This window comes from Lissotriton helveticus, chromosome 1_1 (genome assembly GCF_964261635.1).
Source record: "Lissotriton helveticus chromosome 1_1, aLisHel1.1, whole genome shotgun sequence".
NCBI classification, from domain to species: domain Eukaryota; kingdom Metazoa; phylum Chordata; class Amphibia; order Caudata; family Salamandridae; genus Lissotriton; species Lissotriton helveticus.
The window spans coordinates 2029069441-2029141529 of NC_136057.1; the positions used below are offsets into that span (position 1 = coordinate 2029069441).

The 72089-nt window shown below is 44.6% G+C and overlaps 2 pseudogenes; both read left to right on the plus strand.

Moving 5' to 3' along the window:
* Positions 1-51088: 51088 nt before the first annotated feature.
* Positions 51089-52768, plus strand: LOC144776947 (18S ribosomal RNA; annotated as a pseudogene).
* Positions 52769-53496: 728 nt separating this feature from the next.
* On the plus strand, positions 53497-53640 carry LOC144779971 (5.8S ribosomal RNA; annotated as a pseudogene).
* The last annotated feature ends 18449 nt before the right edge of the window (positions 53641-72089 follow it).

The window sequence follows — 72089 nt, forward strand, 5'->3', positions numbered from 1 at the left end:
AAACTCTAACATATAGGCTGTTCTGTGAGGAGGTATATGAATGTTGCACAATTGTATTCTCTTTGCAGCTCAACGAATTGGTGAATGTCCTACAGATAACAAGGAATATCTAGACTTTACTACTGCTAGGCTAATTCAGGTTATGCCTGTTAGAAGTCAGACACCCACATGCTAACTATTTGTTCTTACTGGAGGCACATTTTAGTGACACAACACATATATTTAAGTATATATGTCTGTGCTTCTCAAAGACCTACCTAAAAAGTCTTGTCCAGTAGAAAGAGTTGTAATGCAAGTGAGGTTTGGGAAGAAGATGGAAGGCATTGAAGATTCTGCAGAAGGCACATGAAGAGGAGAGGACGTTTGGAAGAGGACAGCATGGGCTTCGGCAATATTCCCTAAAGCATCATGACCTGGGAGTCTCCCCTGCCCTCTCCGAAAAGCCTGAGGTGTCACATTAGTAATCCCATGGTGCAAGGAGTTATGCACTAATACAAAATAGAAATCCATTTTGACTGTGACCCATACACAGAATGTGGTGTTTTCGCGTCCTAATTAGTCCCGGTAAAAGAGTTCAGGGACTCCGTAGAAGTCCAAGCCCTCTTTTGTAAATGAATAACACACTAAAAATAGAACTAAGAAATGGATTAAAACCAAAATGTTTATGTCTAAAATCCAAATATGAATGGTAGCCAAAGGGAATTGGATAATAAATGCAGTAATGCATGACATGACATGGCCATCAAAAGCAATATGAACAATCCTAACATGGTTAGCAAGTTCCTAATAGCCTAAAACTACATGGCTACATTTAAGCAGAAGCAGAAAATAGCAAACGTGTACATGAAAGTTGTTAAGATGGCTCCCACAGCATACTGTTTCTAGTGAAATTAGCTCCATCACCTCTCTTGCCTAGAATTAATAAGCAATGCCAAGATAAAGGCCACTACTCTGCACTGCTCCCAAATCAAATCCGTCAAAGGCTTGTTGTCGCTGTAAACCGGCATGACCTCGGCCTGATAGTTCTGTTGTGTAGCACCTCTAAATTATAGTCAGGTAACTGAGGGGCATATGAAAGGGGCCTTGCCTTAGGTACAAGGCAGCGTTAAGCCACTTAACGTGGCTTAACGCTGCCATGTACATAAGGCACCCTTTCACGCTATGTTTAGCATGAAAGAAGCGTGCAGTGGGTGTTGTGGTGGGCGTTCTACTTCAACACCCATTGTATTTTACACTGACCCCTATGTACAAGGGTGGCATAAGTAGGAGGCAGCACCAAATAAAGACCAAGAAAACCCTGGTCTTAAGGTGGCAAAATGAGAAAAAATGCATTATTTCTCCTTGTTTTTGATTTTTTCGTGTGTGCTGCCTTGTGTAGCACACATTGAAAAAGCAAAATGCCATGGTTTCTTTATGTACTGGAGGATGTCCCTTCTTTTACATAAACAAACCTTTTTTAAAATGCCATTTTGTAACTTTCATGTGTGCTGCATGAAGCAGCACACATGAAAGTTACAAAATTGTATTTTAGGATTGGTTATGTGCAGGAAGGGACATTTCCTACACATAACCAATCCTCCCCTGCACACAGACACCCTTACACTCTGGTGCAAGGGTGCCTGCGTTGGTGCTAATTTGTGAAACATAGCGCCATTGCAGAGGGAAACGCAAGGCTGCACCACATCCTTGTTAATTAGGTGCAGCCTTGCGTTTCCGAAGTGGCGGATAGTGTTGTTAAGCCCAGGAGGCTAATGAGATGCTCCGCCACATCGTGGTACATCTGACCCTGAGTTTATATATCTGATTGCTGATTTATTCTTATGTGTATAGCATTGGAGAAAATAAAGTCTCAGGAAGACATATCACACGTGGCTATAAATGTGTTAACTTGATTTACATGTAGATGTTTTTCTATTATAGATAAAACAACTGAGATATGGCAGCATTCATTGTAAGACTCCATATTGTTATGAAAGAGACTACAACTAAAATATGTTGTCCTAGATAGCAAGCAAAAATGATACTAACATGTCTGTGCATGTCGAAAATGTCACTCTTTCTAATAGAAAGAGTTCAACGAATCTGCAAGCAATCCCATGATAGAAATAGAAAAGGTTTCAACAGGGCTTGTAACAATGTTCACAACAAGAGGTAGGAGCTGTGCCGAAGGCCTTATGCCAGCTGTAGGAGTTATGGCGAGGCAGAGGATGTGATAGTAGAATGTCACTGGAAGAATAAGTAGGGGCAAGAAAAGACAAAAAAGTAATGGGAAAGTAGATGAAGGGTACTGTACCTCAGCCATGAAAGGAGAGATGAATAGCTTAGATGAAGGATGAGCACCACTGGAGGAGCAAAGTGTAAGAAAGGCAGCTAGGAGGGGACCTGGTAGTAGAGTAGAAGTGGAATGTTAGTACAGGGGCCGTGGTGCACAGAGAGAAGGACCTAGGGCCACTTTGGGTGAGATGAGCAGTTGGGTAAGATAAAGTGGAGGAGCTACAGAAATTTGAGAGTTTGATGGCACTCCTCTAAGTAGGACTGGTAAGAGATTTCACCGCGGTGAAGTGTTGCTTAAAGAGTAAGATCTTACGTTTCCTGAAGCTGAGGTGATTTTAACTGGCGCGGAGTTCCACACCCTCAAAGCACAAAACATATTTGATTTTTTGATCCATGTTTTTTTTACAAGGAGCTAAAAATATGTTTTATGTACATTTATATAAGATTAAATAATAAATATATTACCTAACACAAAAGTCCAACTGTATGTGAAACCGGGTAAAAATTAAAATATAAAAAGTACTAAATTGGCTTTCAAAAAGAGTATTCATGTACAAAATAGTATATGAATGAATGTTCATCAAAATGTTTTTAAAACGAGTTCCTAAGTACACAGAACATAAGTATAAGAATAACGTTCACAGCAATGTAGTTTGGCTGCTCTATTAGAAAATGAGTTTCGATGTTCTTGCACCGGTTTCCTAGAGAAATCCTTCGTTTGTAATGTTGAAATGAGGTTCTTATTGTGACCTTTACACATATTTTATTTTATGTGTCAAAATCCAGCAGGCACAATTGTAAGTGTTTATGGAGTGTTACCCTCTATTTCATATTGCATTTCTTAGGTTGTGGATGGAAATTCCCTTTTACAAGAGAACAACCATCCTTTTAACTGTACTTTTTCAATGCCCTGGATAGAATAAAGAAACGTTCTCAATTTTTTTCATTTTTCTTGCCTATCACATACAATATAACAGAACAAAACCTTAAATTCACATGCGCTTCATAAATAAAAAGGTATTTTTAAAGTATGATTTTAGTTTTATCAAAACCTATAGGCTTCAACGACCAAAACTACTTTACTCCAAGACTTTTCGATTTAAAAAATGCCTTTTTAGTGGTCCGTGAAACATTTCTAGTTAGGAAACTGCCCCCAAAAGAGTTAACGGCATTTATTAAATGAGTAATCAATATTCGTTAAAGAAATTCCTTTGGTAATTGATGCTTTTTTATTGCTGGCAAAACATAAATAAATACACACTTACAGAATCACTTCCCATGACACAGAAGCATTTGCCTTCGAAATGATGAATGTTTTTCGTAAGCAATGGGTGGTTTCCAGCAGTTGCTGCCTTCTCTCACGCCAGTTGCCATCTCCCAACTACCACATTACTTCTCCCCTTTATTCGACCAACACTCTGCTTTTGTCCTGAGTCCAGATGTCCCTCATTACTGAGAGTATTCACTCAACAGGTGTTCCTAAGTCCTAGAATACCAGGGGAAATTTAAAGACGAGCCTAGATTTTTAAGAGAAATAAGCATAGTTTTACATTTTTGCCGAAGTCAGGAAGTTGCACAGTTGCCAGTCAAACCTGCAGTTCTTGTCGAGTGAAGACATACATCTGCCGTGTTTGGCGCGGGCATGGTAATCCGATAGCTGCATGTTTTATAGTGTCCATATCTTCACCAGAGCACGTCAGAATGCGAATTCAGCAGAACAGATGTATGCGAGACTTAACACATTCCATAAATGCATTAATTAACTCAGTTATGAGTGCTTCATGTCCTAGGAATCTTTGTGCAAAACGAGGGTTGATGTGCTTCTCTCCTAAATCCTTCCAACCACAGGGCAACATGCTCAGGTTGTTGGTAAAGTTTGCATAATATTATAAAATAGTGTAACTCATTCACAAGAACCAAAGACTGGCCTGGTTATGCGCATGAGTCGATATTAACTGATTGTGTTTTTTCCAAAGCCATCAACATATTTCTTTCATTAAGGAATTCCTGTTCCCTCTCCCAGCAGTGGTCGGTAGTGTGAGTGCTGCCGGGTGGTGACGCAGGGAGGGGGAGGAGCAGGGTGGTGGTAGTAAACTACGGAATACGGACAAATACAGGTAAGTAAACATTAAAATAAATAAATCGAATTTCGTTGCGCACACTGCATTGCATTTGGCGATGTAGTGCGCGCAACTTAATAAATTGTATTTGTCCGTATTGCGCGCACTGCATTGTATTTGGAGATGCAGTGCACGCATTGAAATTCGTTTTATTTATTTTTATGTTTACTTACCTGTATTTGTCTGTATTCCGTAGATTAAAACCCCCCCACCCTGCCCCTCCCCACATCACCGCCCGGCAGCATTCACACTACTGACCGCTACTGCCCCCTCCTACTTGAAATCAAATAGGTTTATTTTTTTCAATTCTAATGAACAAATATCATCATTGTCATGGATTTAGCTCTCAGAGTAAAAGGCCATCTGGCTTTTATATACACGCTCTATTTTAAACATTGTTAGCTAAAAGTCGAGTCATTTATGACCGTTGTTAAAGTTTCAGATTAAATTACAAACATACATGATATATACATATATATATATATTCACTGAAAAAAACATAGGTTATAGACCATATATAGTTAGGAATTAGCATTTAGAAAACCTTATTTTACTCACACAAAACCATTGAAATTCCATATATAGTTAGTTGCACTAACTATATATCGCGCACCCGCAATCCACTGCTGATGATGTCACATATTACATCATTCATGACATGGTCAGTGACATCACTGATGACATCACTGATGACATCGCAAATGACATCACTGATGACATCACTGATGACATCTCAAATGACATCACTGATGACATCATGACACACCAATACCAGTTACTACATACGCACTCACTGATTCCTACGTCTACACACACATTCACTCATTCACCCATACAATCACTCATACATACAGTCACTCATTATTACAACACTATCATATGCACTCATACACCTATGCAGACAGTCACACACTGCCACTCATCCATGGATTTACTCACACACCAAGTCAGTCCTGTAAAGAATCAATCACACTTCCATTTCTTCATCTATACAGTTAAACACAGAACACCATACTTCAGTGACATCACTGATGACATCACTAATGACATCTGAAATGACATCACTGATGACATCTCAAATGACATCACTGATGACATCATGACACACCAATACCAGTTACTACATACGCACTCACTGATTCGTACGTCTACACACACATTCACTCATTCACCCATACAATTACTCATACATACAGTCAGTTATTATTAGAACACTATCATATGCACTCATACACCTAGTCAGTCCTGTGAAGAATCAATCACACTTCGATTTCCTCATCTATAGTTAAACACAGAACACCATACTTTTCACACATATACTAACACATACTTACTCTCTTATACAATCACTGATACAAGTACACATTGATATGCACAGAGTCACACACCTCCCAGCCAGCCACACACACACTCAGTCTTCCATACATCCACTCATTCTTCAATATGTAAAACGTATTTAAACTTTACAAAAACACACAGACACTAGATGATGTCATCAGTGATGTCATTTGAGATGTCATCAGTGATGTCATCAGTGATGTCACTGACCATGTCATGAATGATGTAATATGTGACATCATCAGCAGTGGATTGCGGGTGCGCGATATATAGTTAGTGCAACTAACTATATATGGAATTTCAATGGTTTTGTGTGAGTAAAATAAGGTTTTCTAAATGCTAATTCCTAACTATATATGGTCTATAACCTATGGTTTTTTCAGTGACTTTTCAAGGTTTTGTAAATGCTAATTCCTAACTATATATGGTCTATAACCTATGGTTTTTTCTGTGAATTTCATTGGTTTTTTAACAGCTAATATCTGTAGCTGTAAAATGTATTCTTCTTTAAATCCAAAAATATATTTTATATGTTTATGAATAATTTTTTTTTTAAATATTTTTTTTTTTTCGTTCCCGCTTCGCGAATCGGGAAGCTTTCCGTTAGCTGACCTTGATGCCGCGAAATAGACCGCGAGCCGGTAAACGTTTCTTTACCGCAAGTGCCGCGTTAGAAAACAACATCGTGACGCCTCCCGTCCGCATGACGTTTCACGTTGTCGCGTGATACGTCATATGACGTGCTACGTTAGCGAACTGGTACGCGAAGCGAGTCGCAAAGCGCAGGTTTCTGGAAGCAAACCGGGAGGCCCTGCAAAGCGCTTAACGTAAACACAGCAAGTCATGTGACTTGGTAATAACACTTTTCATTGGTTCATTTCACTTTTGGTTTCCTAATGATGTAAGACTAGGTCATATAATCTAAAATGAACACTTTTGATTGGTTGAGAACTCTTGTTTTTCCCAAATGATGAAAATCCCTCCTTCTTTCCTCACTCTGACTTTCATCATTGTGAGAGAAAGACCCTTTGTGATCACTGAGCAATGGCTTCTTTAGTAGCTTCAGCTGGTGCTTCCCCACCACCTCCACCACATCCAAGGAAGAGTGGACCACCTGCTCAAGTTATAATTCAACAAGAAGAGGAAGAAGAGGAACAGGACGACGAGCACGAAGAGAGGCAGTTTTTGCCTGAGCAGCCCAGGACGTCTCACCGGAAAGAAAACTTCATTTGGCAATTTTTTAAAATTCCCAAAGGTCAGAAAAAAGTAAATGCAAGATACGTAACTTGCCTTATATGTCAAGATAGACTGTCCAGAGGAACCGAGAAAAAATACAGTTTCGGAAACTACACAATGCATCGCCATATGACTAGGTGGCATCCTAACAACTACAGTGCTGCACAGTTTCGGAACGACCTAGATAATCTCCCTATTATGGCCAGAAGATCTGTTGTACCGGAAGTAACGGGACCAGAGGGCAGGGAGATGGTGCCAAATATACAAATGAAATTTGGTGAAGTAAAACACATCTGCGTATTTTGCGATGGATTCATTTCCTACGGAGAAAGAAGCATCACTCTGATCAACAGAGCTATTGACTATCATATGCAAGTTTGTACGAAACGCCCAAAATAATAAATACTTCTTTTTTTGTTTTGTTGCTCCTGTTGAGCCCTTTACAATGAATCGTTTTCATTGCCCCCTCCAAGAAAAACCCAAAAAAATATAAAACTGTTCAGAAAAATTCAAAAAAAGTAAAAAAATGTTCCGAAAAATAATTAAAAAAATATAAAACAACAAAAACAATAAAAAAAGTTCTTTTCAGAACTACCTCCCCGTTATTAAAAAATTGGTACAATATTTGGAACTGTGCCAACCTCTATTTCTCTTAGTTCGCTTCCCAGTTCGCTCGCCGGTACGCGAACCGGAAGCGAACCAAAAACAGTAAGTATAAGGGAAGGAAACAGACACTTATGTTAAAAGAAAGACAGCTATAGGGGAGTAAACTAGAGATACTATTACCCGTAATCCACTGCTGATGATGTCACATATTACATCATTCATGACATGCTCAGTGACATCATCAGCAGAGGATTGCGGGTTTTTTGGCAACGTGCCTTATCCACGGTTTAATAACGCTGCCTTTTGCTTTATATAAGTTTTCAAATTGTATGAAATATATACCAATAGGTCGTTATGAACCTTTAGGTAGTGCTTTTCTTCATGAGGTCTGGTCGCTTCCATACACATACAGATGTTTCAAAGATGATCAAGAAGTTTATCTGAATGGAGAGGAATGCACTGAGACGCCAGATCATTCACTAATGTGTAGGCACATACAGTTACACGGTTCATGCAACAAACACCGACCAAATATGGCTTGCGTGTTGCAAGGCACGCCAGTTCCTGCTATCATCCCCACGTTCAAGTTGTTGGAAAATGGTAGTTATTTGATGCTCAATAATGAAGATTGTTCTGAGTTAATTAAAAGTATTCCTTTTATCGTAACAGTAAGTGAACGGGTTATTTGCTGCAGAAATGTTCTATTTCCTCCCACACATGAACATAGGGAGTTTTCAATCTGGCCACAAATACCAACCTTGGGACAGATTTCAACGGCATGGCAAGAATAAGAGCTCTTTTGTCTCAGAGAGAGGTGGCCTTGAGTTCGGCCCGTGAAACTTTCGTGCTTCACATAGCGAACACCCGTACAGAGGTGCAGACCCTTTTCAATTCAGATTTGCCTTTCAATTTCAGCAAGATGGTTCCGACTATCTTTAACGCATCCTCCACAAAGGCCCTGGCGCACTTTTTTAAAGTTGTTACCAGTGGTCTCGTGACTTCATTTGAGAAAATCTTTGGAGTCATCCCTGCTTCCTTTCATTCTATTTTCTCCACTCTGGTTCGTGGATTGGCATTTTTACTTGCATTACCAGCGGACGCTCTTGTGCTTTTTTACATTTTTAAATATGGATGTCCCTCCTATGCAACCTCCCACCCTGCAGCTGCTGACACTGTTCCGCAATCGCATGCTAGAATATTATGGCACAATGCCGTTGGCGATATTAAGCACGGCATATGGATTATCTTTTCGATTCTCCTACTTCACCTGTGTCCAGCCTGTATTTCACTGCCTGACCTGTGATTTCGATTGGGCCATTGATTTGTGTCTCTGCGGACCGGTTTCTCCTGACGTCGACTTTAATCAGCTGATGACTCCTATCATTACTCACGAGTTGGTTTGTCCTGGCGAAAGGATTATGGCTGTGGCATTGATGCATGGACTACTTGGTCCCTGGAATTTACTGGCGGCAGCACAGTCTTTCTTGGAACAGAGCTTTCTTGAAAACCCACCGAGCTGTCCTCTGATGGTGATAGAGGATCCGGTGCTGGGAGAGCACGTATGTTCTTTTCCGCTTTTAAATTGGATGGCTGAACTGTTTTCGGATGAAGACGGTGACTTCCTATTGGAGGCTGTTGCAGCTTATTTTGCATACACAGTTATGTCATAGACCTTTTTCATGTTTGATATGCTGAGTACTAGCATTTCATTGACAATTCATTGACTTATTTGTCAAGTTTTTATTATTTACCTTGCCTATTGGCTTAAGACTCGATAAAGTACTTGGCTGTTTTATTTTTCTTTAGCATTAAATTTTCCTAGTTTTTAATGCTTTACCTTGCGGACCGTCCACATATAAACTTGCAATCTGCTCTCATGAGATGGCACTTCTATTATCTTATTCAGTTCGTTTCCGGATCATGGGGAGGTGTCATCTAGGTCCTGGATATCTTTACACCGTGTTAAGTTAGCATGGGCTCATTACCGGTTTAAACGCCATTTTTCCTTTTTTGCAACTTCTGCACACGACACTTAGTTGTTGCTTTAGCTTTCCACCTAGTAGTTCATCGTGGTTTACATGAGAATAATATGTTATTGCTCTACTATCTGCTTTGCTTGTTAAACTATATCTGTACAGCGAGTGCTAAAGTTTCAAGAACAACACGATACAGAATTGTTATGAGGTCTGATCTCCACGACTTCATACTCATAACATAAGTGCAACTTCTGCCAATTCTGGGCATGAGGCGGGTTTTATATTGCTTTGCCGAACACACATACACAACAGTTGATGCGGTTCACATGAAGAGAGAGCTGGTGTATGCTGAATCTAAGACACTAAAGTATGGGCACGCCCTAAACCAACACAAAGAGACCTTCTTAGCAAATAATATAATATGTGTATTAGGGAGGGTGAGATATAAGCAGCCGCGGGCCGTGGAGGGAGTTACGGTGAGGCAGGGAGGCGGGGAGGGGGAGAAGCAGGGTGGAGCCCTCTCTACCTTGCCCCTCCCCCTCCCCGCCTCCCTGCCCCACCGTAACTCCCTCCACGGCCCGCGGCTGCTTATAAGTGTTGCTAACTCTTATTCATTTACAGCATATTAACATACTGTCACCATTCGCTTTTTATGTACTAGTAACTATGCTGGTAATTTTGCTACTGATAATATGTGTACTTGTATTCTCCACCCTGCTTCTCCCCCTCCCCGCCTCCCTGCCTCACCGTAACTCCCTCCACGGCCCGCGGCTGCTTATAAGTGTTGCTAACTCTTATTCATTTACAGCATGTTAACATACTATCACCATTCGCTTTTTATGTACTAGTAACTATGCTGGTAATTTTGCTACTGATAATATGTGTACTTGTATTATCTAAGATACTACGCCTGAGAAGACGGCATTAGTAAATAAACATTTCAAATACACATGTGTTCTTCTTAACTCCATGTTCTGGTTTCTAAGAAATATATAACGACCGACTGTTCATGAGTTCCACGTATCCTGAGGTACTATAAGTTCATATTCTGGATTGTCTAAACATTGAGAGTTTGTTATATCCAATGTGACACTGTACCTAGCTTGCTAAGGAGTTTTTGATTACTAACGTGAGTTTTGGGACACCCTAATTCGCCGAGGTTCCAATCCTCTGTCCACAGTTCTGTGTGAGAACAGAAACCCTGCGACAGGGGCACCCCCGACCCTTGCTGGAGCTTCATCACACTTGCGATACAACTCCAGCAATGCGCCACCTTTACGGCACAGATACATCACGCATCTGTGCTGTTTTTGCCCCATGATGCGCCGCATTGTAAATGCAGCACACCATAGGTGACGGAACAGCGGCACAGAATGACTAACACATCCCTGGTGATGCGCCAGTCATCATAAATGTATCCCTATGCTTCTTATCTTGTTAGAGATGAACCACCATATGTATCATCAAAGTTTTTTGCATTTCCTAAATAGCGAACTTTAAGGAATAAATAGCGATTCTTTACCATTCCTAGTTTGCGATTAGCTATTTGCTAATTACAAATTACCCATTCATTTCCTTCATTTCCATAGGGCGGTTGGACTCACTTTTAGCTCGAACGGCTGAATGGATTTCCACAAAACTTGGCAAAATTGTAGGGACTGGTAGCCCGATGTGCCTTTGCTATGTCTCAAGATATATGCTCCAGTGGTTTTTACGAAAATTAACTTTGAAAAATATATATTGGGCTACATTGGCCTATATATATGTTGGAGCCCAAATGTAGCCCAATGTAGCCCAATGAAGCCCAATGTAGCCCAATGTAGCCCAAAGATGGCCGCCAGACACACAAAAAAACAAATGTAGCCCAAATATCAGCCAGATGTAGCCCAACTATAGCCCAGTGACAGAATGACCAATCAGCTTCGCAAACCTCCGTTACGCGAAGCGGAGCGCTGTTACAGATATATATCTTTTTTTGAACGTTAATTTCTCAAAATCCACTGGAGCACATATATTGAGACCTAGCAAAGGCACATCGGGCTACCAGTCCCTAATATTTTGCCAAGTTTCGTGCAAATCCATTCAGCCGTTCGATTATTATTATTATTATTTTTTTTTGCCCCGCGGGGCCCTTTTAAAACCTCCACATCAAACCTAGGGGGTCAGCGAGGATCTACTATGCCCCCTTATAGTTATTTCCCCCTTTGTTTTGACCTCCTCTTGTCTCTCGATCCTACCGAGAGACAAGATGGCGGCCGCTACGGACTTTTTGGAATGTTGACAGACGCCGGAGAACCAATCAGCTTCGCTTCACAAAGCTCCGTTGCGCGAAAAGTACGCGTCCTGGGACGCTGCCAGGTCCGCTGTTACAGATATATATCTTTTTTTAAACGTTAATTTCTCAAAATCCACTGGAGCACATATATTGAGACCTAAAAAAGGCACATCGGGCTACCAGTCCCTACAATTTTGCCAAGTTTCGTGCAAATCCATTCAGCCGTTCGCGCTAAAAGTGAGGCCAACCGCCCTATGGAAATTAACATGGGAAAAACGCGTTTTGGGACCCCCTTTTTTCTCGGCCCCCCCTTGACGAACCCCCCCAAAATTTCCAGGGGCTGCTCAGAAACAAAATGTCCGAGAAACAGAAAAGAATGGCTGATCAGGGTAATTGGAAACAAAATATGTATAACCACACAACCAATGAGTGTCGTGCAGCCAAGGGTTTAGATATTCCCAACAACTTAGGTATTTTTGAAAAAACTTTATATTATTTCAATAAAAATGGCATCAAATGGACACCCGTCACCACAGTTAGTACAAAAACATGGACGAATATATATACAAATATATACAACAAATATATATACATCACATTGAAGGCAACGTATACTTGAAAAAATGATGGAAAACAATATATTACAATTGTTGTGATGACACCAACTATAATCTACATGTGAATTCAGACGCACATATTTGCAAATTAAACACTTCTTTACGACTCATTAAAGAAATAAACCAGTCCTTTGGTAACAAAAAACATGTGAACAGGGCGGACACTGAGGTGAAATGGCCTGCCTGTCACACAACACCTGTGAATAGTAGTTTCTAAGAAATTGCAGGTAGGGCCCACAGAAGTGGTATGACTTTCTCCCTAGCTGCACCCTCCGTTCTTGACACAGGCTGGGGGTCAACGCGTTTCGAACCTTGTATATTCTAGGTTCTCCTCAGGACGAGGACTGGGTAAATAATTGCCTTCTCAGCCAACACGTTGACTGCGTGGAGAGAAGGGGAACCACCAGAATGATTCTGGGTGTGGTGTCAAAGGTGCCGCAGTCGGGGGCGCCCAAAGCGAGCTGTATTTATCAGCGCGGACTCACATCCTCTCTTAATTGTGTGTTATTCAGATGAAGAGAGCTGCACACGTTGTGCGCTGTTCAAGGGAAACGAGCCGCAGTATGTCTTTCAAGCTTGCGAGTGGGAATCCATCTCTCGCTGTCGATTCAAGCCTTGTTTGGATGAGTCCGCGATGTTCGTCTGCCGGAAGGGTCAGATTGATGAAGAAACAAAATGTGCCATTTTCCAGAAAATTTCAGCCAATTCCGTCCACAAACGCCAAAGTTATTAGACATAGAATTTTCAAAAATCCCATAGGGAAAAAATCCTAACTATATATACCTACTGGCGACCGCCAGTAGGTAATATATATATATATATATATATATATATATATATATATATATATATATATATATAGATTCACTGAAAAAACCATAGGTTTCAGGAGTTATATAGTTAGGAATTCGTTTTTAATAAACCTTTGAAATTCACTCAAAAAATTATAAGTTTTAGTGGTTTTATAGTTAGCTGGACATTTGAGATGTCATCAGTGATGTCACTGACCATGTCATGAATGATCTAATATGTGACATCATCAGCAGTGGATTGCGGGTGCGCGAAATATAGTTAGTACAACTAACTATATAGGAGCAATTTCATTGGTTTTGTATGAGTAAAATGTCCAGCTAACTATAAAACCACTAAAACTTATAGTGTTTTGAGTGAATTTCAAAGGTTTTTTAAAAACGAATTCCTAACTATATAACTCCTGAAACCTATGGTTTTTTCAGTGAATTTCAAAGGTTTTTTTAAATGCTAATTCCTAACTATATAAGGCCTGAAACCTATGGTTTTTTCAGTGAATTTCTAAGGTTTTTTAAATGCTGATTCCTAACTATGTAAGGCCTGAAACCTATGGTTTTTTCAGTGAATTTCAAAGATTTTTTAAATGCTAATTCCTAACTATAACTGGTGTGTAACCTATGGTGTTTTCAGTGAATATATATATATATATATATAAAATTTCTATGGCAAAATGAAACCCCTCATTTTGTTCCTTTTCAAATGCAATGTATTAAGTGTTACCACTTTATTCCAATCAAGATGACTTCAGGTGTGCCATACTTTTGTCATAAGTAAGACTGTTAGCGTTCTAGTTGTTCTTTAGAACACTCTGGGACATTCTGTCATTGGGCTATAGTTGGGCTACATCTGGCTGATATTTGGGCTACATTTGTTTTTTTTTGTCTCTGGTGGCCATCTTTGGGCTACATTGGGCTACATTGGGCTACATTGGGCTACATTTGGGCTCTAACATATATATAGCCCAATGTAGCCCAATATATATTTTTTCAAAGTTAATTTTCGTAAAAACCACTGGAGCACATATCTTGAGACATAGCAAAGGCACATCGGGCTACCAGTCCCTACAATTTTGCCACGTTTGGTGGAAAACCATTCAGCCGTTCGGGCTAAAAGTGAGTCCAACCGCCCTATGGAAATTAACATGGGGAAAACACGTTTTGGGACCCCCCTTTTATCTCGGCCCCCGCTTGACGAATCCCCCCAAACTTTCAGGGAAGGAGCGGAGCGCTGCGAGGCAAAGTTAAGGAAAATTTCAGAAAGATTCCTCAACCGGCGCCAAAGTTATTCCCAATAGAATGTTGCGATTTCCCTATGGAAAACAATCCTAACTATATATACCTACTGGCTATCGCCAGTAGGTAATAAAATTTCTATGGCAAAATGAAACCCCTCATTTTGTTCCTTTTCAAATTAGATGTATTAAGTGTTACCACTTTATTCCAATCAAGATGACTTCAGGTGTGCCATACTTTTGTCATAAGTAAGACTGTTAGCGTTCTAGTTGTTCTTTAGAACACTCTGGGACATTCTGTCATTGGGCTATAGTTGGGCTACATCTGGCTGATATTTGGGCTACATTTGGGCTCTTTTGTCTCTGGTGGCCATCTTGGGAGACTGCATATCAGAATTTTTTTAATGAAATATAAGAGGATTTGAGAAGTCACTCAAAATGTGCCCTAACTTTTCTTTCTTCAGCACTAATCAAAATTTCTATGGCAAAATGAAACCCCTCATTTTGTTCCTTTTCAAATTAAATGTATTAAGTGTTACCACTTTATTCCAATCAAGATGACTTCAGGTGTGCCATACTTTTGTCATAAGTAAGACTGTTAGCGTTCTAGTTGTTCTTTAGAACACTCTCGGACATTCTGTCATTGGGCTATAGTTGGGCTACATCCGGCTGATATTTGGGCTACATTTGTTTTTTTTGGTCTCTGGTGGCCATCTTTGGGCTACATTGGGCTACATTGGGCTACATTTGGGCTCTAACATATATATAGCCCAATGTAGCCCAATATATATTTTTTCAAAGTTAATTTTCGTAAAAACCACTGGAGCACATATCTTGAGACATAGCAAAGGCACATCGGGCTACCAGTCCCTACAATTTTGCCAAGTTTGGTGGAAAACCATTCAGCCGTTCGGGCTAAAAGTGAGTCCAAGCGCCCTATGGAAATTAACATGGGGAAAACACGTTTTGGGACCCCCCTTTTATCTCGGCCCTCGCTTGACGAATCCCCCCCAAACTTTCAGGGAAGGAGCGGAGGAAAATTTCAGGAAGATTCCTCAACCGGCGCCAAAGTTATTCCCAATAGAATGTTGCGATTTCCCTATGGAAAACAATCCTAACTATATATACCTACTGGCTATCGCCAGTAGGTAATATATATATATATATATATATATATATATATATATATATATATATATATATATATATATATATATATATATATATATATATGTATATATATCCCCTTGCCACTGATTAATTATAGTTAGTTCAGATGTTCCATTGGGAAGAACATTTTTTGTGTTGCTAATAACTTTGGCCCTGTTTGAGGAATCTCCAGCGAACCTTCTAAAAAGTTGCTACTTTTTGACTAGTCTGTTCATGGAAAGTTTCAGGGTGATCCGTCAAGCGGAGGCCAAGATAAGAGGATGGTCCCAAAACACAAAATCCCCATACATTTTTCATAGCCTTCTTTAAGAAGGGCTACAGCAAACCTAACTGCTGAACTGAACTTCACCAAATTTGGCAGGAAGCTTGCTCTTGGTCCACAGATTGTGCTTTTTGTGATGTGGTGTAAATCATCTCAGTAGGTTTTGAGAAAGTAAGGTTTATATCTGGACGGTTGGCTCAGTGATGGGTTCGAGAGACTTCACAGGAGCACCAATTTAAAAATAGAGCAATCTGATTGCCCCGGGGAGCTTTATTTCCCTTGGGCCATCTCACTCCTGCAGGAGTCAGACTCCCCCGGGAGTGAGCGCTCTGATTGGCTGCTAGCAACATGAGAAAAATGTTGCTTGCAGATATTACAGTAACCTGGGACTTAGTCCCCTATCCTGAAGTAAAAAATAAAAAGTAATATAAGGAGGCGAGGTAGGGATACCCTGCCCCTATAGGCTGTCTGAGGGGTATGCAGAGGAACCACCTCCCAGGGTCAAAAAATAAATATAAATTGGCAAAAAACTGCTGTGATCGTGAAGAACTCATCAAGGATTGAACAAAATCTCGAAAAGGGCGACTGGGCTGAACTAATTAAATATAGGCTCTGGGGAGCCCACCCCCTGGGCTAAATTCAATATTAAATGGGTGAGGGGGCTTTGTGGCCCTCCTCCCCAAGCCATGAAAGGCCACGGGAGCACACCCCGTGTCACAATTAGTGTATATGGGGAGGAGGCTGCATGGGCCCCTTACCTGAGTCATCAGAGACCCTTGGGCACCTACCTCTGAGGCCAAAAGTTGCATATATGGGGAGGGAGTCTATGCAGGCCCCCGTCCCAGACCTCCAGAGGCACTGGAGACCTGATCCTTCGGGGCCAATTTCAAAATTATAGAGACTGGGATAACTGTGTAAAAGGGGAGGAGGGAAGTACAGGGCTCCTCCCCTAGCTTTCAGAGGCTCCAGAAAGCCCACCACTCTGGCCAACATTTTTAACAAAGGGGCTGGGGACATTTGGCCCCCTGAGCCATGACAGGCCCCGGGGTCCCCAGCCCCGGGGAATGGCTCACATTCTATGTTGCAGGGAGCTCACACCTGTGACATAACGGTTTCCCTGCCCACACTGATCTGGGAAGGGATGCCTGTGTTTGCTCCCACTTTGTGAAACATTTTTGAATTTCCCAATAGATGGGAGCGAACACAAAGTCTGCTCCCATTGGACCGGAGCTTTAAAAATGTTCCCGCTAGCTGGGAGCAAACTTTAATTGGTTTCTCCACCCGCACTAATGTGGGCAGGGAAACTAATCAAAATATTTCTCCCACCATGAGGTAGCAGCATTAGTAGCTGCTCTCTGTAGGCGGGGAGAAATGGCGGCTTCCCCTGCTCTGAGAGAGCCAGCTTGGGCAGCGCAACCCCCTCCTCTTTGTTTTAAGTTGTGGACCTGGGCGATGGGATCCCCACGGCCTAGTAAGACTCAGGAGGGGCATTATGTGACCCCCTTCCCTTTAATTAAAAAAAGCAGCCCTAGGGAATGTGGTTCCCAGGGTCTAATAATTCTCTGGGAGGGGGGCCATGTAGTCCCTTATATTTCATAGTGAAAAGGCCCTAGGCTATGACTCCCCATTCCCTAATATGGCTCGGGAAGGGAGTCCACATTGTGCCCCTCCCCTTTAAATAAAAAAAAGCCCTAGGGATGGGGTCCCCAGGTCCTAATAAGGTTTTGGGTGGCCACTTGGGCACCCCAGCCCTTTAAAAATAAAAAGGATAAGGACCTGGGGGATCGGGTTGGCAGGGCCTAATAAGGCTCATGAAGGGAGGTATGAGGGGGACATGGCCAAGATGGCGGCCAAAGCAGACATACTTTAATGAACTTTGTGCCTGACTCGCATACTAACCTGCATTTATCATCAACATCCAATCCACAGACTTTGTATAATACTGATTCTATCCTCTGTGGACTGAGGGGAAACTGCCTGTTCTCATTCTTGCTGTGGGGTGCATAGGCCACGGTGCGGCTTGTAGGCGAGGGGTGCCACCCACTGGGGTGGATTTGGCGTGACACTGGGGATTGTGCGGCCCTACACACACGACAAGAATGCTACTACACAGCACTGCTGCCGGCGATGGAACACCCATCTACAGCGGCTTCATCCAGTACCACTTGATGCCAGTGCGGAGCAGCTTGCTGACAGACCCGGAACCTGCGGGCAGCCCCGAGTGGAATGAAAGCCTGAGTCTATCTCTTCTGACCACGGACACCTAGGAGTGGGGAGCTGCTGACTTGCTGCAGTTCTTTGTGACTGCGAGGCTTTGATGGTGGTGGGACAACAGAGCACTTGGATCTCTCTACCTGGTGCCCTCCTTTCGCAGCCGCGGCCTGTGGAGGGTGTTTTGGTGGGGCAAAGAGGCGGGGTGGAGGAGGGGCAGGGTGGGGGGTGCTAAAAACCGGAGTATGGATAATTGAAAGTAAGCAAACAATTTAATTAATAAAACGAGTTTCGTGGCGCGCCCTGCATCGCAAAATGTGATGTAGGGTGCGCTCCGCCCCACTGAAACTCCCTCCACGGGCCGTGGCTGTCCTTTCAACAGTCCTGGGTTTATGATCCATGGGCCTCCCCACCATGATTGCACCATAAAACAAGTGGCCTGCTCGGACTTAGTGAAATTGAGTGACTCCTCCAGGCTTCGCCCGGTTCTTCCCTGGGGTGGCAACACAGTGGCCTTGCTGTGGGCCTCTGGGTCGCTCTCCCAGCAAGGCTGGAGAGTGCAGTGGAGCACCTTGTGATGGCCATATGCCTCCTGAGTTTCCCTTCGCTTACGATCCATTGTTGGAATGCCTGAATGTGTTGTGACTGGCTGGAAATGCACCGGGACCACCCCAGGATCCACCTATGAGTGTCCTTGCCACTGCCTAGGAGCCCTCCATCTCAGAATTAATAGTGCCTCACTGTATTGCTCTTACTCAACCCCTGTGCCCTGGATGGATTCAATACTGATGTGCACCCCGCATCTGGCCCTGAGGTGCCTGGACGCATCTGGGGATTTGTGCCATTGATATGTGCCTGAAGCTATGATCATTAGGCATTTAAATTTCAATGCTTCATTGAGCACTTCATCTAACTGTCTTCTACTGCTTAGGAAGGCCCTTCACAAGGATGGTCCTTCTGGGACAGGAAAAAATAAATAAGTAGTATTGGACTCTACTTAAACAGCTCCTCAGGTATGTGGAGAACGCACCTCCCTGCTGGTGTCTGTCACGTACTGTTACTCAGGGCATTGACCTGTCAAATGCCAGGTGCAGACCTGATATACATGCATTGTCCCAGCTGCTCCTTGGTTCTTCTGCTGGTTTCCTCGGGCCTAACATTTGCCCTACGGAATGCACAAGCTCTGTCTGCCGGATAGACTACTTGGCCCGACCTACAAACTGTTTTATTAAATAGAATAAATAGAGTCATATACGTCCTCCTTGTTGACTTGAATGGCACCCCGACTGGCAAGCCTGACCCTCAGACCTCTCTGGTGCCACAGATAGTTGCCAGCAGCACCTGCCACTTCTTGTTTTCTCCTGTGATTGCCTTGACCAGCTCATAATGATGGTGAAGCACAAATCTACTAAACCGGCATCAACTGGCACTGGGGAGCAGATAACTGATCCACCACCCATATATAAAACACTTGACAGCCTGCATCAATTGGAAGCTAACCTTCAAACTCATTCCACCCAATTTGACAGGGTGCTCCAAGCCATTATGGACACTAAAACATATGTTTCCTATGATGTTAATCTGTTGCGATATGACCACCGCAAGCTGGCGGACAGAGTGGAAGAGGCAGAGTCCACCTTGGTCACAATGAGGCAATAGGTACAAGACCTACAAAAGTGGCTTAAGCAGTCTGAGGTAAGGTTGCTAATGCACATCGCAGGGCAAAATACAAGAGTGGCAGGTCGATACGCAATAGCATTTGCATGATGTGCTTCCATCACCTTCTGTTGGAGTATCCTGCCCTCACCAAATATAAAAAGAACTCTCCCCTAGCACTTTTCCTCCCTTTCTTAACCCCTGTTCTGCGCTCTAAGTCCAACAATGTAGAGCTGATGCTGTGCTGATAGCCACTCTGTGAAAGCCACTTATCAGGATGGATTAAAACTGAGCTGATGTTGTGCTGCAGGTCGCAAATCGAGACCCTCTACAATCAGTTAGAGTCAAATGCATGGTTGTCTGCTAGGGTCAGTAGACCGTTATGTCTGTGTTATTAAATAATGCAATCTCTTTTTTAAAGCGCAGCTTGTTTTTCAAAAGCGAACACAGGATGTGTTTCAAAAAGAAAGTATGTACATTTATAAACATTTTTAAAAACTGACAGAGGTGCTCATAAAACACATGTTTGTCAACATTCACAAAGAGGAAGCGGTCCCAAGGAGAATCAATCAATCAATCAAGAATGGTTCCCATTTGCAAATAATTACCACTAATTTTGATTTGGTGGTAAAATCAAACATTTTTGTGACCGGATTTAGGTCGTAAAGCCATAATACATAAGCCTAAGAATCGATATTTGGAAGGGACTCCCTTTATATGCCCCTTCCAAGCACTGATTCTGTATTTATACTAAAACTCAAAATGTGATTCATTAACATGTTACTGAATCTCAATTTTGGTTATGTGCTTAAAAAAAGCCATTTTGCGGTCACAAAGGCTCAAATTTGAACTTTGTGACTTTAAATGCCTTGACACATTACGCCACAGGTTTCACATGACGTATTTTTTATATTTACTTATTCCATATCTACGAAATAATTTCTTCTTTAATATTATTTTAATTGGTATTTTTATAAATGATCTGGCACTTTATTCAATTGGTTGTAATAATGAAATGACTGTGTAGAGGGCCACCTTTAGGGTAGTGCGACTGGTGCAGCCACACTTGGCGCTGACTTTGAGGGGCGAGGGGTTCTATGTGTTTAGAAACAAGTCACGGATTTAACCGCTCCCGTGCTCATGACAGCTCCACGCCATCATGAGTCATGGGCGGCGTGTGCTCATGATGCGTGGAGCCAACATGCAACTGCCTCTCCGCCCACGTGGCACTGATTCCCAACCTTTGCGGATGAATTAGTGAGTGGGCGGGGTCATGACGGCTCCACACCGCCATTTATGATGCATGAAAACATGCTGCCCGTGACTCATGACAGCGTGAAGCCGCCATAAGTATGGGAGCGCCACTCCACCCCCTAGCCCCAACCGCGCCGCGGCGGAATTCGCATCGCGGTGAAATGGTTATGCGCACCTGCTGAAGAGTTCCTTGTGTTTCAAGCAGTTGTCACACGGGCTTAACCAGGGCTAACGCAGTCCTGCCAGTGTATATATTCAAGGCCACACATCAGGTTGTGATCTTGCACTGAAATGTTTGTACACTGTGCCAAGACACTAGAGTTGCCAGTGTGATCCTAGGCAGCTTCTTGAGGAGGGATTTACTTTTCGTACTGCAGAAGGCGATGGTGTTTTTCCTTTTCCAAAGGCATCATTGAATTCAAGGCTGCAGCGGATTAAAAGAGACATCAAGAATCACATAGGGACAGGACGGAAGCCAGGTTGCTCGCCAGTCCCAGTTGGGATGTCCTGACATAATCAGTGCTCACATGATGCCTTAATGCAGTGTGCCTCGCCAGTCCTACAATGATGTTTCTTTCAGTAAAGGCACTGACGTGCAATGGCATGAGATAACTCCTTCTACATCAATGCAAGCTTCACCCTGCAACAATCACCATGATTAATGGCACTGCTGGTCTACTGGGTATAGCTATTCCTTCAGACTCTCTGCTTTTAATATTCAGTGCTAAGGGAAATGTCCTTATTTTGTGAGAGGCTTCCAACTCTTCATTCTATACTTGAAAGATCCTTTTTAATATTACTTAAAAACACAATTTTGCTTTATGCTAGTTAATATTTCTAAGGGAGAATAAGCAATGCTGTTAAAAACTGGCTAAAGACAAACCCACGATAATGTTTGCAAATCAAGCTGTTTGATTCCTTTACATTTCCCCTCTCACATTTATTTTTGTTTTTGTCAAGTGCATATATATAGGGAACTAAAAATATGATTAATCATGACGTTTCTACACCACGTGCAAATGAGAGCGCATACATATCATGTTGCCACTTTTATTATGTTTTAGTTGTCTCTAGCTGATGAAAACAATAAAGCAGTAACAGTATAGCCACCAGTAAACACAATATGTCAGTGGATATTTAATCAAATGCAGACATTTTTTAAAAGTCCATGGAGGATTAAAGAATTCAGAAATTTTTCATGCATGGTACCATCAATTAATTCCAATGCTCTATATGGTTATAATTTGGTGCACCCTAATAGAGCTCATGCTTGGCGCCACTACACATCCATTAGTTTCAAAATACCAACTCAAGTCCTTGTTAGTTAAAAAACTATTTTCTCTTTTTATTCGTGTTGCTTCCATTATTATAAAAATTCTCAGATATTCTAACGTGTTTCGTGATAGGTTAATCAGGAGACTCTAAAATTTGAAGAACACTGCTTAATTTCTTATTACATTGAAATCCTTATGTTGAGAACAAAAGACAGTAAGGAAACAGAGAAAAAGAAAAAAGGTACAATAAAAACCAGTGTGAAGCAACATTATAAGCCCAAACACCAACACATGTCTTTATTATAGTCAATGGTCCGTTTCAACCGAAATAAGACAGGAGTGGGTGTTTTTGTCTCCAATGGGCTAGTAACAAAAATAAGTAGAATTCTTATCGATCGTGATTAATCAGTCCCCTCTTGGGATGATTCCAAGCATCTCATAGCAACTGATAGTATCTATATCAAGATTCATTTGATTCTTTAGAGCAATCAATAATGTTCACATTATAATTGCATCCTGCCTCTTATAATGTCTTATATAACACATACTCCACTGTGATACGGTGCAATTCATTTGAGAAAGATGTATATTCACAATCTGCACCGACATTCATTTTTAACATTTATCAATGGTTTTATTAACTATTCATAAAACTTAATCAATTTAATAAAAACATTATTTCATCGCTCAATTAACTCATTGTTATTATGCATCAGTTTATTAACCAAAGGGATGAGATTTAATCCCCATGAATTTTCAACATTTATTATTCCTGATACCTGGGAGGGACGAGACAAAAACAGTAAATTAGAAAAGAAAGATCAAAGAAACATTGTTTCGCAAAATTGTGTGCATCAACGCTGAATAGATGGCGAGTGTACCTGGCATCCATGGGCACCACATCATCATGAAAGGGGGCAAATGCCGCCAACTCCGTATGTTGAGAGTCCAAGATCACTGCCACCGGGTGCATCATCAGGCGGGCCCAGTAAGGTGGTGTGATCCTCAGTTGCAGGCTGATGATCTGGCATGTTATGTTATGTTATATGCACTTGTACTGCGCGCATTTACTCCAGGGAGTGTCCCGGCGCGAACCTGAAATGGATCAGAGTCAAAGACAGAAAAAAGAACATGGAACTGAAAAGTTTTCAGATTTTTTTTAAAGATCAGAGGGTCTTTAATGCCCCTCAAAGCCAATGGCAGAGCGTTCCAGGCCTGAGCTGCCAGCCTGGAAAAAGAGCTCCCACCATGTATTTGGCAGTTGAATCGAGGCAGTCTGTACCAAAATTTGAGAGGACAAACGCAGCTGTCTAGCTGGAGCATAGAATGCCAACCTATTCTGTAGATAGATGAGACCCAGCCCATAGAGGGCTTTGTGAGCAATGGATAACATTCTTAATTTTATCCGAGCCTTAGCTGGCAGCCAATGCGGAGATCGCAGATGAGAGCGCACACTGCACCTGCTGGAAAGACCTAGCAGGAGTCGAGCTGCTGAATTTTATTTCCCCTGCAATTTATCCAACAGGTAACCCGGAATGCCAGCATACAATAAATTAGCATAGTCGAGGCATGAGAGAATTAAAGCACGAACCACCGTCTCCTTCGTAACCTTGGGCAGAAAAGGAAGAAACTTTCTCAAAGACTTGGGGATGCCAAAGCAAGAGCCCGCCAACTTCTTGACCTGCGAGGAGAAGATCAAGTTCTCACTAAACCAGACCCCGAGGTTCTTGACAGAATCAATCACCCTTAGAGCTGGGAAAGAGGGGAACCAGGGAGCCATAGCTTTTCTCTGAAGTCATCAGGGAATGCGCCATACAAGAGGATCTCCGATTTCTCCTCATTGCATTTGAGCTGTGCCTAAGCGAGCCACTGAAAGACTGAGGATGGGCAGTGTTGGGTAGGGAGAACCGAATCCTCATCTCGACTCCAGGAAAACAGCAGTTAGGTGTCATCAGCATAGGCCATCACCTTAGCCCCTAATGCTTCCTCAAGATAGACCAGCGGAGTAACATAGATGTTAAAGAGAAGGGGGCTAAGGGATGATCCCTGAGGTACACCAGTGACCACCACTTGCGGAGCGGAAGCACACAGTGGAAGCCAAACCTGCTGAGAACGGCCCTCCAAGAAAGACCTAATCCAACCCCACACAGATCCCGAGACTCCGATCTCCAGGAGGTGATCCAGCAGCAAGGCATAAGACACAGTATCAAAGGCCTCCAAGAGGTCCAACATAACCAGGGCTGACCTCCCGAGGGCATCGAGCCTCTCTCGGATTGTCTCAGACACCTCCAATAAAGCAGACTCTGTGCTGTAAGCCACCCACAACCCTGATTGCGCAGGATGGAGCAGACCCGAGGACTCAACATACTCGGTGATTTGGTTGATAACCACCTTTTCACATGCCTTGGCTAAACTGGGGAGCCATGAGATAGGGTGGTAATTACCCGGAGTAAATGGGTCCAGGAATGTTTTTTTGCGGAGGGGGAGAATTTTAGCCTGCTTCCAAGGCATTGGAACAAGGGCCTCCCGCAAGGACATGTTAATGATCCGATTGACCTCCGGATTGATAAATCTGTGATTGAGTCCAAGAGTCTGGCCACACAGGGATCTGTGGGAGAACCTGATTTCAGAGCCTTCAAAATTTTAAGAGAGGTAGAAAAATCTACAGGCGAGAAAAAAGAGAACTTATGTGAAGGATCAGCCGAGGGCAAGACAGAGATGCCAGGCACAGGTGTTAAAGCGCTGGTGGCAAACGTGTCTTTAATAGCGCAGATTTTGTCCTGAAAGAACCTGGCCAGGGTATTACACCAGTCCTCTGAAATAGGAGCAGAACGCGCCAAGGCCGACGGGGACATAAAGCCTTTCACAATTGAGGAGATTTCTTTAGAGTGTTTATTAGCCTGATCAATGCACAATGTAAAGTACTGGCTTTTAGCCGCTGCAACTGCGGCGTAATAGCTTTTTTGTTGGACTCTGAGCGTATGCTTTGCCAGAGGGTAGTAACCGCTTGAACGCCAGGCCCTCTCCAGAACTTTACACTCCTGTTTCAGGGTTTTCATGTCCGGTAGGAACCAAGGTTTGATGGAGATTCCCTGGCTCATTTAGGTAGCGAGGTGACGATAGTGAGGACACTCCCTAGCAGATCTTGCTGACTGGGGGTCTAGAGGCAGCCAAAGAAATCTTAAATTGCAGATGATCGGTTTTACTGAACGTCGGAGGACGAGTGGAGTGACAGGGCTGAAGTGGCCAAGTGATCTTCCAAGAAAAGCAAATGAGGAAATGGTCCGACCAGGAAATCGGGGAAGGTTCGTCCACTACCACAGAGAAATTGGAACAGATAAGGTCTAAAATGTGACCATCCTGATGAGTGGGATGGGAGACCCATTGGGCAAGGTGAGCAAGTTGGAGGGAATCAAGGAAGTCCGCCGACTCTTTTATATTGTGTTGATCAAGATGTAGATTCACATCACCTAGAACCAAAAACTTGGGAAATCGCAGAGAGCGTTCAGCTATGGTGTCCCCACAGGATTTAATAAAGGCACTAGCCGGGCCAGGGGGGCGATAGATAAGAGAGCAGCCCAGTGTAAAATGATCCGAGAAGTGAATATTAAAATTCAGAACCTCACACCCGTCCCATAAACGAAAGCTTTGCTATGAAATAGCCAATTTTCCATGTATAAGATAGCTATTCCACCTCCTCTACCAACCTGGTGATCCACCCTAAAATATTTAAAGCCAGCAGGGGTAGCCAGCGCAACAATGGGGTTGGATCCAGCATCAAGCTAGGTCTCCGTAATGAACAACATATCCAGAGCATTGTCCGCAATCAATTGAAAGACCGCAGCGTGGTGTTTCCTCACAGATCTGGCATTAATCATGGCAGCTTTAAAGCACAACCCACTCGGGGAATTGGTCTAAAAGTTAAGCGACAGGAGCTCTCGACTAGGAGCGAAACCACAAACAGCAGCACAAAAGGGTAGAAGGCTGCAGCCATGGGGGGGGCAAGGAGGAGGTCGAAGCGATTTAAGAAACTCACCCGAAACCTGGTAGTGAGCACTATCAGCGGGGGTGAATCGTGCAGCATAACTGGCCCTGGCCGCTGACTTGGCGCTCACGGGTGCAGATGGGCTTGCCTTAGGCAGGAAATCTATGATGCCAAGGATGCCAAGGACATACCTGTCCATGCGGAGCACTGGTTCCTCCTGGGAGGCATGGAGCCACTGGTTTATTACGGTGAGCTGTGAAGCCCAATAGTATACTTTTATGTTTGGAAGGGCAATTCCGCCATCATACCAGCCCTTCACCAATTTATGCATGGCTCTACGGGTGGGCTTTCCATCCCAGGGGAGCTTACTTCGGTGTCAATCGCTTTAAAATACGCAGGGGGAACCGCAAATGGGGTATTGTGTAGGACGTACAGGAATCTAGGGAATGGCATCATTTTATAGAGTGCAGCTCTCCCCAACAATGTCAGTGGTAGCGAATGTCAATGTTTAACATCATCCCCTTTGGTTTTGCTTTGTTCTTCCTAAGTTGCCAGGATATGCTCAGACATGGGTCCCTTGCTCATTTTGCCACTGAATTCAAGCTAGCCTGGCTGATGATGACTGATTAGTCAGAAACTGGTCTCAGGATGCTTGTTTCCGGTCCAGGGAAGACATGGCTTGGCAGTTCGGGCTTGACTGTTCCCATGAGGCACAGGGTCAGACTGATTTGCATATGAGTGAGTGCTGGTATTTGTAAAGCGCACTAATGCCGAGGCGTCTTAGCGCTGTGTAGGGTAACATGCTGAAGAACTTGCACCATCCTATTTAGTAAAGAGCCATGTTTTAATTTCCTTCCTGAACCACAAATGATTGGGGATTTGCCTTAGCTGTTGAGGTAATGCATTCCAAAGCTTCGAGGCCAGATGTGAGAAGCTCTTCCCTCCCCAACGTTGTCTGTTAATCTTAGACACCACAACCAGCCCGCGAGAGGCAAACCTCAGCGGACGGGTCGGCGTGTACTTTGAAAACAGATGTTGGAGCTCGGGGGCCCCCCCTCCCGCCAATGCTTTGTGCACTAAACACAGCGCTATGAAATCAATTCTACTCTGGACTGGAAGCCAGTGTAGCTGCCTGATGGCCTGTGAAGTAGAATGGTATTTGAGCAGACCGAGTAGCAACCTGGCAGAGGCATTCTGAATAGACTGGAGTTTGGCCAATTGTGCGCACCCTGCTCCCAGATAAAGGGCATTGCCATAATCTATTCTAGAGAAGATAGTGGCGATTAAAACCGTTTTCCTAAGATGGTAAGGGATAAACAGCAAGATCTTTCTCAGCCCTTTAAGCACAAAGAAGCATGCAGACACTACCTCATTCACCTGGGACTTCCAAGCCAGATTTTTGTCAAAAATGAACCCAAGGTTCCTTGCTTTCACCACTGGTACCGGACAGGCTCCGGCTGTCGTAGGCCACCAATTGTGGTTCCAGATGGAGGCTTTCTGTCCAAATTCCAGGACTTCTGTCTTCTCTGTATTCAGTTTAAAAAAATTAGAGTTCATCCACTGCATGACAGCCGACATACAGCAGGCGAAATCAGCGGGCTTGACGTCTACAGAGTGGGACATGGAGAAAATCAGCTGAGTATCATCAGCGTAAGACACCAGCTTAAAGCCCAGGTTCTTTATTATCTTGGCCAAAGGGGAGACATAAATATTAAACAAGGTAGGAGATAACGCAGAGCCCTGAGGAACTCCTCCCGGTAGAGTAAAGATGTCTGACTGATGGCCATTCCAGGAAACAACTTGCTCCCTGTCTGAAAGAAAAGAGGAGAGGAGATCCAACGCTAGTCCTTTGACACTGATATCCTGCAGCCGTTGGATAAGTACCTCATGATTTACGGTGTCAAAGGCCGCCATTAGATCCAATAGAATCAACGTGACCCCGCCTCCCTCATCCATTCCCATCCGGATTTCTTCCGCTGCCCTCAGCAGGGCAGTTTCCGTGGAATGATTTGCCCTGAAGCCATGTTGGGTGCTATCAAGAATATGCCATGTCTTCAGAAATGAGGATAATTCAACGTTCATGGCTTTTTCCACTAGCTTGGCTGGCAGCGGCAGGCAGGAAATGGGACGGTAGCTCTTCTCATCTGAGGGGTCTAGCTTGGGCTTCTTCAACAAAGGCCGAATACAGGCCTTTTTCCAGGTTAGTGGAAAAACTCCCGAGCTCAGGACCTGATTCAGAACCGGCAGTAATAGAGCAGTTGATTCTGCCGGTGCCAAGTGGAGCACAAAAGGTGGGCAGGGATCCATTAGAGAGCCTGACTTGGTGTTCATCAGTGAGTCGGCCACCATGTTGGCATCCAACGGGGAAAACGTTGAAAGAGCACCTTGTGCTTTACATACACCGTTGCCCCTGCTTTGCTCTGGCAGTATCTTATCTGCTGATGTGGACAGATCATTATAAACAGCTAGCACCTTATTCTGAAAGTAGGTCGCCATTTTGTCAATGAATGCCTTGTCAGGTTGAAAACTCTCACTTCGGGGGCAACTCAATAAAGTTTTGACTGCAGAGAATAACTCTCTACTTGAATGGGCGGCGTCCTGTATCTTCCTGGAATAGTAGGAGGATTTTGCCTGTATAATTAGGCTCTTATAATCCTCAAGTGCGCAATAATTTTTTCTGTGACCTGGATCATAGTTCAATCTCCAGGTCCGTTCTTTCTGCCTGCAGATAATTTTAGCGGATTTTAACTCTGGTGAGTACCAAGGCGCGGACACCCGTTTTTGCCGCACTTTAAGTGATTTCTCCGGTGCTACCAGGTTGGCGGTTTTAAGAAGGCTGGCATGAAGAGCCAGAGCCGCCTCATTAACATCTGGGCGAGCTCCTACTCTTTCCCAGAGGGCACCTAATAGGTCAGACCTTGTGACTGACTTCCAGGCTCGGTATTTCCTAGTGGGAGACCTAAGTCGTCTTCTATGGGGGGCAATTTGAAGCAGGGCAATAAAGAAGATCGCATAGTGGTCAGACCATGCCATAGGAATTATCTTGTTTTTAGCAACATGAGGCATGCTGGTACAGATGGCATCTAGGGTGTGACCTGCCTTATGGGTGGGTTCATTGACAATCTGTTCCATATTGTGGCAGGAGAGTATGTCAAGAACCTTGATCGTATCTAAGTTATTTGTGTCCTCCATATGAAAATTCAGATCACCCAAGATGGTATAGTGATCATGCTCAAAATAATTTTCAAGATATGTTTGGATTACTGCTAAGAACTGAGTTCTTGGGCCCAGGGGTCTGTAGATAAGTAGGCCGGAGAACGAAGCAGTATTGTCAAGTCTCAATGTGTAACTCATAGCTTCCGCACCCTCAAGTCTTTCGGGCGTGACCTGCAACTTGAGAAAGGACTTGTAAATGATGGCTAAGCCACCCCCCTTCCTTCAGTTCTATTGATATTAGCAACTGCGTAGCCCAGAGGTACAGCGATATTCCAGTCGGGGTCGCTACTGTCGTTGGCCCAGGTCTCGGTAAGAATTAGTACATCCGGATCTTCAGTCTGGATGAGACATTCAAGTTGGTACTTATGTCTAACCATAGACCTAACATTCAGTAGCAAGCAGCTAATAGCCCTGTTGTTCTCAATCGCTGGCTTCGAGCCAGCCCTTGATTCAAATGGCCATGTCTGAACTGGGGTGGTGGAGTGAGCTAAAGAATGATGATGAATTAAACCCAGATAAGTTGATTGGGGGTGAGTGCTTGCAATGTTCAACACTCCGTCCATCATCCCCTTTGGTTTTGCTTTGTTTGCCCTTAGTTGGCAGGGTAGTCCCACACGTGGGTCCCTTGCTCACTTTGCCACTGAATTCAAGTTAGCCTGGCTGATGATGGCTGATTAGGCAGAAACCGGTCCCAGGATGCTTGTTTCCGGTCCAGGGAAGACATGGCTTGTCAGTTCAGGCTGGACTGTTCCCAAGAGGCACAGGGTCAAACTGATTTGAATATGGCCATGTCTGAACTGGGGTGGCGGAGTGAGCTACAGAATGATGATGGATCAAACCCAGATCAGTTGACTAGGGGTGAGTGCTTGCAATCTTCAACACTCCGTCAATCATCCCATTTGGTTTTGCATCATTTTAAAGAGGGCAGCTCTCCCAACAATGTCAGTGGTAGCGAACGCCAATATTTAACGGCGGAATCGATTTAGGGGCTCCATGTGATTTTTCTCAATAAAATGCGTAGGTTGGGGTATAATATATAGGCCTATGTATTTAAACAGCTCAGCAGCAATCTTCATTTCACAGTCCCGTGGGAGCAGGGGAGGGGGACCACAAAGCACATATAGGAGTGATTTTGCCCAAATAATAGTATAACTTGAGACTTTGCCATATGCAGCGCAAATGTCCAAAAGGCAGTTTATGGAGCGTGCAGGGGATGCTATGTATAGTAACACATCGTCCGCATATAGCGAGATACGATCTTACCAGTCCATCGTCCATTTTAGCCCATGGATGACCGCGTCCTGCTTTATCCATGCCGCCAGCAGCTCAAGCACCAGCACGAACAGAAGCGGTGATAAAGGGCAGCAATGCCTTGTACCTCTTCCCAAGTGGAAGTCAGCCGAAATGCGTCCATTTACCACCACCTTCGCCAAGGGCCTTCTGTACAACAGCTGCACCCATGTACAAAACCTGGGGCCAAAACCCAGATGTCTAAGGACAGCAAAAAGCATGGGCCATTTGACTAAGGCGAATGCCATGCGTGCATCTAAGGAGAGAATGACAGCGTCCTCCTCAATGGTAGGAAGGCGTGCCATGACGCTGCACAATTGCCTCAGGCTGAGAGCCGTGTTGCCACCTGGCATGAAACCTGATTGGTCCGAGTGGATCAGCGTTGTAAGGCTAGCTTGAATTCAGTGTGCAGTCCATTGCTGTTTTTTCGTTGTAAGGTATGGTTGCAGCCTGATGGCCAGTCTTTTAGTCAGTATTTAGCTTCCGCATTTATTAACTAAATTGGCTGGTATGATGTACAATCCTGCGGTGGCTTACCAGGCTTGTGTATTGCCACTATCGTCGCTAGACGTTGATCCCTGGGCAATTCTCTTTCCAAGCCATCTTCATAAATGGCAAGCAGGTGTGGCACGAGTTGAGTTTCTACTTATTCATAAAATTCAATAGGTATACCTTTAGGTCCCAGGGCCTTCCCAGTGTGTAGTACACCTATTGCTAATGTCAGTTCATCTGAAGTCAGATCCGCCTCTAGTGCCTGAGTAGCATTAGGGGTCAGTGTAGGCATCTGAATGTCTTTGAGGAAGGCGAGATTGTCGGCCACTGTGGCTGTGGCTGTAGGCATAGACATCATCTCGTAGTGAAGCGCTAATGCATCAGCTACCTGTTGTGGGTCTGTGGACTAGCCTTTTCTTGTCTATCTAACCAGGCTAGGAGTTTGCCCGTCTTATCTCCGACTTCATAAATAGTATTCTGTTTCGTAGTGAGTTTAGTCTCTTCTTCCTTCCATGCATAGGCCCTGTATTCCTGTTGGGCCAAGTTTACCTTATGGCCAGTGGCCTCAGTGGTGTCCAATGCATGTTCACTCTCAGCTTGGCTTACCCCCTGCTCCAGGATCTCTAATTGTTGTTTCTGGTCATGTTTATGGCTGGTGATTAATGAAATTGTGTGGCCCCATAATACGGTTTTATATGCCTCCCACAAAGTCGTCGGGATGTAACTGACTTCGTTTTCCGCAAAGTATTGCACGTAGCAGTGAGTAGGCCTTTTCCAATGTTGGGGTTTTTAAGGTACCCCGAGTAGATTGGAAAGATGCGCTGGCACCCCAGGATATGAGATGTGTATTTAATTAGAACAGGGGAGTGGTCTGATATACACCTGGGCAAGTGTGATACCTCTAATAATGTCTCCAGACCCGTCGCAAGTGTAAAAATATAGTCTATTCTTGAGAGACTATTATGTACTCCCGAGTGGTAGGTGTACTGTCGCTCCTGTGGGAACCTAGCTCACCAAACATCGACCATACCTAAAGCATCCATGAATTCTGCTAATTTAATGTTGATGCCACTTTGGTTCCTGGGGTTTTTTCGATCCATGGCACCAACTGTGGTGTTAAAGTCGCCCCTTATGATTAATTCACCTTGTGGGAGTGTCAAAAAGAATTTACCCAGGGTCGGGAAAGCCGTCTGAAGCAGTGCCGGTGGGATATACACTGAGACTAGCATGTATGATTGTCCCTCCCACTGGCTTGATACCGTTACAAAACGTCCTTGATCAGTCTTGTCTAGTAATAATAAGTGGGAAGCGTTTGCTGACCAGGACCCACACCCCTCGAGAGCCAGAAGTAAATTCGGAGTGTGCCACCCTTTTAAAACCCCATCTATTTAAGGCCTTACAAGCAGAGCCTACCAAATGTGACTCTTGGATTAGATCCACTACCTGTGATTTACATTAAGTTATTGTAAGACCAATCCTCTCTTTATCTTGTCGCCAAGACCATTTACATTCCATGATATAACAGTGAGAGGAGGGCCCAAAGTATTAGAAGTCAGAGACTGGGTGGCCAAAACGTTGGACAGTGTTTCCGCTTGTGCCATGTAAGACATCGTCTACGGGGGAGCACAAAGCGCATTGTGATGTGAGTGATATGCAGCCATGCTGTACGTATTGACCTATTGTATAGTGTACCTGGAACAATAAAAGAACCATAACATAGAACAGCTCCCCCCAGTGAGCAAAGCTGGACCTCGTGTCTTCGGCGTTCCCGGCCACAGGTGCACTCACAGTCTATGCAGTACTCCCCACTGTGCAGGCACACACAATATGACACGTTGTCCCACTCTGGTTCCCGACCCGTAGCGGTAGCTGTCCTTGTACATGCCTTGTGGGCGCTGTATTCCTTTCCGTCGAAGCCAGGGTGCATTTTTCTCTGCGTTACTCAGCCACAAGCTTATGCGAGCCCAAGGCTTCAGCATTCTCTGTAGGCCGAGTCTCTTTAGCACGGCGTAGGCAGTCCATTTTTCGAAGCCCAAGGCCCAGGATCAGCCAGATCGGTGCACTGGTCATTCCGACGTCTCCTTCGCTGCTCTTACCTTCATTACGTCGCTGGATCAGTGTCAGGATTGATTGGAATGTCTCCTCAACTACGGAGCTTCTCTATGCAGAGGCCATTTTTGTTGGCTGCTAGCCACGCCACCCCTGATTGGAGTTTTGTGTTTTGGTTTCAAATAATCAATTACTTTTTTAAGGTATTTTACTAAATTGGTGTGGGTCTTTTCTTGTGGTGTGTTTTCACATAATTACTGTTTGAAGTGCTTCATAAATACTTTACACATTGCTTTGAGTTAAGCCTGACTGGTTTTATGCGAAGCTAACATCGGGCTAAGCCCAGGATTATTTAAGGTATGCTTCTGCTTCACCTTGACAGAGATTCTCGTTGCTGCTTGAGTACGGTTTAGCCAGCCGCGTTCCGTGCAGGTAACAGCGGTGGGGCGGTGGAGCTGTGTAAGGGGGGATTCTGAGGGATGATGTTGAGGGAAAATTCCTTATTTATTGAATTTTCCCTTTGCATAGTCCCTCAGAATAACCCCTTACACGGCCCCACTGCCCCACCACAGTTACCTACATGCACCGCGGCAGGGTTCAGCCTCACCAACTAGTAATCACATTTCCTACATCTTCTAATTATGTTGATGACAAATATGTTCTGAATGTGGTCTTTGAAATTAATTAATATGTGGCATATCTATAGCAGTTACGAATACTGCCTCAGATTGTATTACATTACAATATGTCCAACCGTTGAACTTCCTCAAATTCTGTGATCCTGATGCAATGTACAAGTCTGTCCAACAGGTTCTGCATTCTTATTATAGTTCAATATGGTCATCCATTTGTCATCTGCATAATCTATAATAATGATTGGAAAGGTATGGTTAAAGTATGCCCTGGGCGTAATTCATATTAGGGGCCTTTACCACACCTATATGGGTGGTGCAAAATGTGCCATTCCAATAACAGTGGTGATGATTTGTGCCTAAAATAAATAAAACAGAACACAACATTCCCTTCATGTGACTTAGTGTTCAGATTCACAAGCTGCCCTGGAAGTTCGAATGAAGTTCGAATGAGGGCTCATCTCAGTCAAGGTCCCAGGAAGCCGGATACATTCCCTCAAATGCATAGATTACAAGAATGTGTACTGCTCCATCAGGCTCAGGTTGATGACCTCAGGACCTGGTTTCTGACTGATGTCTTGCAAAGTGCCTGAGATGGGGACCAGCAGTTCTGAGTGCGCCTCCTCTGCTTGTTTTATATAGGAAGCTCTGACCAGGCTCCGGGTCAGAGCCTTGACAGGCCCTTGGGGAGAAAGCCACCACCCCTTGGCTCTGTTCCATGGCCCACCATGTCATTTGGAGCCCAGGACATGCATGCCCAGGGAGGCCTCCCCTGTTTACTGGGGATAAGAAGCTCTGACCAGGCTCCGGGGTGGAGCCCTGGCTGACTCTGGGTAGAGGCCCCTGGCTCTGGGCTCTCTCCTCTGGCCCACCAAATTCACAAAATGTCTGAGACAGGGCCCCACAGGCCCAGGGAGGTCCCCCATGCTTGTCTGGATTCAAAAGCTCTGACCAGGCGACTGGCCTGAGCTGTGGAGGGCCCTATGCTCCTTTCCACAGCCCAGTAGGTTGCCTTTGCTGGACTGGGTTCGGAAGCTCTGACCGGGCCCTGGGTCAGCACTCAGTGAGGCCCCCTCAAAGCCCCATTCCTGATAACCAGTTTGGGCTCAGAGAACCTGGGCCTTAGAGTCCCTGTCCCCTCCAAGGGTGAGCAGAATCCTAGTTAGAGGTCACAGTGTGGCCAGATGGCCATCCTTTGAATACGGGCATCTGGACTCTCTGAACCCTGGATATCTGGTTACGTGCAATGAGTTCCTATGGTGCTCTGATGTCCTGCCTGCCCTGGAACTCCCAACGAGGGCACATTTGAGTCTTCAAACTGAGAAAGGGCTCCAAGAGGTCAGGTGCATTTTCTCCCATGGCCCGTCCATCACTTGGCGTGCATGTTTTACAAGGAAATGGGGGTAGGCTTATTATGAATTAGTAGAAAAGGGCCACTGGGACCTGAAGTTGCAGGTGTCTTTCAGCTCTGCCAGATGGACCTTTCCTCAAAGCCTAGTTTAGCAAGGAGCATATGCAGGAATGCAACCAGAAATCCCCATGCAGAGCAGCTGCCTGGGGGGGTTAGCCAGCACGACACTTTGATCATGATGGTTCGGCTGACTTGGAAGTCCAGCTTATTTCACTCTCCAAGCCCAGCATGGGCTTGGTGTGGATCATAAGAAAGAAAGGTATTCTTCCTCTGGATTTTTAGAGTCAAGTTATGAGGGGCCTCATGATCCTCTTGACTTTCTCCATAGGTGGTGGGAGGACCTGAGTTGGTAGGATCCTGGGGTGAAAGGGGCCTGAGTCACTGGTAGTCTCCTAGCTCTCTCTGATGGACTTTTCCTCTGAACCTTGCTTCCTGAAGAGGAGGCAAGGATGAAAACCCAGTAATGTACTCTGATTGATTGAGTTCAGAAGCTCTGACTGGGCCCTGGGTCAGAGATCCAGCTGCCCCAGAGGTTGAAGCCCCTGGCCTCCATTCTTCTGTCTGCTGTGTTGAAAAGTGCCCGGGACAGGGCCCCACAGGCATGGGGAGGTGGCCTTTGCTTGTATGGGTTCAAAAGCTCTCACCAGGCCCAGGGTCAGAGCTCTTTTAGTCCCTTGGCTGATACCCAGGTGAGGGTCTGTGAAACCAGGCTTCATAGTTCCTGTCCTGCCTAAGTTCGAGCTGACTCCTTTCTAAAAAATAAGATTGGTGCAACCAGATGGCTGTCCCTCGAGTCCAGACACCTGGGAATACACCATGCATTCCTATACTGTACCCAGATATTCTGGCTTTCCTGGAAGTTCCCAAGTGGGCTCATTTGACTCTTTAATCTCAGCAAGGGCTCCAGAAGGTCAGATGAGTTTCCTTCAGCACAACCTGTGTCTCTCCTTGTGTGCTAAATCACAGAAATGGGGCATAGCCTTGCTCAGGATTAGTAGGGATAGAGCACTTGTGACCCCCTGTGCCCTCACACAGGTGCTGCCTGGGTCTCCAGCTCCTTTCCAATCCAGTTTGGTGTGCCTTTTCCCCGAGCCATGTAGCCCAGTAAGCAGACAGAGGTACGAAGCTGACATCCCAGTACAAGGCAGCCGGCTTGAGGCAGCTTATCGAGCCATGTACTGTGATTGTGACAGTCGGACTGATCTGGGAGTCCTGATGACATTTCATTTGACTCTCTAAGCCCAACCAGTGCTCCGTGAGGTCAGATGGGTTTGCTCCAATGGGCTCCTTTCACTTGGTGTGCATGATAGGAAGAAATTAAGCTAGCTTTTCTCTGGATTATTAGGGACAAAGTATAAGAGACCCTCCCATTCTTTCTCCCCAGGTGCTGTGAGTCACAGGAACCTAAGTATGTGGCTGCCTTGCCCAATGTCTCATTCCTCTGAGCCTTGCTTCCCATAGAGCAGGCAGGAATGCAAAACTGGCATCCTTGTACAGGGTGGCTGACTCGGGCTGGATTAGCCAGCAATGACTTCGGATGGATGGGGCACAGTTAGGGGTGGACTGCTTGGTCCGCTTCCGCTGTTTTTTCAAGCAAAGAGTTTCAGTCTTTTTTAAATTGTCCATCCAGAGGTTCTGCCTTTTGTGAAGTGCATTCAGCAGAGTAAAGGTCAAGCAACTTGGCAGCTTGTAATGTGGTCTGACCAGAGAGGATGGGGTCTGGTGATTCTATTTCTAGATGCTGCCTGGTGGTTCAGACTCCATATGCCTTCCATTGCCCTTTTCCACCTAGTGTATTTCTGCAGAAGTTTGAAATTACCATCTGTGGGGTGACCCTTGCTGCCCACTCCGAGACACAGCACCCCTTTGTCTTGCTCAGGTTGCTCTGTGGCCACCTCTCCCTTCGGTTGTCACAGAGCAGGTCAGATCTGCCTGTGCCTGGGGGATTGACCTATGGAGAACCTGACCTTATGGGCCAGGCGGCGCAGGGCACGCCTAAGATCTCCGAGTTCACCTGCCTCGACCGACAGAGACACGAGACACTCTGTTAGGCGTAGAAAAGTGGTTTTATTAGCTGCAGCTAAGCACAGTTATCTAAGAAGTACCACACAGGTAGGTTCTCAAAAGAGTGCCACTTCAATTCGTGGCGCACAGTATATTATACAACACAAGTTTACAATGACAACTCCCAATATACACAAAACTGACAAATAGGAATAGTTTGAAAACAAGCTATCGGATGTCTAAAACACACCCTCCTTTCAGACCCCGTGTCCTCTCCTCTCCTTAGGTTAATCAACACTAGTGCCCGTAATTCAATTTGCAGGTGGCAAAACATGTGTAGAATGCTTTAAAAGAAGGGCTATGTAACAATAGAACACAAGAAGAGAATAGTGAAGGCCAGTTAAATAAGATAAGGTAGAGAAGAATGGTGGGACCCAAACAGTGGAGTAAGACATGGATTAATCAGTCTAGACACGGCTTTGCGAACTCGGCCAGACCCTGACATCAGTATCGCACACAAGGACAAAGGTTGTTCTTTAACGGGGAAAAACATGGAGCAGCTGAAAAAGGCAGAAGACCATTTTACCGCATTAGCCGTGCTGCCTGAGTGAGGCAACAATAAATGGCGACTAAACACAAAATGGCGGCTGTAGCAAAGCGGGGCCGAAAACTACATAACCTCAGACCCTCCTTTTGCCATACTCAGGCAATGCACAAAGGAACCCATGTTAGTCTGAGTCGATATCAATGGTCATGAGGTCATTGAGATGTTGTTGCGCCATCATCTTAATGAGTTCTGTCTGCTGTGCTACTGGTTTGGAGACACAGATCGTGGCACAAAGTCCACAAATGGCTGGACCACACTGTAGACAAAGACAACAAGAAAAGACGAGTGCTAAAATCCTTCCAAGGAAAGTTAGCACTTTCCATCCCCAAGTGGACAGTAGTCCCCAAAACCATCCCATCACAGACCAATCTCCAGTATCTTGGTGAATAGACTCAGAGATGACATGTAGCTTAGAGATGGCTTGGTATACTGTAGGGGCATTGTCAGGAATATAAATGCAATAACTAGACCCAATCAGTTTACAGACTCCTCCTTTATCTGCAAGGACTATGTCTAAAACCATTCTATTCTGTAAAGTCATAAGTCGATCAGCTTGGAGCTCGGCAGTCAAATTCTTTAATGCTCCAGAGGTTACATTGATTGTGGCATCAACCACACGGACCAACTGTCTGATATTTTTGCTATTGGCCATCGGACCCCAAAAGGGAAGAAACCCTTTCAGAAAATCTCCTCCTTCTTGCCCTGCTGTATCTTCCGAATCTACAACTCCTCTAGCAACTCTCTTTTTATGATAATCAGCAGGAGCAGTATATGTAGGAGGGAGGAGAAAAGCTATATAACACGTCCCCGAGCAATATGGGGGAAGCCATGTGTAAGCTTTGTCATGACAGATAAAATATGTACCTTGCGATGCCACCAATGGTGCGGGGGTAGAAGGAGTATAGACACAAGTATGGGAGCAATTGCTCCTCTGTTGCTTAGTTTTGGTATTCTGGCCATTTATTTGCAAGCACAAATGACCTCTTTGGGGTAGTACCCAAATCGGTGTAGAACTCTGTTGCTTAAGCTTGTCGGTGAGGCTGAGAGTATAACGAGTTATATTCCACCCATCGTATGCTCTCTTCTCGTCTTTAGGAATCTTGATAATGTCAGCAATCTTTGCCATCGTTACAATACCCTTTATCAAAAAACTGTGACTGAAATCCACTCCACCATTATAGGATCCACCAGAAGGATATCGAAGTAAGTTCTGGTATGCATTGGAAAACATAGCCAGATAGGCCCAAGCAGAACCTTCGTATGAAAAGGGGAGGACTAAATACGGCATCCCTCTTTGTGTATTATGTGGTATGAGACCACAGACCCAACAATCAGTAACATTTACGATTAATTGATGCTGGTGTAACAGTTGAATGAAGGAATTATTAAGATATTCTATTCTTCTCATTTGCTCGTGGTCTGGGAGTGAGTAAAATTTATGCGGAGAAACAGTAGTAGAGGGAGTTAGATAGGCGGAAGCTGGAACAGGTACCAACTGTAGGACGTGAATAAGCCATCCTATGCATGCTAATAAACTACATCAACATACTAAAACACATAGTGCTACGCCACAACGACCGAATAATAATTTCTTATAATTAGCTCTCTTCATCATCTTAATATCACTTCCTTTCCCTGTATTATCCATTACTCTAAAGGCGTTGCTCACGATAATATTCCTTAATCACTTGGCTGTGATTGTTAGCCGTCCTATGACACTGCAAGTCCTGTTGACCTAGTCACTATTCAGGTCACAGCTCAAGACTCCTACCGTGACCCTGCAACTTGATGGATAAGGGAAAAAAACATTTCTTTATAAACAAAATTAAAGGAAACCAAAATTAATTGTCTTTAGGCAATCTCTTTCTCAGATTGTATCGCCTCTTTCCAGGCGTTGTTTGGTCCCTAAATAAAGGTTCAGGATCTGTAGCGTTAAGTCTCAAATGTACAGGTACAGCTTCCTGTAAGACGTCATCGTCTTCCTTCTCTGAGCCAGTTCAATCCAGGCGTGCACTGCTAAACGGTACGAAGCTGGGTACCTTCTCGCACTCACTATCACCGATACCTCTCGGACCCACTGGTCATAAGGTAAAGGCAATGGTACCCTTTTACAATGCACGCCGTGGATCCAATTTTTCTTTCCCAGGACCGTGACAGCTGTACGAGTTGTGAGAAACACTTGTCTTGGCGGCCCCCAGCGAGGTTCCAAGTTCTTTTTTCTCTGGACGTTCTTCAGACACACCCAGTCCCCAGGCTGGATGGAGTGGCCGGGATCTGAGGAGGCCTCTGTTAAAGCGTTTTGGACCTGTTGACGAATAACATGCAATTTAGTGGTGAGATCATGCAAATAGTCAACCAACAGCGGGTATGGAATATCGGAGTACTTTTTGGGTCTGGGGACTCCCCAGACATTAGCTGGGCGTCCGAACACAATCTCGTATGGGCTAAGCCCCAAACGAGAATGAACAGTCATTCTAGTTGAAAGGAGTGCCAAAGGCAAAGCAGCAGGCCAAGAAAGGACCGTGCTGGCCTGAATCTTTGCTAACTTAAGTTTGAGAGTGCCATTATAGCACTCTACCAGACCTGCTGACTGAGGATGGTTTGCCGCATGGAATTGCTGTCTAATGCCTAGACCCACACACACCTTTTGCATAATTTGACCTACAAATTCACTTCCATTGTCACTCCAGACAATGCGCGGCAAACCAAATCTCGGGAAGAATTCTTTCAAAAGTATTTTTGCAGTGGACAAGGCAGTGTTGTCCTTCAGGGGGTAGGCCTCTATCCATCTGGAAAAGGCACAAACCACCACCAGGACATACTTGAGATTGTTAAAGCATTCCATATGGATATAGTCTATTTGCAGTACCTCAAATGGGTACCTAGGGGGTGCAAAGTGACCTGCTGGTGTTGGTGTTCCCTTTCCTGGATTGTGCATCAAACAAACAATGCAATGTTTCACCACATTTTCTGCACATTTAGGAATACCCTCATTCTGCCATACTGGAGCTAAAGCTTGCATATACCCCTTGCATTAATATGGGCTGGTCCATGGGCCATAGTAACTACAGGCAGTACATACGCATCTGGTAGCAACCATCGTTGATGCTCTGACAATTCCGTCCAACATCCCATACTATCCAACATTGCCGTACTCTCTCTCCACGTACTCAATTTTTTCTCGGTGGCCTCCTTCTGAATCGCTTTCACACTTTCCACTGTGTCTTCACACATACCAGCTTCTGCGACCCATCTTGCAGGGCCCGCTACATACATGTGACTTTCAACATTCCTCGCTGTCTCCTTCGCTATCTCGTCTGCAAATGCATTTCCTTGACCCACTTCATCAGTAATCTTTTTATGTGCACTGCACTTCACAATCGCTATTTGAGTAGGCAAAGTAAGTAATTCAAGAAGGTCAGTTACCAATTGACCATGCTGTATCTTGGTGCCGTGGGAGGTAAATAATCCTCTTTCCCTCCACAAACGACCAAAACTATGGGCAACGCCAAATGCATACTGACTGTCAGTATAGACAGTCACTCTTTTCCCTTTCGCAAACACGCATGCTCTTGTCAACGCAATTTATTCTGCAGCTTGCGCTGAATTATGCGAAATGTGTGCAGTTTCTACTACGGTGTACAAAGTCGTTACTGCATAAGCAGCTGTCGTTTCGCCATTAGGAAGCTTGAAACAAGACCCATCTACCCATAGGATCCCATCCGGGTCCACAAGTGGTGTATCCTTCAGATCTATTCGAATCTTCGTTTCTTCTTCAGTGCGAAGAAAACAATCATGCTGATCTTGTACATTGTTCGCATCCAAAATAGGCAACAATGTTGCTGGATTCAGAACATTACATCTTTTTATGTGTATATGACTAGCTAGAAGTGTCAACTCATATCCAGTCAAGCGAGCACTCGTTAAGTGCTGAGTTTTAGTCCTGTTAAGAAGAGTATCTACTGCATGTGGCACCATAACATTAAGAGTATGATCTAGCACTAGTCCAGCAGATTGACAAATAGAAATTGCCGCTGCTGCTGTTGCTCTAAGGCAACTAGGTAATGCCTTAGCTACTGGATCTAATGTTGCAGAAAAATAGGCACACGGCCTTTGTTTGTCGCCGAATTGTTGCGTCAGTACTGATAATGCGCAACCTTCCCTTTCATGGACATAGAGCGTGAAAGGTTTACTGTAATTTGGAGTACCCAACACAGGAGCAGAACACAAGGCAGTACGTAAATCTGAAAAACTCTTTTGACATTCATTAGTCCAAGGCAGAGGCTGGGGCATATCTTCAAGTGTAAGTGCCAACAGAGGTTTAGCAAGTAGGGAAAAATTTGGAATCCACTGTCTACAGTAAGAAGTAATGCCTAAGAAAGCACGCACTTCTCTTTGTGTGGACGGTACAGACACCCGTGCAATTGCATGAATACGTTCTGGAGTCAATCGCCTTCCCTCCTTCGACAAGAGATGACCTAAATAGGTAACTTCTTGTCGTCAATATTGTAACTTGGAAGATGATACTTTATGATGTATATCAGACAAATGTCGTAAGAGCGACACAGTTGCATTTTTACAGACATTTTCCGAATCAGCAGCGATCAACAAATCATCCACATATTGGATAAGAGTAGCACCTGAGGGTAAAGAAAAGGTGTCAAGCTGAGACTTTAAAGCTGGACTATATATGGAAGGACTTTCATAATAGCCCTGAGGTGCACGCTTAAACCGGAAGCTTCGGCCTCCGAGAGAGAAGCCAAAGAGATCCCTACTTTCTTCAGCAATAGGAATGCTAAAGAAAGCATTCTTAAGATCAATAACCGAGAACCAGACCGCTGAAGCAGGAATCATAGTAAGCAAGGCTGTTATATCTGGCACAACAGGGAACTGAGGGACAACAATTTTGTTGACCTCTTGAAGATCAATTACAAAACGGTACACGGGTGGCTGAGAGGGATCAGTACGTTTGAGAATAGGCAAAACAAGGCTATTGCAAACATTCCCTCTAGTCTCTTCAACCACACCCTTCTGAACCAAATCATGAACAATGGCCAACAAAGCTCTCTCACCATCACTAGATATTTTATATTGAGGAACACGTGGCATCTTAACATTGTCTTTAACAGTAATCACATATGGTGGAATTTGCAATAAGCCAACATCATTCGGACCCACAGCCCAAAGTGTAGCAGGAAGTGAACGCAACTCGGGTGGTAGCTGTTCTTTAGATACATACATCGGAGAAGTCAGTTTATCACCCAAAGTGAGGTGCACACCAGAGGGTGAACAATACAGGGTAGCATGTAAACGTTTAAATAAGTCCAAACCCAATAAATTCTCTCCGCATCCTGTTGTTAAAAGGAGTAGAGCTTCCAAATCGTATGGACCAATGGAAATAGGCAAAGGACAAGAAATAGAATTTGAAACTGGGGCGCCAGAGAATCCCACAGAAACATTTGTTAAGCCAGCCAAAGGTGCCCCAGGGAGTTTAGAATGCATTATGAAACTTCTCATAGCACCAGTATCCAAGAGAAAGGGTTCTGTAACACCTAATGCCATAACATTAACATAAGGTCCTTCCTGATCTACTGAAACTGATACGACTCCCTTACTTTGCCTATGGCTGTCCTAGCCAGTATGAAAATCAACGTCCTCATTATCGAAACAATAGTCATCATTGTAGTATTGTGCAGATTGAGAATTCTGCTGATCAAAGTAATTTATAGAATCCTGAGGGGGAGAGGGACGTCATTCCTGAGTCGACACACAACGACCCCTACCTCTGGATATGGATCGAGAATCACCACGACCCCGTGACGCTAATGGTCCACCATACCGCTGTAATAAAATTGGACAAGTATTCTTAAAATGACCATCTTCCTTACAGTAGGCACACTGATTAGGGCCCAATGGAACTCGTGGAACTGAGGGTATTGGCTTGTATAACAACCTCTGAAACTGCGGGGGCTGTGGAAATTGGTGTTGAGCAGAACGAGGGGGATAAGCCTGTTGCAGAAGAACCTTCGTTTTTAAGTCTTTAGTCTTTTTCTCCGCTTTCTCCTTATCTTCCCTATCCCTATTCTCATAATATTGAGCAGTAGCCAATATCTGAGCAGTGGAAGAGACAGCCCACAAACTCTCCGATTGTTTTAATTTATGCGATAATTCCGGAAGTAAATTAAAAACAAATTTATCTACGAATAATCGCTGTCCATCTTCAGTACTCATGTCTTGCCCACTATTGTCGATGAAAGTCTCCTCAAAACGAGTAAAGAAGTCGGAGACGCTTTCATCCGTCTTTTGCTTACACGCCGCTAACTTATCCCAATTAACGCGCACCGCAGGCATCATAGTTTTCATCAAATCTACTATTCTTCCAGGTAATTCCGTAATCAAGACATCTGGTTTGGCACCACCTACTTGTCCTGCATCCGCAGCTGTAATGGCAGCCCAATCACCACCTAAAGCTGCAGCATGATCCTGCCTACCAATCTTGGCCCATATTGCTTGTGGGACTACATTTCCCATAAGTAAGTCAATATCTGCCAAATTCATAATACAAGCGTCAACAGTCTGAGACAGCTCTTTGTAATACCCAGCAGGATTCTTACGGGGGTCCGGTAAAGACTGTTTAAGTGCCAATACTTCTGACCTTTTCCAAGGGTCATGTACCCATATACGCTGAAAATGAGCAGGGACACCAGGAACATTACCTGCTTGTGGAACCTCATCTCTCTATATTGGAGGAACTTCTCGCATAGGATATTGTGCCATCTTACGACGAACCGTGGGATCAGGCTCAAGAGAACCTTGAGAGAAAAAGGCGGATCAAAAAGTAACAAGCTTCTGAACAGCATGCTCTACAGCAGGACCCACAATAAGTCCCTTATCAAATTGATCCTGTATTTCGAATAAATCCTGAGTAGGTGAATCTAGATCCACGTCTCCCCATTCTTTAATCAGAGTATTGCACATAACATTAAATACGTATCTCTGTGTGGGCACGTTCCATTGACGGAAAGTATCTAAAATATCACGTACACTATATTGTACACTACTCATAATCCAATTCCTAGCAAGAGAATCTAATTTAGTCCGTTCTTCAAAATCCAGAAACTGACTACGGGATTGTCTCCTAGACGACGCAGGAGAAAAGTAAAGAGGCCCAATAAAAGGCGACAAAAGACCTGAAACAGTATCGACTAAACATTGTCGAGCTGTAGGGGAATCTGACACCAAAACAGGAGACAACGTATTCTGTAGAATAGACAAAGAATCTGTAGCAAAGGAAATGACAGATGGAGAAGGCTGAGGCACAGGAGATTGGGGTGCAGATATCGCTGGCAAAGGGGGCGGAGGTGGAATCACAGGGATAGGCAACTGTGCAGGAACCAAAACAGCTGGATTAACAGCAGGTTGCAATGGCGGTGCATTAGCACCTAACACATAAGTCGGAGGTAATGTCAACAAATGGGACATAAAAGAATTGTCATCAGGAGTTTTACTCTTTGATACAGTAGGTAACACAGGATAGCATCTATCTATTGCTATATGATGTTGTCTTTCCGACACCTCAATCACCTGATCAGCTTTGTCATTTTTAAATTGTTGGGCAGCCTGTAGAATCGACATACTCTGCTCTTTCTTATCTTTCTTTATTCGCTTAATTTCTTTTTGTTTGGCTTCCTTACGCCATAGGCGAAAGGAGTCAAACATTGCCGGCCGGGCTTTTCTTTTTAATAGAATCGCTTCCAAATTATCTAATATATCGGGCTCAAAAGAACCATTTTGTGGCCACTGTAAAACACCATCCTTCTTAGTGTATCGGATCCATGTTTCATTAAAAACAATAGGACCCAGACCATGTTTCGAATACAGCTCGTACTTACCCCTTGGCTTTGGTTAGCGCGCTAATCGAATAATAAATATTATTAAAGAAAATTTATATGCAAAGTGCGCAACTAAGCCCGGAGGCATCAAGGCGCTAAGGATGGAAACCAGAGAGCTCAAATATCGACCAGGGAGGAATTAGAGATAGGCCTCTTGGAATAGCCAAGTCTTGAGTGCCTTGCGGAAATGTATGTGAGAAGAAATCCCCTTGAGGTCATTAGGGAGCGTATTCCAGAGTCTGGGCGCAAGGAAGCGAAAAGACCTTCCACCCCATCTGGCCTTGGCGATACGGGGGACAGTGAGTAGGCATTTGCTGGATGAGCGCAGTGTTCTCCCAGGGACATAATGGGCCACAAGGGCACGAATTGCCTCTGGTCCAGATTGATTCAGGGCACGATGAGTAAGGCATAGGGCCTTAAAATTGATCCTTGCCTGCATAGGAAGCCAGTGCAGGTCTTGTCTGATGGAAGTGCCCGAGGAACGTTTAGGGGCACCTACAACAAACCGGGCAGCCGCATTCTGAACGGTCTGGAGGCGCTGAATAAGACCACTGCTAATGCCGAGATAAAGGGCATTGCAGTAGTCAAGTCTGGAGGCAATGACTGCTATTGCTACCTGTTTGCGTGCCCCAGGGGAGAGGTAGTGAGTGATCTTTCTCAGAATCCTCAGGGCATTGCAACAGGTGGACACAGTCCTACTAACCTGCTTGTCCAGAGAAAGGGAGGTGTCCAAAATGATCCCAAGGTTGCGGGCAGAAAACGTCGGCACAGGACAAGCCCCAAGAACAGACGGCCACCAATCCAAAGACCAGATCTCACTTTTGCCCCCAAAAACAAGGACCTCCGTTTTCTCGCCGTTAAATTTAAGGAAGTTCTTGACCATCCATCCGGCGACCGACTCCATGCAGTTTTTGAAATTATGCGCAGTGGAGCTCACAGATTGGGAGATGGAGGCCATAATCTGCGTGTCGTCGGCGTAGGAGAGAACTTCCAGCCCAAAGGATCTTATAAGCTTGGCGAGAGGGGCGACATAAATGTTAAAAAGCGTCGGGCTCAGTGAGGAGCCCTGGGGGACCCCACACTTCACGGCCTTAACAGATGACATGTGCTCGCCTAGCTTGACCCTTTGCTTCCATTGGTCGAGGAAGGAGGCAAGAAGATTAAGTGCAGAACCCTTAACTCCCAGCTCACTGAGTCGGCTAACAAGAATGGAGGGGGACAGGGTGTCGAAAGCCGCCGTAAGGTCAAGTAACACCAGTAAGGTGGTTTGACCGGTGTCGACCTTAGAGCAGATACTATCGACCACCACTGTAAGTGCCGACTCAGTGCTGTGGGTCCTCTGGAAGCCATGCTGAGAGGGATCAAGAGAGTTGGTGCTGTCAAGGAACGCACTTAGATGGAGGTTGAGATGAGACTCCAGAAGTTTAGCTGGGGCAGGGAGAAGGGAGATGGGACGAAAGTTCTATAATGTCCCGGGGTCCAGTGTAGGTTTTTTAAGTAGGGGCTTTACAGTGGCCAGTTTCCAGGGGAGGGGATACATTCCCTCTGAAATGGCCATGTTCATCACATCCATCAAAGGGGGAAGGATAGTGTGTCTGCAGTCTTTGAGGACCTTGAGAGGGCATGGGTCCAGAGGTGATCCGGACTTTAGCTTGTCCAGCAGAGAATTCAAATGGGTGAGGGTGATAGCAGGGAACTGGGAAAAAGAGTGGGAGGGGGTAGGAACAGGGGCATCCGGAGGGGTCAGAAAGGAGGCAGAGAGAGGACTGGAGTTACGTGATTCCAAGTCTGTGTAAATATTCATGATCTTCTCATGAAAGAAAGTGGAGATCTGGTCACATAGAGCCTGTGAGGATGTTATAGGGTTAGGCATCTGAATGAGGGAGAGGTTATCCACAATCTTAAATAGATCACTGGATGATTTGAGGGAGGACGTGAGTTTGGAATAATGAGCCTGTTTATCTCTGAGTACAGCCGCTTTATAGTTTTTGAGGAGAGCTCTGTGTTTTTCCCTCTCTATAGGGTCAAAATGTGTCCTCCAAAGCCTTTCCTGCCTTCTACAGCCTTGTCTAAGACTCCTAAGGGATTCAGAGTACCAGGGAGCAGAGGGCCGTTTTCTAGCAGAATAGTGGAGGCTAGCCGGGGCGAGTGAGTTGACAGCCTCCGTAAGGGAATTGGAAAGGTCAAGAGCCATCGAGTGTACGTCACCGGTGGAAGAACGCCTGTGGGTGACCAGGAAAGGGGCAAGGAAGTTATTAGTAATCTCCCCAAAATTCCTTCTCAAGACCCACTTGGTGTGATGGTGCTGGAGGCCATTGAGAGAGGGGGGGGAAAAACGAAAAGGAACTGCAAAGTGGTCTGACCAAGACAGAGGGAAGGGGATACCAATAGAGAGTCGGGAATCATTACTAAAAATTCCATCTAGAGTGTGGCCAGCTAGATGAGTGGGCCCAGTCGCCAGCAGAGGTATGTCATAGGAGGATAGAGCATCCAACAGATGGGAAGTGTCCGGGGAAGCATGTTTTTCCAAATGGAAATTAAAGTCTCCCAAGATGGTTAGGGAGGGCCCATCAATATAGGGCTCAAGAATATTAAGGAGTTCGGAGCAGAACGCCGACCTAGGGCCAGGGGGTCTATAGACCAATATCCTGGTAAAGGAGATAGTGGGGGAGGGGGTAAGGGTAAAATGCATTGCCTGAAGGTGCTCAGATGGAGAGGACAGATGAACAGTCCTGCACTTTACAGAGCTGAGGTAAAGTATCCCCAGGCCACCTCCCACACGGCCTACTCTGTCCATCCTAGCCAGCGAGTATCCTTCAGGAATAGCATTTATCAGGTCGGGCTGAGAAGATTCTGAAGCCCAAGTTTCAGTAATGAAGGCCCAGGTGGGCTTTTCCTGTGAAATTAGGTCTCTGAAGGAGATGTTATTTTTGACCAAGGAGCGGGTATTCAGAAGAAGACCCATGTAGCCAGTGAGAGAGGGGGATGGCTTAGCAGGGAGAGGGCGATGGATAAGATCATCCGGCAGGGTAGACGTAATGTGTTTGTTCATACAGCCACATACAGGGGTCTTGGCAAGAGTTTCAGGAGTAAGGGAGTAATGACAGGGTAGCCTGGATGGTTTTAAGGCTCGCAGGACAGAAGGAAGATGGAAAGAATCGCCTGCAACATAGTGGCTGGCCCCTGGCGCCTCCTTGTCGCTGACGGGCGCAGACGGGCTGGACTCCGGCTCGACTCCGGCGCGAATGCGGCGCGACCGCTGATCGCGTCCGCTGCGCGGAGTCATAACCAGTTGTTTAAGTACTGGCGACTAGAGCGCCTCAAGCAGGAGTGCCCAACCAAAGATGGCCGCTGCCAAAATGCGGCGCCCGGGAGCCTCGGCCCGTAAATCGGCCGATAGCCGCCCTGGGTGCTAGGCAGAAATATTGCAGTGATGCCGCTGAAATAAAGTGCAAAATCTGCAGAGTCCCTCACCAGAGACAAACAAATGTTAAAAAATTAAAAGCGCCACGATAAACTCCGTGGACGCTGAGGGGGAGGGAGGGAGCGGACACAAAGGGCAGGGATCAAAATACAATGGAGGAAGGGCAGGTAAAATAGTTAAAAAGCTATTTCAACAAAGCCTCCTGGCATCCGCCTAGGAAGATAAACGAGCAGCAATCACACGGACGCTCTCGTAGGCTGCTTAAGTACTGGCGACTAGAGCGCCTCAAGCAGGAGTGCCCAACCAAAGATGGCCACTGCCAAAATGCGGCGCCCGGGAGCCTCGGCCCGTAAATCGGCCGATAGCCGCCCTGGGTGCTAGGCAGAAATATTGCAGTGATGCCGCTGAAATAAAGTGCAAAATCTGCAGAGTCCCTCACCAGAGACAAACAAATGTTAAAAAATTAAAAGCGCCACGATAAACTCCGTGGACGCTGAGGGGGAGGGAGGGAGCGGACACAAAGGGCAGGGATCAAAATACAATGGAGGAAGGGCAGGTAAAATAGTTAAAACGCTATTTCAACAAAGCCTCCTGGCATCCGCCTAGGAAGATAAACGAGCAGCAATCCCAAATACAAAAACAAAGAGAGTGGGCGCTACCCACAAATACTTAACTAAATGCTTTTCTCACGCCAACAGATGTCCGTCTAACGTCTCGCGATACCAATCATCACCAAAGGGCCAAGGCAGGGCGACAGTCAGGGCAGCAGTCGTCAGCAGCCGTCGGGAAGGAGTAGCCACGCTTCAAAAGACCTTCGGTCCACTTCGACATGCAGGGGTCGCTCACGTGGTTCGCGAAATCCTCCGGAATTTTCTTGCGAAGCTCCTCATGACTCTCGGGCAAAACTACTACCGCTGAAGTCGCCCACACGTTGGGCCGCCAATTGGAGAACCTGACCTTATGGGCCAGGCGGCGCAGGGCACGCCTAAGATCTCCGAGTTCACCTGCCTCGACCGACAGAGACACGAGACACTCTGTTAGGCGTAGAAAAGTGGTTTTATTAGCTGCAGCTAAGCACAGTTATCTAAGAAGTACCACACAGGTAGGTTCTCAAGGGACGGCCACTTCAATCCGTGGCGCACAGTATATTATACAACACAAGTTTACAATGACAACTCCCAATATACACAAAACTGACAAATAGGAATAGTTCGAAAACAAGCTATCGGATATCTAAAACACACCCTTCTTTCAGACCCCGTGTGCTCTCCTCCCCTCAGGTTAAGCAACACTAGTGCCCGTAATTAAATTTGCAGGTGGCAAAACATGTGTAGAATGCTTCAAAAGAAGGCCTATGTAACAAGAGAACACACAAAGAGAATAGTGAAGGCCAGTTAAATAAGATAAGGTAGAGAAGAATGGTGGGATCCAAACAGTGGAGTAAGACATGGATTAATCAGTCTAGACACGGCCAGACCCTGACATCAGTATCGCACACAAGGACAAAGGTTGTTCTTTAATGGGGAAAAACATTGAGCAGCTGAAAAAGGCAGAAGACCCTTTTACCGCATTAGCCGTGCTGCCTGGGTGAGGCAACAATAAATGGTGACTAAACACAAAATGGCGGCTGTAGCAAAGCGGGGCCGAAAACTACGTAACCTCACCTACCCTCAGCTGCAAGCTAGCTAGCAGGGGCTACAAAAGAAGGCTCCCGAGGGGTGTGAATTTCGGTCTAGGATGAGCACACGGCTCCCCCTCCCGAACCGGAGTTGTGGCTACCTGGTTGATCCTGCCAGTAACATATGCTTGTCTCAAAGATTAAGCCTTGCATTCAAGTACAAACTGCTGATAAAATGAAACTGCAAAAGGCTTGTTAAATGAGTTATGGTTCCTTTGATCGCTTGATCTGTTTCCTGAATAACTGTGATAATTCTAGAGCTAATACATGCTGATGAGTGCTTACCTCCCAGAATGCATGCATTATCAGACTAGGACCGATCTGGACTAACCTGGCTGCTTTGTTGAATCTAGATAATCTCTGGCTGATCGCACGTCCCCATGACAGTGACAATACATATGAATGCCTGCCATATCAACTTTAAATGGTACTTTCTGTTCCTAACATGGTTACCTTGGGTAACGGCGAATCAGGGTTCGATTCTGTAGAGGGAGCCATAGAAACGGCTGCCACATTCAAGGAAGGCAGTGGGCATCAAAATTACCCACTCTTGCCACAGGTAGGGAATGATGACAAATAACAATAAAGGGCTCTTTCATGGCCCTGTAATTCGAAAGAGAACACTTTAAATCCTTCAACAAGGATCTATTGGAGGGTAAGTCTGATGCAAACAGCTGCAATAGTTCCAACTCCAATGGCATAAATGTGTTTTAATTAAAAAAGCTCATAGTTGGATCTTTGGATTGAGCTAGTGGTATATTGTGAGACAAGCTTTCGCCTGTCTCAGCTTCTGCCTTTCAGGACCCCTTCATGTTTTTGACTGACTGTTCAGGAGGTCTGAAGCATTCTTTTTGACAAACAAATAGTGTTCAAAGCAGGCCAGCCACCTAACAGGGGAATAGGAGCCTGGTTCTATTGAGTTGTTTTTTGTAACTGGGGCAATGATTAGTAGGGATGAGCAGGAGCATTCATACTGTGCCAAAATTCTTTGACTGGTGCAAGACGAACCACAGCAAAAACATTTGTCAAGAATATGTTCATTAATCATGAATGAAAGGTGGAGTTTCGAAGATGATCAGATACTATCGTAGTTCCAACCATAAACGGTGCCCACTAGTGATGCAGCAGGGTTATTCCAGTGCTCTACTAAGTAGCTTTCGAGGACACCAAGGTCTTTGGTTCGAGTGGATACGGATGCAAAGCTGAAACATAAAGATGTAAGGGCACCACCAAGTGTGGAGCCTCTGGCTTAATTAGACTCAACATGGGAAACCTCATGCGGCTCTGACACAGAAAATATTGACAGATTCTTTAGGTGATGGTGCATAACCTTTCCTATTTGGTGGAGTGATTTGTCAGGTTAATTCCTATAACAAACGAAACTCCTCTATGCTAACTAGTAGGTGACCCCCAGGGGTTGGTGGTCAGCCACACGAGATTGAACAATAACAGGGTGATGTCCTTAGATGTCAGAGGCTGCATGTGTGCTACTCTGGATGGTCAGCATGTGTCTACCCTTTGCCAACAGGGATGGGTAATCTGCTGAACCCCATTAGGTGTTGTGGTTCATAAACCTGCGTTGGTTAAGTCCTTGCTCTTTGTACAAACTTCCCATCACTAATACTAATTAGATGGTTTAGTGAGATCCTTGGATCAGCCCTGATAGGTTTGGCATTTGCTCTGGTGAAGCACTGAGAAGACGATCAAACTTGATCAAGAGGGAACCCATGCTTACACAACATTCACCTGGGAGTAACTGAATTGCAGTGCCCTCAAGGGCTAGGACCCCCTGATGGACCTGCAACCTGGGCCTTCTCAAGTCTGATCTTGGCCTGTCTGGGTTTTGAATGACTGAAGAGGGGCCTGTCTGCAGTGGGTGGGCAGCTGAGATGAGAAGGAGCCATGACCAGGAGGGAAACCCCGCTCCTCTCTGTTGATTTGCTGTGCCCCCATACAGCCAGTATGAACTACTTCAAGGGGTGGGAGGAGATGCTTCCCCTGGCTGATCCATCTTTCACATGTGTACTAGAAGCCTGTGGGTTGCTTTACTGTGCTGTAGAACCTGGCTCTTCTCCCCTAGATGCCTCATACAAGGGCAACGGGGACCACCAGCCCACTGCCATGGCTTAGGCTGCTGCCTAAGTTGGGCCCTAGCTCCCACTAGCCCTGGTGGGTGGCAGATGGCTGATGTGCAGGTGGGGCAACCTACTGGACTGCTCCCACGTGGACAGCATAGGGTTAAAGACTTGTCTGGCCCTGTCCAGGAAAGTCAATGGTCGAGCTTCTTGCCTCTGCTGCTGTGGGATCCTCTTGCTTGCTTATCTGCTGTGGCAATAGGGTGGGGCTCATGCACAGAGCACTTGGAAACACATTTCTGAATTATGGAGGCTAACTTCTTGAGGGGAAGCATGAGCTGTCTCACTGCCTGGGCAATGGATGGCTGATGCTGACTAACTGCTACCTCTCCTGCACCTGCAGGTAGGCGATTATTGTGAAAGTTGCCTATGACTCTTGATGTTGGATCACTTGGCTCACATGTTGAGGAAGAATGCAGCTAGCATTAGGTAAACAAGAGCACATATATCATCAATACTATGAACGCACCTTGCACCCCTGAGTTACCCCCATGGTTGCACCTGTCTGAGTATATTGAATGTCAAATGCCCTGAGGTTCTCCCAGGATGCAGTTGGGCTGTAGATGGGTGTTTCTGCTCTCTTCATCCTTCCAAAGTCAGACCCCTGAATGCCCTGCAGGTTCCCTACCTGCCATGGGTGCTGGTTTCCATGCTGCCCTCATGGGTTTTTGTCTCTGATTTAGGGAAAGATATGCTGTGTTGACCCCTCTGTGCAAAGGAGGGTGCCCCCCTCCTTTTAGCACCCATTGAATTGGTCTAGCTTCATCACTCTTCTGCACACGACTACAACCTCTGGTCAAACTTGGTGAGACACTGAATTTAAGCATATCACTTAACAGGGGAAAATAAACTAACAAGGAATCCCTCAGTAAAAGCAACTGAAGAGGTAAGAGCCATGCACCGAATCCCCAGCCAGCGGCAGGTTAAGGAAATGTGGCGTAAAATATGCCAACTCCAGCGTGTGACTTAGGAGGTTGGTGCTTTTGTTAGCGGCTCACCCTGCAGATGGTGTTAGGCTGGTAGTAGCTTGCGGCATGCCAGGATCAGGTCTTCTTGGTGTCAGGTTGCTTGGGAATACATCTGAATGTGGGTGGTACACTCTCGCTAAAACTAAATATGGGTGTGAGACTGATAGCCAACAAGTACCAAAAGCAAACGTTGAAATGGACTTTGAGGAGAGAGTTCAGCAGGGCGTGAAATGGGTGGGTTCAGTGCAGTCTGCCTGGAGGAATCAACACAGTGGGAAGGTTTGTCACTCAGGAGGGTGTATCCCCTCAGTGGGACCATTGTCCATGTGGACTAGGCCCCCGCAGGGTGCATATTGTATGTGGTGGTGTACCACGATGAGCTCCATGTTGGTTGGGAAGGCTTCTGGGTAGCAGTGGGTCTCTTCTCTAGTGGAGAGTGTTACTATTCTCCTGCGTGGGACCAGGGAAAATTGATGGCCTCAGCACCCTCAACTGGCAACTGCTCAGCTCCTGGCATTATTGTCAACTGGGACATACTGTGCACAGTGTCCCCTGATTGCTTTGTACCACTGCATGCAGGTGCCTATTCTGGAGCCAGGGGTCTGTGAATATGTTGGTTAACCAACTGACCTGTCTTTAAACACAGACCAAGAGATAACACAGATGACCAAATAAAAACCTGTGGTACAATGACGATGAGGGCCAGTGTGCAACGGATATGGTGGAAACCTGCCAATGTCCTCATGGCAGGCACACCAATGGTTTGTATCACCCACTTTGTCAGGGAGGTGGAGGAGGAGCGTGTGTGAATTGACCTAAAAGTTGGTGAAATATTCCTGGGTAGGGCGAAGCCAGAGGAAACTCTGGTGGAGGTCCATAGCTGTCCTGACATTCAAATCAGTCATCTAACTTGGGTATTGGGGGACAAAAGACTGACCAGACCATTTGGTAGCTGATTCCCTCTGAAATTACCCTTAGGATAGCTGAAGCTAGAAACCTCAGCGTCAATCACTGCTCCTGCAAGGAGGGCCCTCTAATGCCCTAGCTTTTGTAAAATATATGTTCTGCCTATTTATACCCCTAGAAGGGCATTTGCATTTTGTATGGCTATGCAGGGCTGCAGGGAGTACTGCAGCCCCCAGCAACATTTTTAAAAACAGAGTAAGGGGCACATGCATCAAGCCTGCATTTTGTGATTCCCAAAGAGCTAATTTTACTGATTCGCTATTTGAGAATCGCTAAATGCTATGCATGTAGGAATCGCCCAAAAATGTGTGATTCCTTAACATTACCTAATAGTGATTCGGTAAATAGCAAATCGCTATTAGGTAATGTGATTCCATTCATTCCTGCCCATAGGAATGAGTAGTATTGTATTCGCTAATTACGATTACAAATTAGTAATCACCAATAGCGAATGCAAAGCCAAGACTGCCCGAGAGCCTTATGCCCCCCAGCAGAGCCTCGAGAAACAATGCAAGTGTGCACATGTAAAGCATACACATGCGCCAAGGGCATGAGTGCACTACATAGCACTTTGAAAAATGCATTTTTGTGCATTTTTCAAAGTATGCACATATTACCACCAACTTGAAGTTGATGGCGATTAGCGTTTCCTAAATGCACATTTCACATTTAGGATAGGCTTCCTGCATCTGCATTGGGGAATCGCAAATTGTGATTCCCTATTTGCATTCACAATACAAAACTGCAAATAAGTAAAGTTGTAAAAAATAAATCCGTCCATATCCCCTCTGCTGCTACTAAAGTAGACCTTCAGTGACTACCCCGTCTTTCCCAAAGCATAACTGGTCACAACATGCCTCTCAATGATACAATGGGCACCATCTTTGAAATAATATGTTCAATCTGTTCTGGATTCTATGCTGCTCTGATAATTTTCCATTGTGTTGTATCGTGGTTCCAGTCCCACATTGCCAGTCATGACACCCTAGTGTGCCCTAGAAACAGCTGGCAAAGCTTTCCCAAGATTGCACGATGAACCTTTTGGCAAAATGCCATCATATTGTGAGTAGCACAAACTAAATTTGCTTGCAGCAATGTACTATATATATGTTTTATACATTTAGGGGCATATTTAATGTAATTGTGGTGCAGGACAGCCAAAAAGTTACCTTGCAGTACTGACCTACATCAAAGGGAAAAGGCAGGAATGCACCATATTTATCCAATATGGTGCTCCACTGTCCTTCCCCCCCCTGCACTGGCACCTTTTAGTAGCCTAGCATCAATTCAGGTACCCTTTCACCATGATGCAAGGGTGTCTGCGTTACAGGCAGGATTATTTTTGTTCAGAAAGGACTACCTTCATGCACAAAAAAAATGAATGAGGCATTTTCCTTCTCTATGCGTGCTGCAGAATGCAGTCTGGATTCTGCATTATAAACACAAATAGAAAGAGGAATAAATGAGGAGAAATAAACAAATGTCTCCTGATTACACCACCTCTGGGGAGACATACAATTTTGACAAATTTCTCAGGTTTCCAAGTCCTTGTAAATTTATGACTGCATCAAAAATCATGGGAGTTGCATGGGCACACCTACCACAACGCCTATGGAATGCCTCCCTTGCGCAGAGTAAGGCAACGCAGGGATTTACGCTGTGTTGCATTACTTCATATCTGTGAAGCCATTCAAAGCGCTTCATAAATATGATTGAGAGGTTTGTGTTGTGCATATACCACGTTGTGTAGTGCAAGTATGTTGCAAAGCCCTCATATATATTCCCTTAATCTGTGAATATGCATAAGGAGCCTAAATTATGGAAAAGAACAATCTAAATTTGACAAATAACAAATAGAGGCTTATGTTAAAAGTAGTCGTTACCACTGGAACTTTTGGCAATTTCTTTAAAAAGCTCAAAAATTAAACGGTGTATAATTATATAACTTAGGAACCTGAAAATAAAACAACAATGGAGGCACTGTAAAGGGTGACTTGAAATAGCTTGCCTGAATGAGGTGGCTAGGAAGTACTTGCCTGCAGCAATTGTGCCAGTATACAGACTAATTTATGCTTGCGCCAGGAAATAAATGACTGCCCTTGAGCATTATATGCACGTTGTTTAAAAAATAAAATTCATTAAGCAGAAAGCAACATTGCCTCCTTTTAATTTTGAGCCAGGAACCAGATAATATTTTTAATTCCTACTTGGCATTTACCTCAATGGAGCATTGTTACAGCAGGAAATTGGTGGTGACAGAGGAACGACGAGAGTTTATTTAAGCTTCTCAAACATTTTGGCGAAATAGTTTACGTATTACAGTATGCAATGTGTTTTATATTTGCAAGCATTTTGAAGTTCTGCAACAGTTTAACTTTCGTTAGTTTTTACTGCATATGATGGCAAGATATGCAAGAACAAGGTGCTTCTGATTAAATTGATTTGTGGTCAGCAGGGCACAGTAATAGCAGTCAGGTGCATGGTAGATTTTTTAAAAGGATTTCTTACTGAATAAAGTTGAAAAAAAGTTTGCTACATGGAAATCTTTGCACCAAACATTTCCCCCAAATAACGTATATCTATGTTTCCACTTTTTTTTACCACTACCAGAACAAAGACGTTAAACAACCAAAGTCAAAATTCCTTGTGTATATCGTGGTTTAATGGAAACATAAGCTTAAAAAACGATAGTACGGATGAAGACCTGTTTTTTTTTCTTCTTTTTTATTAAAATATGCATGTAATAATTGCTAATAAAGTTGTATACTTTTTAATGCAAAGATGCAATTATATGGCTGTTGGATTGTCTCTTGCACTCTCATATACAATGTACTCGTGATGACCCACTTATCCAACCCATGTGGTAAAAATGAGTTTTTACTAAATGTCAGCGAGATATACAGCTCGAATGGGCAAAGGACACAATTCACACGTTTAGAACTCGGGTACAAAAAAGGTTTCATACCAGGAATTTATCATCCACTACCGAGATTATGGAAATTAGTGATATTTGACTTTCTCGACTGATAATGGCACTGAGGAACAGATTTGCAAATACATTAAAAAACGAAACTCTTATATTTACACCTACGTTTGGAAGTAGAATTTGGAAATAGGTTTAAAATTATATGATTCATGAACGTTTCTAGGATTACATCTTGAAAGCTTCAATGTTCGCAGCTTTCCATTATTTAATCCTGACAAATATGTTTACATTGTCATTTATATTAATTCAAAACCACTTCCCCTTCATAATTTTATTTGGTGCCATTCTGCCTACCCAATTTTTTTTTTTTTATTGGTTCAAATGCGCAATTCTACTTTTTTCCTATCTCCATATTATATTAATTTTCCCCATGGAGATACGTACAATTTTATTGGTGTTGTCTGCTCATTATAACCATGGGAAACGATATATTCCTGCTCGCAGCCCCACAGGCCGGGGGCATTTAACTAGTTGGCATGATCGGACTGGGACAGAAAATAGATCCGGGCACTAAACTAAAAGTGATACCTATTAGTGAATTAAATAGATAAAAAGTGGCCCATGTTTCCAATTTGGGGCCGTTTTGAACTTGTAAAGACAGGTTATATAAGCTTTTTGCAAGGTATAGTAGACTGCATGGATTTGGGCTTGCTGCATGCAAAATTTGTTTTAATGTCAGAGATATCACCTGTAAAAACCGACCCATCAGATCATTAAACTGACCCACAAACAGCCAACATCGAGCCCACACACTGTTCTTTCAGAACGGCCCGTCGAGCACTGTCCGGTTTCTCTATAGGCCAGGCTAACCCTGAGCATGGGAATAGGTTGTGGAAAGGTTTGTGACTAGCTACAGATAGGTCCAGATTTAGTTTGGCAGCGGGATATCCCATCCGATTTATTACAACTGCATTAAACCCTTTGGCAATTGTAATAAGGTGAATGGAATACCTGTCACATTCCACGAAAATCTAAAAAAGGTCTACAGTCATTTGTGTGTGTTTTTAAACGTAATGGCATTCTCAGTATGGAAGTGCTATATTTTATATTTGTAACAATATTTACTACCACTTATTACAACATACATTGATATGGCTTTATACTTTTTGGGCTCCATTACGATATCGGGCGGATTGCCTCCGCCAGGGTGGCGGTGGCCACCGCCACCCTGGCGGAGGCAATCCGCCCGACAACCACTCTCGTTTTCCCCTCCGCCTGATTAGGATGGCGGAGGGGACAATGGCGGACGGAAAGACCATCCGCCGCTTTACCACCGCGGTCGCCCTGCGACCGCAGCGGTAATAGATTAATATGGTGGCGGTGTCCAATGGACACCGCCAGCCATATTACAATGGCAATATGTAGAGGCCTTTCCGCGGTGGCAATGCCGCCACGGAAAGGCAGGCGGAGATTGGTGCGGGGGCCCCCTGCAGGGCCCCCAGGTTGCCACCACTGTCGGGGGGCACATGGGGGGTACCTATGGTACCCCCCCACATTTGCATATGCAAAGCGGCAGGCACCGCGTGGTGCCTGCCGCTTTGCATATGCAAATGCAAAAAAGCATTTTTCACATTGTGGCGGGCGGTGCAGAGTGCACCGCCCGCCACAATGCTAAAACTACAGGATGTGCCCGCCACTGTGGCGGGCACATCCTAATTCCCCCCACGGGACCCCCGCCCTTATGGCGGGCGGTCACGTTCTGCGATAGGGTGGCGGGCGGACAATGTCTGCCCGTCATCCTAATGGGCGACCGCGGCGGTAAAGCGGCGGGCCATTGTCCCCTCCGCCATCCTAATCAGGCGGAGGAGAAAACGAGAGTGGTTGTCGGGCGGATTGCCTCCGCCAGGGTGGCGGTGGCGACCGCCACCCTGGCGGAGGCAATCCGCCCGATATCGTAATGGAGCCCTTAGTATCCCAGTTACAAGTATGCCAGATTAAGGTGTGGGAATTGTTAGATCAGAAATCATTTCTCACAATTGCATTAGTGAACTAGAGTGAAAATTAACGTGTGAACCCCTTTTACTAGCTAAATACAGGTATGGGGCAGGCCCATTATGGATGGAAAAAATTGCCGTTTTCCTCTCTTGTTTACTACATGTTTTAATCAGGTGATAAGTGGGAGGAGGGTCAATGTGGATCTAAGGTAGCAGGCATGCAGCAAAGAAGTCTATTGGATCTAGAGCAAGGGAGGAGTGAGCACTCTTATTTCCCCAATGCTTATTTCCCCAATGCCTTAGGAATATCGCCAGGTGGGTATTGGCCTCCTCTTTTGCCCGCAGCGCTTGCCTGATTCTCCTGTGATTTTAACAGCCAGATATTGTGGCTGGTAAACTTGGCCTGATGTTATCATAGCCAGTAAATCTGGGAGTGGGAACAGAGGCTCAATTGTAATCAAGTTGAGAGGTGTCTCCCTATGAAACATAAGACAGAGTGATTCACAATCTGGGCCCATTTATGCTATTTTAGCATTTGCCCTGCCCTGTGAGATGATCTGCATGTTTTATATTACCATATGCCTTAAGTCTGGTAATTGTCACTGAATGAATCTTTGGAGTTTGGTATCTGCGTCTTCATGTTTCAATTTCAGAAAAAGTTCCACGCTGCAAGTTGTCAAGTCATGGTAGTTACTCTTATGGATATGCACTAATTTGTCCAGAAATTACTCTTCCATCATTGGTGTATGTTTAAACACTGGTCTGAGCATTAATATCCACCTACAAGTATTTAGACGTTCAGACCATTTCTTAGCCGTTATAGGTGTTGAAATAGTTTATGAAGAAAGTAAACGAAAAGCGGTTGCTGATAAACGTCCAATAATCATATGGCAGTTTCATATATCGTATTCACCAATATCAGCGAACAGTCAGGAGCTGGCAGAAGCAGAGCTATTGGCAGTATATCCACAGTGTTGGTAGACATTGCTTGTAGAAAAACACTCATAGGAAAAGCAGAATCACAGAACCTGGTGCTCAAGGGACAGTGCAGTATTTTTTTTTAATCATCACCTGACTAGGCAGAGAAATTATTGTAAAAGTGTAAGGAGTGATCGAGAGCATGAGCAGGCAGCTGCAAAAAACAACCACCATTTTGGTATTCTAAGCAATTATGTATATTTTAATTCCTTAGATAGTCATAATTGAAGCATAAGCTGGAGGGGCAAGAGTATAGGGTTGATGAGCATGAAATGCGATTATACAAAAGATTACTCATATCTACATTTAATCTATGACTGTGATGTAGAGTTAGAACAGATTGAACTAGGAGATAGGAATGTATGAGATCCAAAATGGCAGTTGCTGTATAAGCTCCTACAACGTTCACCACTCTAGGACAGGACCAGACAGCCAGGAGAATTCTCTGTCAAACAAAGACAGAAATTTAAGTATGTAAAGAATATGTTGAATTTCAAAAGGTAATGAAGGAAAATATATGTGACTCTAAGGTACCTGAATAGTTCCCTTCTTCTACTTAATATTGACAGGTTGTTCGAGTGGGGTGTAATTCTTTGTCTGCAGAAACTGAAAGGAAGGGCGTAAATAAGGAGTGCAGTAAAACCCACATTTGAACTAATAGTAATGATCCACAATGACAGTACTCCTTACTCAAGAACTAATACCCTAATATCTATCTAAAATAGTGTATATGTAAATGAGATATAGAGCTATACTAACTTCTACCTTAACGTCAGGTTGAACTAATAGGAATTCCTTTTAACAGGAAAAACCAAATAACCATGGACAAGGGTTCCAATCAGATAAGTATTAAAGTTTACATAACATTATTTGCATAACAGCGCTGTTACCTTAAAGTAGTGAGTAAGAAAACAAGTTACTTACCTGTGACTACAGTTATCCAGTATCGGTATCTTTCATAGATTCACATGCCTGAATCATTCCCCGTCGTCGAGGCGAGAGCCCCACTGTAAATAAATTAGCAGTGCCTAAGGTAAATAACAGTAGCAGGCCCTAAGGAAAAAGGCCTGAGGCCCAAATCCTAGTAGCCTATCTACATCATTATGCTAAAAGAACCAAACTTTTGGTACAACCAATCAGCTACCAGCACCCTCTAGAACCTTCTCTGCAGAGCCAGTTCTCCGCTGGTTTTCATCAGCAAAAGTGGGAAATAAGTATCCCAAAATAGTGAACTGACTCTCCGGGGAGGAGGGTGGGTGCATGTGAATCTATGAAAGATAACAATACTGGATAACTGTAGTTGGATTCGTATTTATATAGCGCACTTATACCCTGAGGCGTCTTGGCGCTGTACGCATACCGCTGTGTAACCCTTCCTGGCTTTTCCCTGTGAAATGCCCACTCCTGGGCACCCCAAGGTGTTACAGGTAGGTAACTTGTTTTCCTATCCAGTATTGGGGTATTTTTCATAGATTCACATGCCTGTTGTGGATGGTGAAAGACATGTACTGATAAACTCCCAGTTACATCCCTAAATGATTAACAAATGCATTAAAATACGACTTTCCACATTCACAACATGATAGAAAGATTTGTAAAGAAAACATGGCCATTTATATACAGTCATGAATATAGAAACCTGTACACCTTATATGAAAATAAATACCTTTATAGATGTATAATTTTAAATCTCTATATCTATTTACGTATATATATATATATATATATATATATATATATTCACTGAAAAAACCATAGGTTATAGACCATATATAGTTAGGAATTAGCATTTAAAAAACCTTATTTTACTCACACAAAACCATTGAAATTCCATATATAGTTAGTTGCACTAACTATATATCGCGCACCCGCAATCCACTGCTGATCATGTCACATATTACATCATTCATGACATGGTCAGTGACATCACTGATGACATCACTGATGACATCTCAAATGACATCACTGATGACATCACTGATGACAACATCCAGTGACTGTATGTTTCTGTAAAGTTAAAATATGTCTTACATATTGAAGAATGAGTGGATGTATAAGTGTCTGGATGAAGAATTTAGTAGGTGCGTGACTGACTGTATGAGTGAGTGATTAAATGTGTCTCACTGAATGCATGGGTTAGTGACTAAACTGTCTTAATTTGTGCATCATTATGTCTGTTGTGATGTAAACTGCTGCATGTGTTGATCATTAGCTATACGAGAGGCTATATGTGTTATTAATTGGTTGCCCAAGTATTTCTATGGGAGATTGAGTTTGTGTGGGGGTGGCTGGAAGGTGTGTGACTCTGTGCATAGATGTGTGAGCAGTTTATTCACTAGGTGTATGAGTTCAAGAGTGCATGTGGAAACAGCTACATGGGCAGTTGACTGTGTGCATGAGTGTATTGATGAGTGAATGGATATCTCAATGCTACATGTCATAGTAAGTACATATGTAAAACACAGTACATGTGAGAGTTGGCATATATAAATAACTATGCATGAGAGCCACTGAATGAGTGAGTGGTTGTATCGATCATTGTGAACTTGTATCAGGGATTGTATAAGAGAGTAAATATGTGTTAGTATATGTTTCAATAAGTAAGGTGTGTTTAACTGTATAGTTGAAGAAATGGAGGTGAGATTGTTTCTTTGCATGACTGACTGGGTGTGTGAGTAACTCCATGGATGAGTGTCTGTATACACTGAGGGTATCTAAGGTTATATTAGAGTCTGAAGAGGTTTATCGTATTAGCACAAGAATGATGTCAAATGAGATGTCATCAGTGGTGTCATCAGTGATGTCATTTGAGATGTCATCAGTGATGATAAAATGAAAAATGCCTTATTTTGTTTCATAGTGTGGGCGACATCTTGTATCCGATTTGTGCCGGACCACCGGAGTGGCTACCATTGTCTTTATAACATTGTGCCTTGCTCTTAGCGGCCAGCCCGTGCGGTTGTAGGCCCGTCTCTGTAAACCTGATTTTGTTGCTCAATAAAAGTTTTTAACCAAAAAAAAAATAAGAAAAAAATAAAAAATAACCCATATGGTTACTCATATAGCTACTGATCAACACATGCAGCAGTTTACAGAACAACAGACATAATGATGCACAAATTAAGACAGTTTAATCACTAACCCATGCACTCAGTGAGACACATTTAATCACTCACTCATACAGTCAGTCTCGCACCTACTAAATCTTTTATTTAGACACTTCTACATCTACTCATTTTTCAATATGTAAAACATATTTAAACTTTACAGAAACACACAGTCACTGGATGATGTCATCAGTGATGTCATTTGAGATGTCATCAGTGATGTCATCAGTGATGTCACTGACCATGTCATGAATGATGTAATATGTGACATGATCAGCAGTGGATTGCGGGTGCGCGATATATAGTTAGTGCAACTAACTATATATGGAATTTCAATGGTTTTGTGTGAGTAAAATAAGGTTTTTAAATGCTAATTCCTAACTATATATGGTCTATAACCTATGGTTTTTTCAGTGAATTTCAATGGTTTTTTAATAGCAAATATCATAAGCTGTCGAATGTCAAGTACGTGGTAAGTAAAAACATTTTCGTGTTTATGCACACTGATCTGCTTTGAATGCTGCCCCCCACCCCTCATTTCTATTAGGAGTACTCTCTCTTTGCAGATAGTGAAGGGTAGTTAACGCAGGCCTTTGCCCCCGTTGTAATCCGTCGTGCCTGCTTCTCTCTCCATTTGATTGATTGTTCTCTTTGGTTCATTCTCTATTTACAAACAAGCACAGAGTCGCAATACTCTGTTTAGTCTTTGCAGATAGCTAAAAATCGTGTAAAAAAACAAAAGGAATCGAGCAAAATCAGTAGGCCACTAATGGGATCTCTTTTTGACCTCCCTAAAATAGAAACATTAGGAACAACCTGTTGATAATACCAATGTGTATGTACATAAGCGGCGTTCATTTGTGTTCACAGTACCCCTTTTTGATTGTTTGAATCGAGCATTGAATTGTTCGAAGTTGGTTCTCTTAAGAATCTTCTCTGCCTGCAAACGAGGAAGAATAGGAATATTCTCTCTCCCTTTGCAGATAGTGAAGGGTAGGTAACGCAAACCTTTAACACGTCGTGCCTATTTCGTTCCTCATTGATTGATTGTTTCCCCAAACATTGACTGTTTGGGAATTGGTTCTTTTTGGAGGTATTCCCTGTTTGCAAATATACGTAGGAAAATCTTTGCAAATAGTGAAAGGGTACGTAATGCGGACCTTTCTCCCCCGTTGTAATCTGTCATGCCTATCTACTCCCCACTGATTGATGCACCTGTTTCACCCGGACCATTTACTAGAGATACGTCATCTGGCCCGACCAGAGAGCACCCCTAGTGAAAAGGACATATGCAATAATAACGAAGTGATCACTGTATCCTGTTAACAGAAACTTTAGCATGAAACAACCTGGAAAGAAAAGAATAGGAAAACGAAAATCAGTAGGCCACTGATGAACATGAACTTTTATTAAACAACGAACAAAGAAACGATAACATAACGTAATGATAAAACCTATTAATGTCCTAGAAACAAGAAAACGTTAAAATATGCCAGTGGTGAGAGACCAGAAAAACAGTAAGAGAAACCAAATCACCCCTCGCTGTCCCACCGCCTGCCACGCCCAAAAAATCGATAGACTAGGGAAAATGCAAGTCAGTAGAACATCCGCCCCCACTCTGGAAACTTCCAAGGTGGGGCAGGGTTGCGGCTACGCCCAGCCGGGAGCAGCCCATATAAGGCGGGTCCTGCTGCCACGCCTCGGCCAGGAGATCCTAACGTAGGGTGTAGCCGGAGGAGAGGCCGAGGCCAGCGGGACCCGGCCAGGGGATTGCCTTTACAACGCTGAAGAGTTGCAGGGGGGGGAATGTCTCCTCGACCCTCCCCTCTCTCTCCCAGTCCGGCCGCGGTGGCCCTTGAGAGTTTCAGGTAGTCCCGCCACATGCTCTTCCGGTCCGGCCACCAACGGTCGGGGGGCCGAGGCCGACGGGATCCGGCTGCAGCCGATAAACCAAGGAACCCGTTCATGGGGCCAGAGCCAGGGGCGTCCGGCCGACATCCACCGGAAGCCCGGCCCGAAGACGGACGGGACACTTCTTCTTTCTTGAATAATGGCTGCGACAACACTGGGGGGGGATGTCTTGCACATGCCTCCGACCCCCCCCCCCTCGTCCTCATCGCCTGGTCCGGCCATAACAAATCTCAAGCGAGACGCCGTGGGGTGCACTGGGAGGGAGAGACGGTGCGAACAGGCCTCTCCCGCCTCCCCAGGTGGAGGCTTCCCAGCTGCACCCTCAGCGCTCCAGGCGCCCGGAAAAGGGTTCTTCCACTGTGGCCATGCTGCAACGTCTCGCCCGGCAGGGTGGAGCCCGTCCGCTCATTTGACCCCGCGATCGCCAGTAGCTACCGAACTCTCAAAATGGCGGTCGACCTGGCAAGAGCAGGCCCAGCATAAAGAAATGGCCCGGTCACTGGTTGACTCCACCACCGTAGTCCTCCACGACCTTGAAGATTCTAGAGGAGCCGCGGGAGTCTCCGACCCCCGATGGGGAATGACTGCCATGATCGCCCGTGGAGTGACGAAACTGTATCCGCGGGACGTCGCCGCTCCCATGCTGGCGCCAGCCTCACTTTGAATTACTAGAATCCTGCAGACCTCAGTTCCGGTGAAAGCACAGTGTGACCCGGTAGGAAAAATTGTTGCACCCCCTCCCCTTTTTGACTGATAGTTCAAACCACCGATCCTTTCCTTTGCCCTTTTAACGGAACTTTGGACTGCCTCCCCCTCTTTTACATTTTCTAGAGAAAACAAAACATTAACCACTACATTAGCATAGCAGTTGACACCAGAACTGTTTTCAAATTGAAAACCAACAACATCTTCAACAGAATCCTTTTTGTTTCTGCTGTGACCCTGCTACAGCACAGGCATTGTCCCCAGCAGTAATTCTGCAATGCCGGTAAGAATAGCTGTGGTGCCTACTGGACTCACTCACCCCCGCGGCGCCCCACGCCGTTATTTGCTGGGCGGCAACTTACTAGACATCACTTTCGTGCCATCTAGATTTCAGCGCGTTCTGCTGCCTTGGAACTATTCGCACAACAGACTGCTACTGACGACCCACCCCCAGGCAACATCTTCTGAATTTTCATAATTTGAAAGAACTAGTAACATGTCCTCATCAGGAATTCAAAAGAAATTGCCACAGTCTCTTCGTTGTTTAAATGTTTTTACTGTTTTTGTTTTGTTGTATATATTTATATGTTATTAAAGATTTATGTTCCTACTACTTTGTTGGAGTGCTATATATTTTTAATGTGACACATAATTGTAAAAACTTTGATGTACAAAGAGTCATTCCTGGAATCTTCCGCTTCAGGCTCGGTCCCCTCCCCAATCACAATACAGGATGGTTTTCAGGTAGTAGGAACACGTGTGGTGTGACGATCTCATCGGGTGTGGGCCTTGATCTACTATAACTCCTTTGAAGAGGGGTGATTCTTTACAGCTGGAGCCATAAACTACATCTGCAGGGCTAGCTGATAGCCTGGACAATTGGACACAGAGGAAGAGGAGTGTCAGAGGGTGCGGTAGTGAATAGGGGGAAAGGGAGGTGTCGGGCGGGCACAGAGTGTGATTCTCAGGGAAGAGCAGCGCAGATGGGGGGAGGTTTATTGCCCATGCATAAGACAGAGAGCGGGGGTGACCAGTGCCTGGGGAAGATGCTTGCGAGGGTGGGGAGCCATGCTACGAATCGACAGCGTGCAGAGAGTGGGTCTGGTCAAGGCATCTAAAATGGCTGCCGTGCACGACAAAAGTGTGGCATTTCAAAAAAGGCAAGATGGCGCAAACAATGTTTTTCAACACTTCCTCATTTCCTTCGAATCGAACGTTAACAGACGTTGGTGCATATTACCAAAGTTAAGCGATATTTATCGCTAACGATGCTTACCAACGAATTTTTTACCGCTAAGCATCGTCAGAAATTATCGAAGAAAAACCTTGCTATTATCAAGGTTTATCGCAAATGCGATAATAAACGGCCGCAATGCATGAATATCGCTAAAAAGTCAGCGATATTCATGCATTACCGAGCTAATGCTCTTAGCCATTTTATCCACCTCCCATTGGATAACATGGCTAAGAACTGCTCAGGGCAGGTGTTACTTTTTGGAGATATTCGCGCTTAGCGCGAATATCTCCAAAAGTTGGTAATAGGAGATAGATATCTTGCATGTTGTAATGCAAATTATTGTGGTGTATGGAACTCATACCATAATCTCTCAGGAAAGCAGAAACTGATCCTTTTGGGACCGCCTGAATAGGCCTAGGGGGTGAGGGGTACTCTACTTTGCCCCCTTTTCACGTTCCGAACTATTTTATTTTACTCTCTTCTGTAATTACACAAAATAGCAGCGATAAGATGCATCGGAGACACACAGTGAGAGAAAGGAGGCCGGAGATGAAGAAGAGATGTCAAATACACATTGGAGATAATATAGTGGCAGAAGGGAAGTAAATATGAGTAAACTTACCATGTAACATAAAAATGTTGCACTCTATACTATAAGTCTCATTTTATACTACAATCACTTCGCTACAACCTCATAAATTAAAAATAAAAATGAATAATGTCTCAAACAATTTTTGATTTCTAAATATAAATTTATTCTTCAGAATTTTCTAAATTTGAAAGAACTAGTAACATGTCCTCATCAGCAATTTCCTCATGAAAAGTCTGCAATGATGATTCTTGTAACTCTATTGTCTCCAAACATTCGATAAATTCGCCATCAACAGATTGATCAAAAAAATCATTCAAGTCATCTCCTCCTTGTGACAATATTTCATTATTGGTGCTGTCAATTTCAATCAATGTAGTGGAATCATTCAAGTCATCTCCTCCTTGTGACAATATTTCATTATTGGTGCTGTCAATTTCAATCAATGTAGTGGAATCATTCAAGTCATCTCCTCGTGACAATATTTCATTATTGGTGCTCTCAATTTCAATCAATGTAGTGGAATCATTCAAGTCATCTCCTCGTGACAATATTTCATTATTGGTGCTCTCAATTTCAATCAATGTAGTGGAATCATTCAAGTCATCTCCTCCTTGTGACAATATTTCATTATTGGTGCTGTCAATTTCAATCAATCTAATGAAATCATACACGTCATCTCCTCCTTGTGACAATATTTCATTATTGGTGCTCTCAATTTCAATCAATGTAGTGGACAATTCAAAAGTAAAAATTGCCACGGTCTCTTCATTGTGAGCCATTTTATTTTGAAATTGCTTGCTGTAAATTGCAGAAAAAAATAATCACTTTCATTTATCGTTTTTAGTAATACATAATATAAAACTAACTTTATCAAGTATTTGGTATAACAGAAGGACTGCAAATAAATAACAGAAAACATTTTTCAAATTATCTTCAAGTGTACAACATAGTTCCCCTTACAAATTAACAACTCACCTTTTTAAAAGTAGGAGAAGTGTTAGTACTGTGTAAATCAAACACCAGAAATTCACCACCAAAAATTCCTCACAAATGTACCTCAGACAGTAGTATCACAAAATGGCTGTGGTTTCCTCTCATTTGACATATATACATAACCAATTAACTTTCATCACACACAAATACAAAACCAAAGTAACATTTTAATTGGTTCTAAATTTCAACACTTTCAAATGTGTTTTCCCCATGCAATTTTCCATAGGACATTTACATACGTCTACAGCCTGAATGGCTGAACGGAATTACACCAAACTTGGCAAAATGGTACATCAAACCTAAGAGGTCAGGAAGGATCTACTATGCCCCCTTATGGTCATTTGCCCCTTCGCTTTGGCCTCCTCTTGTCTCTCGATCCTACCGAGAGACAAGATGGCGGCCGCTACGGACTGTTTGGAATGTTGACAGACGCCGGAGAACCAATCAGCTTCGCAAAGCTCCGTAACGCGAAAAGTACGCGAAGCGGAGCGCTGTTACAGATATATATCTTTTTTTGAACGTTAATTTCTCAAAATCCACTGGAGCACATATATTGAGACCAAGCAAAGGCACATCGGGCTACCAGTCCCTAATATTTTGCCAAGTTTCGTGCAAATCCATTCAGCCGTTCGATTATTGACATTTAGATACGTCTACAGCCTGAATGGCTGAACGGAATTACACCAAACTTGGCAAAATGGTACATCAAACCTAAGAGGTCAGGGAGGATCTACTATGCCCCCTTATGGTCATTTGCCCCTTCGCTTTCGCCTCCTCTTGTCTCTCGATCCTACCGAGAGACAAGATGGCGGCCGCTACGGACTGTTTGGAATGTTGACAGACGCCGGAGAACCAATCAGCTTCGCTTCACAAAGCTCCGTTGCGCGAAAAGTCCGCGAACCGGAGCGCTGCCCGGTCCGCTGTTACAGATATATATCTTTTTTTAAACATTAATTTCTCAAAATCCACTGGAGCACATATATTGAGACCTACAAAAGGCACATCGGTCTACCAGTCCCTACAATTTTGCCAAGTTTCGTGCAAATCCATTCAGCCGTTCGGGCTAAAAGTGAGGCCAACCGCCCTATGGAAAACTCAATGTTAAAAACACGTTTTGGGACCCCCCTTTTTTCTCAACCCCCCTGGACGAACACCCCCCCAATTTTCAGGGGCTGCTCAGAAACAAAATGTGCCATTTTCCTGAAAATTTCAGCCAATTCCGTCCACAAACGCCAAAGTTATTCGACATAGAATTTTCAAAAATCCCATAGAGAAAAAATCTTAACTATATATACCTACTGGCGACTCTCAAAATGGCGGCAGGCTCTTTCCTTTTTGGGCCTGGTCCACTGAAATGGCCCTGGGACACCTTGGAAATCGGACGCTTGTCTGCTAGGTCTTGGACCCCATTCTCGAAAGCGTCCCCTCCGCCTTGAGAATTCATCAAAAGTTTTGGGGGCCCCGACTCCTGCAGGCTTCTGGTGGGGAGCGGCTGCCATGATTGCTCGCGGAATGACCACGATGGAGCTACGAGATGGTGGTGCTCTCATGCTGACGCCAGCTTCAGTCTGAAACATCCAGAAACAAGGTGGGGCTTTCATCGTTTGGGAAAAAAAAAGTTTTCATCCAATGAAAAGTGTTGTTTTTAGGTCATATGATCAAGCCTTCCATCATTAGGAAACCAAAAGTAAAATGAACCAATGAAAAGTTTTATAAACAAGTCACATGGCCTGTTATGCGGCATAGGGTATAAAATGCGGAGAAAATACGTTGGCACGTGAGGCGGCGTCAGTAGCGGACCGATGTGCGAATAGGCCGAAGGCAATACAACGCGCCAAGATCCGGATGGCACCGAGGTGGTGTCCAGCAAGTTGCAGCACTGGTGTGGCCATCCTACAATGCTGAAAGTCGGCGTGGGGCGCCCCGTTGGCCTGTGAGTTTGCGTCAGTAGCGGACCGATGTGCGAATAGGCCGAAGGCAGCACAACGCGCCAAGATCCGGATGGCACCGAGGTGGTGTCTAGTAAGTTGCCGCACTGGTGTGGCCATCCAACAATGCTGAAAGTCGGCGTGGGGCGCCCCATTGGCCTGTGAGATGGCGTCAGTAGCGGACCGATGTGCGAATAGGCCGAAGGCAGCACAACGCGCCAAGATCCGGATGGCACCGAGGTGGTGTCGTAGTTGAGAGTTCTGAGCAGCGGTTGTAACACTGTCTGAAGCTTATTTGCAGCTGCTGCAGCTTCACTACGCGCCAAGATCCGGATGGCACCGAGGTGGTGTCTAGTAAGTTGCCGCACTGGTGTGGCCATCCAACAATGCTGAAAGTCGGCGTGGGGCGCCCCGTTGGCCTGTGAGATGGCGTCAGTAGCGGACCGATGTGCGAATAGGCCGAAGGCAGCACAACGCGCCAAGATCCGGATGGCACCGAGGTTGTGTCTAGTAAGTTGTCGCACTTCTGTGGCCATCCTACAATGTTGAAAGTCGCGTGGGGCGCCCCGTTGGCCTGTGAGATGGCGTCAGTAGCGGACCGATGTGCGAATGGGGCCAAAGGCAGCGCAACAATATTTTCTGACTGACACCACAAGGCG